Source organism: Cavia porcellus, unplaced genomic scaffold (assembly GCF_034190915.1).
Source record: "Cavia porcellus strain 051 isolate PalLab524CR breed Dunkin Hartley unplaced genomic scaffold, mCavPor4.1 scaffold_1, whole genome shotgun sequence".
Taxonomy (NCBI): domain Eukaryota; kingdom Metazoa; phylum Chordata; class Mammalia; order Rodentia; family Caviidae; genus Cavia; species Cavia porcellus.
Window position 1 is genome coordinate 30511402 of NW_026947484.1, and position 72089 is coordinate 30583490.

Here is a 72089-nt window from a genome sequence, read left to right on the forward strand (position 1 = left end):
TCGTTTACATATCCTAGACTTACTCTACATGGATTGGGGGCCAAAGACTGACTTTTGCTTCTTTATCTTGACATTTTCCTGAGTTCTTTTGGGCAAGTGGCTGTGGGGCCCCAGGTACTTCCTGCATTGGCTACCGTTTCTCTGAGGCAGGGCTGGGTGGTTCTCCCAACCAGTGCTGGCAACGGGTACTTGACGGTGGCCAGTGGGCTCACTGGTGCGGGGCTGGATGCTGCTTTCCCCAGCCTGCGCTGACTACCTACAGGAACCTCCCTGATGGCAGCCAGTATGTGGGGGGTGGAGCTGGCGATTCTCCTGACCTTTGCTGGTTACCCAGCAGGCAGCATCCTCCATGGCAGCCAGTCCCCAAAAAGTATTTTTAAAGATGAGATAGTCAGATAGTGAGAACCAAGCAGCTACATCAGCACCTCTGTTGCTACCCTGAGCAGAATAATAGGGAATGTGGCCTTTTTGAGTGCTGTAATTCCTAGAACACTCTGTACAATTCCCTTATTCTCTTGACCACCTATAGTCTTAGTAGTTTTTGAGACAAGGTCTTTCTATGTAGTTCAGGTTGGCCTTAAACTCACTATGAAGTCAAAGCTGACCTCAAACTTGCAGCAGTCCTCCTGCCTCAGTCTCCTGAGTGCTGGGATTACAGGTATGTACATCATACCTGGCAGTATTTCCTTCTTTAAGGCTTTTGCTGAGGCTTTTGGGCTGAAGAGAATGTGTATCTGTCTAGTCTATGTGCTTGGCATCTTCGCGGAACACCACCCCCACCAACAGCATTTCCATACTTTCTCTTTGGGACTGCCCAGGAGCACAGGGGAGTCAAATGACTATGCCCATTCACAGTGCCAAAATGGTGATTCCAAGTATCTGGCCTGGTAGCCTGTGCTAATATAACTCTTAGAAGTAAAAGTACTTCATGGCTTTCAGAATTCAAAGACTTTGTTCTGCAGAGAAATTTAAACACCAGAAAAGCAGCAATTACAGCTCTAGGACAGACCTTTTATAGGAGTTCAGCTTTCCCTGGTGACACTTCAAATATTAACCAACCTTTCCTTTTATAGTTTCTCTATGTAAAGGACATTGCTCTATGCCAGGTCATGGCAACATGTCAAGACCTACATCAATTGCCAGGGCAAGAAGGGTGCACAGAGACTCGTAGGCTAAAGGGCCATACTGAAGGAGATGGGACAGCATCTAGTCTAAGTCCAGCATAAAGGGTTTTCCTGTAAATATACTGTGGGAGCGCAACAGTTTTGAACATAAAGGAACAAAAGCAAATACATTCCTCATTTCCAGCTGGATATGGATGTTTTCAAGAACATAATATGCCAGAAAAAGGAGTGAAGAGTCAAAATATATGCTCTGAAAAATTAATGTACATACACATGTAAGGTATTTTCCATCCTGTTCCCAATTATATAAGATCTTGTGCATGGTACATTTGAATGAAACATTCTAGATAGCTGTTCTGAGACTTTGTAAGTCCATTTATTATTTCTGAGAGAGGTCTGAACTATACAGCCATTCCCTTTCTCTTGATCTCTACCCTTTGCTTTCCAAATGAATTGAATGAAATTCATTATGATAAATTGTATTGTATCATATTCCCCTTGCTAAATACTTGACTGATTTCATTGTTTTCTCAGGCTATGAACCTAAATACCTAATTGACAGAGGATGTGTGTTCTTTCTGAGTGCATATCATCCCACAGGAGCGAGTTTTGAATGTATGCTGCTGTTCCAAAGTCCTCGGCTATTGATCCTGTTATTGCACAGTTTTCCAAAAAAGATCTTAATCACACAAGCATAAATTGTCAGACATACATAGATAGAAATGTGGATTGCTTTTTTAGCTAGAAATGCCTGCAGGCCATCCCATACCATGTTGGGAAGGGGAAAAGGTTTCCACTGGGAAAGTTTATCATTCCTTAAATATTTATGTTGGCTTTTCTCAGTTATAAAATTGCCATATCCTCCTCAAGAATTCTACCAAATACGACTATTGTTCAAAGGGATGTTTTTCTTTTGCCATTGCTTTTGAGATAGTCAGTACATTACTTTACAATTCACTTTGAAAAGTCAGTGGACTCTCTTGTTATAGTTGTGAGATACAAACTAATCAGTTTCTTTAACATTTATCTAACATTTTTCTTTTTCATAACTGCACAGAGATCTCGCTCTTCACACTGTCAACATTCTTCTGGGAAGAACCATTTGTAATAAAGACCCTAATATTGAGCAGACCTTGTGCTTGCTATTTATAACCCTTGCCCCTCTGGTGCTTACAGCAAAATTGTAGTAATTTAGAATCGGAAAAGTTTATCTAATGTGATCATTACAACTCACTCAGCCTCATATTTGCCATCAGCAAAATGAGGAGAGACAAATCTTCCATTTCTCCCCCAGCAAAAAAAGAATGAATGGTTTGTGGCACCTGGTATCATATCCTATACAGCATGAGACAGGTGCTGGTAGAGATGGAAGAAAGGTCCACCATTTCCCAGGTAATTTACCACATAATTTATAATTTAGGTGCCCAAGAAGGACCCAAATCTGGCCCAAAAGCCCACAGACAATTTCATTTTCCCACATTCCATGATAAGACCTCCATTTTCCTTCTTTTGTTTCCCAAGTTGCTAAGCCCATTTCTGTGTCCAACTACTTTAACTGACTAACTTGATGAAAGATGAACAATCAGTTTAATTAGGCCCTGATTGACGTAGGATAGAAGAAATGAAGATAGTTAGAATGGAAAAGTATACTTTTAAAATTGTACTTTTCAAAAAACTGTAGGTTCAGGACACAAAATTACCTGAGGTTTCAATGCCCTTTTTTTCCCTTCCAGGAAACTGACTCTTAAAATCCTGAGAGTCTTAAAAAGACAAATGAGCCTAAGAATTAGAGCTGTGCCTGTAAATTTTGTCTAACTTTCCTGTGATGCTATAGATCCATGAATTCCAGACTTCTAAAGGAAATGCCACTATCATTAAATACATACTGTATCTCTAAACTTCCAATCCTAACCTTCAAACCCACACAAATTGTACTAAGCTAGCCCAGTGAGAAGCAACCTGATACCAGAAATACAAATCTTAGATCATCTATCTTGAGGGCACCCACAACACACATAAATGCTCCCAGACCTAGACTATAACTACTGTGCCTCTTCATTGAGGGACCACGCTCTATTTTATCTGAGCATATATTTATTTATCTGTTTAACAAACCTACATGAGCCTCTCACTGACATGTCCTGAAGTACTTTTCTGTAATATAAGTCACTGATCCTACAACCTGTTCCATGAGTGGGGCAAGTGGAGGGCTCCATCTTCTCTTTGGGGAAACTTTGGGCCCTATCTGGTAACATTATAACTGTCTAATACTATTTGGAAAATGTAAATAGCTGGTCTTTCAAAAACAGAAATGTGAAGGTTTTTGGCATTTTGAATTAATTATCTTTTCTCATATTTTACTTTTTGGGATTCCTTTGATATCATTCTAGTTGACTCTTACCTAAAGTTTTTTTTCTTCAGAGAAAAAGATATGAATTCTAGGCTGAATTTCATAATCGGATAATGACACAGCTGGATAAAGAGAGACCAGAGTGATTTTTAGTCTGCATCATAGCATATCTCTCTCTGGTTTCTCTGAACTGTTACTTGGACAATTAACTTGTTATAAATTTAAGGATTTTCTAATATAAATTGTATCATTCTTTATATAAAATTTTCTTTTCATTATGTAAATGGACTGTTAGATTTACAGTAATAAGATCAGAGATAATCATTTTTTCTTACAAATATTTATTTGTGGTATTTCACATCTCTTAGTGAAATGATGCTGGTGAAAGATAAGCACGTGATGGATGCTAAAACCATGAACATCATGATGTAAGATTTCTCATATTACTGAAAATTATACATGACCACTTGAAAAATTCTTAAAATATTAAATAACAATTGCACTTCCAGGAAGATAGTGAGTGGTAAACAGTAACAAATAAGCCTCTCTGAGATTCAGAAGCCACACACTGGAATATAACAACTTGGGGAAGAGAAGGTGAGAGGTGGATCTCCAGGACCCAGGATGTATCTGAGGGTAAATTAGAGCCCATAAAGAGGTAAAGAGACAGACCTCAACATAGAAAAAGGAGAAGGCAAACTGCACTTTATCCCTAACTCCCAGCTTGCCATGTGAGAAAGAAAGCATGAATCTACAGAAATACAGTGAAGAGAGGTGACTCCAGAGGTCTTCATGGGAAAAGGTACCAGAGGAATGGAGCAGTGGATGCTGTGAGCTACAACAGCTGTTGAGTGACTCAACTAAAAAGATCCCCAGAAGGGTGTTTAGCCACATGCCAGTTTAGGGAAGGGCCAGCTGAACCACAGATTTGGAACAGCTGTGGGTTGGTTCATCTCAGGACTCCCAGTGATTGGATGAGGCACAACTGCAGAAGATATCCAGGGTCAGAAAGCCGAGGTCAGGTCAGCAAGAGACATCTAGAATATTGTAGACTGAAAAACTCAGACCCCAACCCTACAACAAGAGGCCAGGATCAGCCTGAACTTCTGTGGAATTGAAGGTACCCTACTCCTACTGCAGGATTTCTGGTATTATTCAGCAAGATCTGGGGTCTTTCTGCCTCCTTTGCCTACCAATAACAGTAGAGACATGCTCTGAATTTAGATGCTACCACAAAACTGTAGACCCTAAAAGATAACCACAGGTTTGAAATCATAGAGAAATCCCTTTTTTTCTTTTGCTTTGTTATTTTTCTTTTTTGGATTATTTTTGTATTCTCAAGAGTATGAACACTTTTTGTTAGTTTTTCTTTTATTTTGTTCAGTTCTCCTTTTTTTTTTTTCCTTCTTTCTTTTCTTCCTGCCTTCTTTACTAGTTTCCCAAAGCTTGGGTATTCATCCTCTGTCCTTCAGCCTTGCTGCTAATCTCTTTCGCTTTTTCTCTGTATTTTCCCTCTTATACCCTTTAAATGCTCTACCCTGAGGATAAAATTGTGATACTGAGGGGATATTTACTGTATATAACTTTCTGATTTGTTTCCAATTTTATGATATAACTACTGTCTTTATTACTTTTCTCTCATTACTGAGACAAAATTCCTGACACCCAAAATTAAGCAAGAAAAGTTTTATTTAGCTCACAATTTATGGAGGTTTCAGTCCATAATCAGCTGGCTCCAAGGCAGGGTTCATGGCACTGGGGCAACATTTCAAGGCTGCAGAAGACAGAAAAGCAACAAGAGCAAAACTGGGGGAAGACAGAAATCCTATTCTCCTCCTTTATATTATAAGCAAGCTACCACCCCATCAGGGTGGGTGTAGCAATCACACCAGCTCTGTGCCCTCCTCTTGCACAGGCTAAGGATGTTTACAAAGTAAGGATCCTGGCTCCCTACTGAGTGGCTTAAACTTTCAAACTTCTCAAGTTGACACAATGTATCAACGATTACAACTATAAATCTCATTTCTATGGTTAAAGGTAGCAAATTAACAGTTACCATAGTTTGTCACTTTCTACACTGTGCTTGATGCTGTTCTTACTAATAGTACTATTTTAGCCAAGGTGACCTAGCTATTGTAATCAGTTGTTCTTCCTTGTATGCCAATACCAAAATAGTCTGAGTATCATAAAAAGTATCACAGTTCAATATCAAAGAACTTGGTTCTAAGTGAAATAGGCAGCAAATCATACCTACTAAACTGAAGAGGCAGGGTCTAGGGGCAGACTCAAATGACAAAAGCTGACTAACAACCAGAAGAAATCTACGGAAAATAGTCATTTCCTAAGGAAACTTCAATACTAGTAACAAAGCTACCTATGATAAAAAGTTTACAAGCATCAACACAAAAACAACTTTTTGAAAAACAAAAAAGAGAATTCATGGAAGCAGGATGCTACCCAAACCTCCAGCTTGCCCAAGGCATTGAAGTGAGAGAAATAAAAAAACCACCCAGCTGAACTCTCTGAAATGATAGCAGCAGAAATAACAAAGTAGATGAATGAGTCTCCAGAAAAAAAAATCAAAAATAATTTCACAGATAACAAAAAAGATGATGACCATAGTGAAGGACATGGTGACTAGATTCACTAGGCTAGAGTAGATATAGGTTTTAAAAATTAAGGAGCTTAGGAAAGTGATGGAAACCATGAATGTACAACAAAGGAAAGAACTGAGTTCCATGAAACAGACTCAAACAGATCTCCAGGAGATTAAAAATTGTATTAAAAGTATATGCATCAGAATTAACCAATGGAGGACAGAATATCAGATCTAAAAGACAAGTTTGTGGTTAATAATCATCAAATGAACAATTTCTTAAAAATAGCAAGGAACCATGAAAAACCAATCCAACAGCTGCTAGATGATGTGAAGAAGAAGATAAGATTGATTGCAATCAACAAAAAATCAGAAGACACCATACAGGACATTAAAAACTTGTTCACAAAAATAATGGCAGAAAACTTCTCAAGCATGGAAAAAGAATTTAATATACAGATAAGTGAAGCATGCATAGCTCAATTAGCCATTATCAGAAAAAAACTATACCAGTGCATATAACAGTCAAGATTCCAGAGATTCAACAGAAGAGTAGAATATAAAAAGTTATTAGAGAAAAGAAACAGATCAACCTACAAAGGAAAGCCCATGAGAATCAAAGCAGACTTCTCAACACAAACACTTATATCAAAGAAAGGTTAGTTAGAATGAACTTTCTCAAGCCCTAAAAGAAAACAACCACCAACCCTGAAAAATTATCTTTCAAAATTGATGGAGAAATAAGATATTTCTATGGTAAAGAACATCTGAAGAAATTCATGACCCCAAACTAGCACCGTAAAATATTCTGAAGGATATTCTAGAAAAAGTTAAGAAAAATAACAGTTCCATGTACCCTAACAGAATGAATCCACAGCAAGCAATTAAACAGGGGGTAAAGAAAGGGAACTAACAACAGGAAAATAATGTGACAAAGATAAGTCAATACATATCATTTGCAACCACCAGTGTAAAACGGTTTCATCAGTCAAAAGAAACAGATTGGCAAAATAAATCAAAAAACAAGATCCAACAATAGTTTGCACACAAGCAAATAAACGACTGAAACTCAAAGGATACAAAACAGAACTCCATGAGAAAAGAATCCAGAAAAAAGCAGGGGTAGATATTCTATTTGCAGATAAAGTGGACTTCAAGCCAAGACCTGATCAAAAGAATAAAGTTACTATAAATATTTCAAGGGAACAATCCTAAAGAGAAAAAAATCATAAATACATATGCACCAACAAACATTAATGAATATGAAAAATCAAATAATCAGTAATACAATTGTAATGGAAGACCTCAATACACAAATAGACAGATCAACTGACAAAAAAGTCAACAGAGAAATATTAGAACTTAACCAAACCTTTGAACAAATGGACATAGTAGATATCTACAGAGTGTTCTACCTCAAACAACAGAATACACATTCTTCTCAGCTGCACATGGGGCTTTCTTAAAAATACAGCATATACTAGCTCATAGAACATGCCTAATATAAATGTAAAGGATTTGATATTATTCCATGCATATTATCAGAAATTGAACTGAAACTGAAAATCAATGGCAAAAGAAACCACAAAACCTATATAAACACATGGAAATTAAATAACACCCTTCTGAACAATAATAGGTCACAGACGAAATTAAAGAAGAAATTAGGCAGTTTCTATGATTAAACAATAATGCCAATGTGACATAACACACAGGAAAATTTACAGCAGATAAATTGAACAAACTCAAATAATCTAATGTTGAACTGGCAACCTTTTACAAAAAGAAGAGCAAGTTAAACCCTAAGCATGTATAAGGAATTAAATTACAAAGATCAAAGCAATAATTAATGCAATCAAGACTAAGAAAACAATACAAATAACAATGAATCATAGAGTTGGCTTTTTGAAAGATTAAAACAGACAAACTCTTAGCCAACCTTATCAAAAAAGACTTAAATCCATGCAATTAGGAATGAAAAGGATGAAATCACAATGGATCATGCACAAATCCAGACCAACAATACCTACTTCAAGAACTAATACCCTAGGACCTGGCGTTTAGCTTAGCTGCATAAGCACCTGCCTGGCAAGCGCGAGGTTGCAAGTTCAATCCTCGGTACAAAAAAAAAAAAAATTAGTACCCTAATAAGAGGGAAAATGCAGAAGAACTGGACAGATTCCTTGGTACACATGAATTACCAAAGCTGAATCAAGAAGATTATAAAAATTCTAAATAACCCAGTATTAGCCAAGGCATTTGAAGTAGTAGTTTGAAAAACTACCAACTAAGAAGAACCCGGGTCCAGATAGATCTACTGCTGAATTCTACAAGAAATTCAGAGATTTAATGCCACTATTCCTCAAACCCTTTAATGAAAGTGAAAGGAAATCAATATTCCCAAGCTCATTCCTGAAAGTAAGCATTAGCTTGATACCAAAACCACACAAGGATCCAAACAAAAAAGGCAAATGGAATAAACTTAGATGCAAAAAATCCTCATTATGGATACTGGTAAACAGAATACAACACATTGATATAAGGGAACAAAATGCCCAATTTGCTATATCTGTGAGTTTGTGTTCTCTAAAATCAAGGAATGAATTTTAGGAACAACGGAGGTAAAGAGTAGAATATATTTATTGAGGGAAAAAAAGCTTCTGTCTGAAGAGAGACAGAAGGGATCCTGATAGAGTTATTTCCAAAAGATGAAAAATATTAACAAAAGATGAGAAATATAAAATAAAAAGCGGCCTTTATTCTGAGAACACGGAGAGAGATGACCGGCACCCCTACCGCTGGCGTCCGGCCATCTCTCCGGCGGACACGCGGCATGGGGGCCTGTAAATAGCCTCGGTTTGGGGTGGAACCTAAGGCGGGCATTAGGGATAAACAGGTAGGCCATTGGTCCTAGGTTTGGCGCCATATGTAAATTCCCAGGGGCGGGAAGATGGCGTCACAGGTAACTTCCTAGGGGCAGGGGAGATAGGGGCTTCCTGCTTCCGGTTGTGGCTTTCCTGGCTACAGTGTCCTGTCTGGGCCAAACCTTTCATATCCCATCTTATGGTTATTATTATGAAAAGGGGCAAAGATTTCTCTCTTTAACTACTTCCTGCTGGCAAAGGGCACTGTACTGGAGCCTAGGGGAGTCGACGGGATGAAGGTTGATGCCCAGGTAGACGCTGCTGCCAGGTGTTTTAGCCAGGACAACTTCACTGGTGAATGCACGTATGTCAGACTGGAAAAACAAAGAGACAAGATGTTATGAGGAGACATGGCACTGTCATATTTAAGGACCCAGGTGAGGTAGAAGGAAAGGTGCCTTTGATTTAGACATATCATTCTATCAGGATCATGTTGAGGTAGAAGCATTTCCACAGTAAGGCAGAATTCTGAAAATTAAACATGGGGTTAGGAGGAGTAGAGTTATGAGAGGTGATTACTCCCCCATCTAAAAGCATAAAAGTTAAGACAGTAGGTTGGTAAGGCTTGTCTCTGGTATGCATGATGTTGGAGTCTGTAGGCAATACTGTTAAAGAGTCCTGCTGTAAAAATGATCATTAATAGAATGTAAGAAATTAGGAACCAAAGTGGATAACAAAACATGACTTAGCCTGTTAACTGTGGCTGCAAGGCCTTCGTGAGATGGAGACGGGTAGGCAACAGAAGATGAGATGACCACTCAGAATGATCAGATTTAGGGCTGGAAGGGCACCTCTTAGCCTGAGCGATGTGAAACCAGGATGGCAGTCCAGCAACTTTGATTTGGGCATGGGTCGCTGTATCCTTGTTGTAGTCCTTGGAATGATTTGCTGTAACAGAACTTTAGCAAGTATGAGAAAGGCTTTTATGTCTCCTGAAAAAGTATAAACCAAGTGAGAAGACAAAAATGTATCTGTGTCTTGACTAGGGTTACCTGAGAAATTGGTGAATAAGAAAGGAAGGGGGTGGTCTGTATCACTGAGGAAGGGTCCACCAGCAACAACAGGTAGGAGCTGTTGAGGCCTCAGTGTGTCTAAGTCAGCCTGTATAAAAGGCATTTTAAGATTTAGGACTGGGACCTGCACAAAATAGGCCCTGTTTGTAAATGGCATAGGTTGACCATCAATACCCTGTCATAGAGATTGAGGACTTAATATAGCAGCCTGAATACTCAGGAAGAACTCTGTATATATGGCCTCTATGTCCACAAATATAGAGAATGTCTTACCTGAGACTTTAGTGCAACTTGGAATCTGAGACGGACACCTTAAAGGGGGCTGTTGTTGCCCTGAACCCCCTCAGCCTCCAGCAGCGATTTTCTGTCGGTGACGAATCTGGCAGTGTCGACATTTCCTGTGAGGGCTATTACTTAGGATGACTTACCCACTCTCTGGTGGCTAGGACAGTCCAGTAGCCCTGGAATAAGGTCTCAAAGAATGCCAGGATGGGGCATTTTCTTGTCCAGTATCTTCTGCTGCATTTGAGCGTGGTCCATGGAGGGGGCAGGCAGCTCCACCTTGTGTAGGTTTACCTGTCTCAGAACTCCAAGTGTCACAAGTATTAAAAATATGAAAAACCATATTAAGATCTCTCTAAGGTTTGAAGGTCAAGTTTTGCCTTTTTGTTTGGGATTTGGACTACAGTAGAATTAAGTAAGTATGTAGGAATTTAATATTGGCATTTTGGATTAGAGAGCAGGCTTTATCTGGATGGCATATCGCTTTTTTTAATAGGGTGACACGTAGAATTAACAAAGCTTTAGTCTAGCAATCTTATGAATAAATCTATCAAAACTGATCTAATACTGTCAAATTCTGAACACATTTACTTTTAAAGTTGTTATTTGCAGTAGTATGAACCAAGACAAATAAAATAAAACTTTGAAGAAAACCCTTGTCTTGAAATAGAGCTAGTGGTTCCCAGCAAAAAGGAATTTATAACCTTAGTTGTTAAACAGGAGATTGGTGAAGGCTTTTATTGATAAACAAGGCTGGTAAAATTATCAGGTGGCCAATAACCTTGATTAAATGGTTTGAGAATTGTAATAAAAAAGCATCTTTTGAGCGGAGCCAAATTGTAAAAAAGCATGCCTGAGCAGAGCCGCTGAGCTGCTGTTTCGCGGCGCTCCAGCAGAGCACGTCCAGTGGGTGAGGCAAGCGCTGGGATGTAGCGCGCAGGGGCGGGCTCGGACTGCCCCCGGAAATGTGTAAGATGGCAGCGGCCACGACGGCGCATGGGGGAGGGAGGGGCTGGGACGGCGCATGGGGGAGGGGCTGGGAGGCGGCCCAACACAGTGCGCGAAGCTGGAACTGCTTGCAGGGCGCAAGGATTAGAAAGCCAATTTAGGAACACAGCTGGGTTTTGATTAGCCTCCTGGACCTGTTTTAAAAGTTTGTTATAGTTAGTATGCTTGTCCTGCTCTGGCACAGCTATAGGCCCAGAGTCATTATAAACGTCCTTAAAATGTAAATCATAACAATTAGTAATAAATTTAAATTGCCTGGTATAATTCTGTGGGTCAACAGAAAAGCTACCTAATTTATGGGCAGTCTGGGATAGATCAGAAAGGGAAAAAGGCACATGGATGTTAACAAGCCCCTTGGGGTCAGCTTGCTCCCGAAGCGGTAGCAGAGCCTGAGGAGATTCCGGAGCAGAGGGCCACTGAGCAGCCATCCTTCCAGTAGGCGCATGTGAGCAATGATCTGTAGAGCGGCTACAGAGCTGCTGCCAGTCACCCTGGGAAACACGAGCAGATGGCGTCTCACTGTGTGCCTTGCAGCTAGAGGACTGCTGTTGGCAGCACAATGAAGCATCATGTGCACTGCAACAGGGCGGCTGTTGTAGTTCACAAGAGGAGCCACAAGGAGACGCCTGTTGACAGTGAGGGCCCTGGAAACATGGCGGCGCCCTGTCACGTGACCCAAAACATGGCGGTGCCTGGGAACATGGCGGTGCCCTATCACGTGGCCCCAAACATGGCGGCGCCCTGTCGCCATGTGGCCCTCCGGAACATGGCGGCGCCATGCCACGTGGCAGAGGGTTGCAACATGGCGACTGTTCCCCGCGCAAGCTGAAACAATCACGCGACCTGCTGAAGGACATAGCGACCGAGACCTAGTATGGTGGGCAGGCGGTGAGAATGCTGTAGGGGATACAGAATTCTCAGGAGAGGAAGTCAGAGACTGCGAGGAAGCGCTAACAGAGGGATTAAAGCTGCTGGGAGAGTTATGGGTCCCGGAAGGCAGAGAGGGAGACGATCGCACGGCAGGAGGTATCTGCAACGGAGAGGGATTAGAGCTGCTGGGAGAATCAGGCATAGAGGGAGGGGAGAGTGGCCCGGCGGGAGGTAACGGCAGGGAACGAGTTTGGTGGTAGGCAGGCGGCGGCTGGGAAAAGAACGGAGGGCAGGACGGAAAAGTTTGCGGCGCAGTAGACTTAGCTAAAAGTATCTCAGCAGGAGCACAAGACTTAATGAGAGATGGGCATGTTCTCAGAATAAGAAAGGCTTGGACATAAGGGAGTTCTAATAACTTGTTGCCAGCTTGACAAAAATCATACAAGTTCCTGAGAATGCAGGGGTCAAATGTTCCTTTTTTGGGCCAAGGCTTGCCAATAAGCGGATAGGTTGGCCAGACCTCCTGGCAGTAAAAAGTTAGTTGTTTAGTTTTTATGGTACCTTTAATTTTTAGAGTACGTAAATTAGAAATTAGGCATTGTAAAGGCGTCTTTTGGGAGTTAGAAAATACGTTCCCCATGACTGATTCAGGCAAGAAAAAAAAACCGGAGGTCCAGAAAAAGTCGTCACTTATTTGTGGTACCACGCGGCGGCTACGGTTCCAAACCGTAAACTCCAGTCGTCACTGAGAGATTTACGAATGGAGTCTACGTGGGGTCAGTAACAGTTTTGCCCGTGAAAGCGCAAGGCTTTAAGGGAAGTGAGGCATTCTTTCAGTGTGGGCGGTCCCAAAAATCTCTGCTTTGGGCTATCCGAACCCAAAGAACGTGAGAGATTTTGTGGGCGCAGGTTTGCCCAGAAAGAACCCTGCCCTGGGAGGTCCTAAGGACGTGAAAATGCACAGACCCACGCAGACGGGGAGAACATTCCACTGGGGCTGCCCAGTGCGAAAAGTTCCCCGGGGAGTGCTCACCTGAAATCAGTCTGGCCGATGTGGAGTGCAGGCAGCTGGCGACAGGAACGTCTTGGGAGAGGAAAAAGCTTGGGATTAATCCAGGATGTTATCTGGTTATCGGCGAGGAAACTCTGGGTATGTGGCCCAAGAGTTAGTTGCCTGCCGATCTGAGTCACGGCACCAAATGATAGAGTTATTTCCAAAAGATGAAAAATATTAACAAAAGATGAGAAATATAAAATAAAAAGCGGCCTTTATTCTGAGAACACGGAGAGAGATGACCGGCACCCCTACCGCTGGCGTCCGGCCATCTCTCCGGCGGACACGCGGCGTGGGGGCCTGTAAATAGCCTCGGTTTGGGGTGGAACCTAAGGTGGGCATTAGGGATAAACAGGTAGGCCATTGGTCCTAGGTTTGGCGCCATATGTAAATTCCCAGGGGCGGGAAGATGGCGTCACAGGTAACTTCCTAGGGGCAGGGGAGATAGGGGGTTCCTGCTTCCGGTTGTGGCTTTCCTGGCTACAGTGTCCTGTCTGGGCCAAACCTTTCAGATCCCAAGTGCATTTTCTAGGGACTTTTATAGAGTAAAACCATGGGTTCACGGTGGAACATAACTATAGTTAGCCAATAAGATCAATAGTTTAGGTAAAATTGATTAAATTGGGGATGAATGGGAAAGCAAGTCACATAGGAAGTGGACATTCTTAGAGATCAGTGATTCCTCCTATAGGAGATTGGGATGGTGACTCTTGGCTTCTCAAAGTGATCCAGATTTAATCCCTAAGGATTAAGTTTAAGGGTGTGGTTGCATTTGTTTTGCTTTCTGTCTTGAGATCTGGCCCACAGCAAGAGGTGTGTGTCCCCTCCAAGGTCATCAGATATCTGGTCCTCTGTGCCAGCTTCCTCGAGGACCTAGCCCTATCTAACTGCCTATAATATTTCTAACTAACTCAGCTGCCTGCAACAACATCATTAAGATGATTATATACCATAACCAATTAGGATTTATTCCATGAACGCAAGGATAGTTCAACATATACAAATCAATAAATGTAATGCACCACATAAGGAGAACCAAGGACAAAAGCCACATGATTATCTCAATAGACATAGAAGAAGCATTTGACAAGGCCCAACACCCATTCTGTAGGATTAAAAACTCTACAGAAAATTGAAATAGAAGATCTTTATCTCAATCTAATAACATCCATCTATGACAATCCATCAGCCAACATTATATTCAGTGGTCAAAAGCTGAAAACTTTCGCCCTAAAATGAGGAACAAGACATGGATACCCACTATCACCACTCTTATTCAATATAGTTCTGGAAACTTTAGCCAGAGCAATTAGATAAGAGAAAGAAACAAATGGAATAATGATAGGAAAGGAAAAATTTAAATTATCATTATTTGCAAATATGATATTCTGAATAGAAGATCCCCAAAACTACTAAAAGACTTCTATATTTAACAACCAAATTTATCAGAATACAAAGTCAACATTCAAAAATCAATAGTATTCCTGTACACAAGTAACAAAATCACTGAGAGAGAAAGTAAGGAAACAATACCTTTTACAACAGCATAAAGAAAAATTAAATACTTAGTAATCAATCTAATGAAGTAAAAGACCTTTACATTGAAAACTAAGAGTGCTCTGAAAAAGGAGATCAAAGAGCATATCAGCAAATGCAAAGATATCCCTTTTTCTTAGATAGGCTGAACAAATATATTGAAAAATGGCCATGCTGCCAAAATTGTTACACAAATTTAAAGCAATGCCAATCAAAACACTAAGAGTACACCTCACAGAATTATAGAAAATAATGCTAAAATTCACTTAGAACCAAAAGAGACCTAAAATATCAAATGCAATTCTGGGCAACAAAGGCAAGGCAAGGCACATCAGATTGCCCTGACTTGAAATTATAGTACAAAGTTATCATAATAAAAACAGTGTGACAGTATGACACTGGCAAAAGAAAAAAAAAAACAAGACTCAAGGATCAATGGAACAAAAGAGAAGACACAGAAACAACTCCAAACATGCTTAACGACTTTATCTTTGAAAAAGGGGACAAACACCTTAACTGGAAAGACAGCCTCTTTAACAAATGCTGCTGGTAAAACTGCCGCTGCCAAAGACTAAACTTAGAACAACAGACTCTCAACCCTAGATGCTAGACTCTCAACATGCACTAAACTAAAATAAAATTGATCAAAGCCCTAAATATTAAAACAAAAAGATTTAATCTGCTGGAAGATAGAATAGGTAAAACTCTTGAGGACATAGGTATGGATAAGGACTTTATGAATAAAACCCCAATTGCATGGGAAATATTACAATCAACAACTGGGATCTCATCATATTAAAAAGCTTTGTACAGGAAAAGAAACCACCAACAGAGTGAAGAGACAGCCCACAGAATAGGGAAAGAATTTTACCAGCTAGTCCTCAGGCAAAGGACTAGTATCTAGTATATATAAAGAACTCAAAAAAATCAGATACTCCCCCAAATTTAAAGACCCAACAAAAATGGGCATCTGAAATGAACACACACTTCTCAGGTAAAGAAGTGCAAACAGCAAAGAAATATATGAAGAAAAATTCAACATCACTGGTCATTTGAGAAATGCAAATTAAAACAACACAGATTTTTATCTCACTCTGGAAAAGAATGGCTATCATCAAGAAATTAACCAATGACAAATGCTGGAAAAGCTGTGAGGAAAAAGGAACCCTTGTCTACTGTTGGCGCAAATATAACTTGGTACAATCAATATGGAAATCATTATGGAGATTTCTCAGAAAACAAAAACTAGGTGTTCCCTTTGACCCAGCTATCCCTCTTGTTGGAATCTTCCTGAGTTAAAAATGTCACACCACACTAATATAAGCACGCACATGTTTATAGCAGTACAATTTGTCACAGCTAAATTTTGGAAACAGTCCAAATGCCTATCGATAGATGAATGTATAAAAAGTGGATTTTACATACAATGGAGCATCCATAAAAGAAGGATAAACTTGAGACATTTTTTGATAAATGGATATATTTTTAGATCATACTTTTAAATGAAATAATGAGAAATATGTTTAAATATTGCATTGTTTCTCTTATATGAAAAACTGAGAGGATAAATAAGGACCAAAATTGATGATAAATAGTGAAAAGTAGGAAGAAAATATTCATATAGGAAGAGGAATAAGGGAAGGTGGGAAGGAAATAAAGAAGAAAAAAAAGAGAACACAAGGAAAAAATGGAAATGCCTTTTATAAATAAGGAAAGGAAAAAAGGTTGAAGAAAAGGGAGGAGAATGGGCAAATAAGAATCAAGATATGTTATGTATAGCCACAATTCCCTATGATGAATTTGACCCTTATGCATATCAAAAGTGTACCAATAAGATTAATTTTAAAAATAAAATATCCTTGGGGCTGGGGATTTAGCTCAGCAGCCTAAGTGCCTGCCTTGCAAGCAGGCAGTCGTGAGTTCGATCCCTGGTACCAATAAAAATGAAAAAAAAAAAAAACCAAAAAATAAAAAATAATAAAATATCCTTGATTAAAGACAGTCAAAATACTATATGTATGTAAGTTTGATCCTCTTAAACAATTCTATATTTAATTCTGAATCTTTTCAAAATTAAAACATGCAAACCCACTAAAGAAATCATCTATCACCCAAAACCTACTTTTAAGTCTCTCCTCTAATGATTTTTTTAAAATTTTACTTTGAAAGTAGTAAAATACAACAGAACAAGACAGAATAAAGCCAACTAAGATCATACAGTGAAATTGGTACAGAACTTCACAGCAGGTTACCGTGATAACAGTAACAGGTATCACAGTATACTTCATTATCTTTACAATACTTGTTCTTTCAATCATGTATATCAAAATAAAATGAAATACAGAACATTATAGAACTTATCAAAACAGAATATTGAATAGAGCAGTACCATTAATCAGAATAGAGCAAAACAGTAATAAAAATATTTGCCTTCAAAGGGATGGTAGAAGGAAATCCCCTTTATTTGCTATGGTCAACCTCCCAAGAGATGCTCAGATTTCTGGTTCCCATTTGCTAATGGTGGGGACAGGAGAAGGTGGGTAAGGGAAGTGGGATGTTTGTTTCTAGGCTGTGCATCAGTAGATTCACTATTGCTTAGCAGGGAGGCAGGCTGGTTGCTTGGTTTTCCAGCTTCGTAAGTTCCAATATGGTGTGGATCTCAGAAAACACTGGTGGTTCTCCCCCTGGAGGGGCCGTAGTCTGCCACGCTGCAGCCACTTACCAGGGAGGCGAGATTCTTGCTTGGTTTCCCAGGGTCCTAAGTTCCAACATGGCATAGATCTCAGGAGACGCTGGTGGTTTTCCCCCTGGAAGGGCCACGTCTGCCACACCGCCACGGCTTACCAGGGAGGTGAGCTTCTTGCTTGGTTTCCCAGTGTCCTAAGTTCTAACATGGTGTGGATCTCAGGAGCTGCTAATGGCTCTCGCCCTGGAAGGGCCACAGTCTGCCACACCACAGCCACTTACCAGGGAGGGGAGCTGCTTGCTTGGCTTCCCAGCGTCCTCTGATTTTTGGAGATACTTTTTCAGCAAAATAAAGTTTCTGAATGACCAGAATGCTCCTTGCAGTTCACTAACTGCATTCTTGCCCATACTCCTAATAGGACATCTTGGATCCCATTATGAGTTACTATGTTACTGCTTTTAAAAGGAAGACATCCTGCTGTTGACAGCCCAAGATTTAAGTAACATAGCACTCCACTTCTCAGGAAGTATGCAGTCTCTCCTCTGGTATTGCACACTCAGACTTTTCTTTGATTCTTAAGATTTTTTAAAGTCTTCTCTTATTCTATCAATCAATCCTTAACTAAATTAAATCCTGCCTATTTCAATATCCTTGCCACAAATGGTTCAAGTATTAAAATTAATATCTGATCAAATCTGTCATACATTTGTCCAAATATATAGTCCTGGAGTCTATTCATGACAATCCCTGGGCTTTTTCAAGGTCCCAGATCTTCAAGATCCCCTCTCCAGGGCTGGACTGAGGCTACCAATAACAACAATAAGAGCAGTGATAATAGGAATTAGAACTAGTAGCAGCAACCATAATAACTATTAAAAGATATTGAAATCTGGGTGCATTAATGAACAGCCATAATTCCAAACTTCATCAACAACACATCAGCTAACATGGATGTTTATAATGCAGCCTATCCACAGTTCAGCTTGACTTCAGTAAATGTATCTTTTGTGCAGTGCATACATTTTAAACATTGACATTTCCCCTCACCTTTCATATCTTTGAGCTTTCAGCTAACAGTGATGTTTAAAGTTATTGCGTGATACTACCAATAGCTTACTTTTAGTATCTACTTCATCTGTACAATATCGATTTGAATAGCTTGTCACATTATAATTTTTAAAACAAGATCTTGCTGTGTAGTCCAATCTGTCCTCTAACTTGTCATCTTCCCTGGCTCAGTGTCTCAAATGCTGGGATTATAGGCATGTGCCACTAAACCCAGATGCAATAGCACCTTTCTGTTTGTTTCTAAAAAGTAAATGAAAATCAAAGCACAGGTGCCATTGGAAAAAAAAACCCACAGGTTTTATAAGCTTATTCTAACTGAACTCAAGGCAAGAATCATTCTGGGTAATAAAAAAAATCTCATAAAATATTCATAAACAAAACCACCTGAGCATTTGAGAGACCTAATCCCTAAATCTCGGCATTCTAGAGAGCGTGGCAGACTTGACCAGGGCTGCTGATTCTGGCCTCACAGAATATGAGGGTGCCTCAACTCTATGAGCCAGAGCTCAGGCAAGGGGCCTCTAGGAAAGGCACGTTACGTAAACAACCAAACAAGCTCCGAGATTTTCTATGAGCCCAAAATTTCTGAATTTTTTTTTCTCCATCAGAATCCAAATTACCTGAGGAATTGCCTCACCTCTGTTTGGTACTCTGGAGACACCTGCTTTTTGAACTCTTTGGAAGCAGAACACCTGCTAAATAAACCATAATGCAATAAATTAAATTTGTATCACTCCTTCTGTTTCCTGATATGAAAGAAGCGCCTGGTCTTATTCTTTCAAGGTTTATATTTCAAGACAAAATTTCAGCATACTTTAGAAAGTTTCCTTTTCTATGGAGTCAATTTGCTGTTTTTGAGACATTGTACAAATAACTTATACTGCTTTAGGTGGATGAATAATCTGTCTTTTGATGAAAAGTGTAAGTTCTTTTTAGAAGGAATCATTTATTTCTTACTACCCCCAAGGCAAAAATCTCCAAAGATAAGGCTCTTCTTCTCTCTGGCTTTTTTGACACCACATTTATAAAATAAATTCACTAAATCAAATGTTCCTCAACATATGGTTTTGGAGGTTTATGCCCTTCACCTTGTAAAGAAGAAAGATATTGGAAATGTTTTTTCACTCCTTCAATCACTCATTCACTAGACAGTCACTGAGTGTGTAGAACTTCAGAACAGTCTGCTAGCATTAGTACAAAAGGATGGAGATGGATACAAAGATGAAAGAAAATCAGGAGTGTAGAGGGGTAATCCATAAAGCAAGAACTAAATATAAGGTATAGCGGGAAGAGCCAATTCCTTAATCTGGCTGCATATAGAAGTCACTTAACAAACTGTTAAAAATAAAAGGTTTTTGAGCCCCAGCTAGCCTTATTTCTGTTGAATTAGAGGGATCTAAGAATTGAGAAGTTGTATTTTTATCAATAGTGTAGTAATTCTGAGAGTCAACCAGATATGGAAATCATGAAGGTTAAATAACATGCTAGTCTCCGGAAATTCACATGGCCCCTACCATGACCACTACAAAGCATTTTCTTCGTGGTCATGATCCAAATTAAAGCCATTGACGTCAAAATCAGAGAGAAATCCTGCAAGAAATAAACCATCTTGCCCAAAGAGAATCTCCAGGAAAAGATGCATCTTTGACTAGGAAGTCAAAGGTTTCTAGCTTGCATGATGCTGCCTGGAAGCCAGAAACCTATTTCAGCAGCACACAAGACTTTCACACAGACTCATGTTCATCAGAGCTATATAGAACCTTCTGGATTAGCATTCATAAACTCAAGCCGTTGCAGGACTTGAATGGCAACATAAATGACTCAAATATGCAGAAGAGGCCAGGGATACAAAGGGTCCATCCCAATGAAGGTGGCATCTGCTCCTTCATTCTGTTCTTACGTGTCATAAACCACGTGGCCCAAGCATGTGAGGTCTTCTAAATTTTCAGCTGAAACCAGAAATTTGGATTTGAAAATGATTCATGCAAATGAAATCAACTTTTTTTCAGACAGAATTGACCTTTGGGTCACCAATTTGTGATCCCTGATGCAGCCTGTAGTCTTCTTCACAAGTGAGAAAATAATTTTGTCTTATACTTTGTATCTTGTCAGCTCAGCCTGCCACAGGAAGGAGGGAAACAGTGAATAAAGTTTAAATTCTTCTGTGTTGTTTATAAGCCCTGATTTTCAAGTACTAATGTGTGAATGCCACACCCAGTAGACACTATACTACACTGCTCAGGTCTTCATTAACCCAACTCTAGGTTCTTTCCTGGAAGTGCCACCAGCACCCTGGCTCAACAGCAGATCCTCTCTCCGGGGCACCTGCCCTCCAGAGACTGGAGAATGCTTAAGTATAAAGGCCCAGCTCCTCTGCCCCATGCAGGATAACTCCACAGGGCCTTAACTAGCTTCAGAGATTCCTGAGAGTTGCCTGTAATCTTGTGGGTATATCTTGACCCAGCTTCTCCTAAGACCCAATCCTTCCCCTAAAGATGCAGCTCCTGAGAGCACACCCCAGTGCATTTCCTGAGCAGAGGCTCTGTCTCAGAGCCTGTTCCCAGGGAAGCTTACCTGCGATGCAGCGCACAATGTGGGGCAAAGCATTTTCTTCAGGTGCCCCGGAGAGAGGCACATTAACACTTGCAAAATTGAAATGAACTATATTTATTTCATCTGTTCATTCAAAAAATATTTGTTTGGGGTCTTCTATATGCAAGGAACTGTGCTAAGAACTGTTAAGATATGCCTCATGCCCTTAGGATGCTTATGTTCACTTTACATTCAATTTTTCAAGAGCATATTTATTGAACAAGTTAAGGTACACCTGTTCTCACAACCACATTAGTGCTCCTTGAAATCCAGTGCTATTGGTTTTAATTAGAGTTCTTACCTAGGTAATGGGTTCAAATCATGGCTCTGCTTGTAAAATGAGAGTAATACTGATCATTCTAAGTAGTTGTTGCAAGAGTAAAATGATAATCAAAATAAAGAATTTGGCATTGTGCCTAACAGAGTAAGCCCTCAATATACTCTAGCTACAATTACAATGAACATTTTTATGAATATTACCATCAGACCCAGTGAGGACCTGAGATTTGGGCAGAATAAATTGGAACTCAAAATACAGACACCATACAGTGCCATCCATATGACAGTCTTACCAACTTATAGCCTTGTGATTGTAACTGGGAACCTAAGGCACTGGGAAAGCATCCTATTCGCCTGATCATTCCCTGACCACACAGAGACTGGGCTCATCATGGGCCTGAAGCCACTGCCAGCTTAAATACAACTGGTGATTCATTCCCAAGTGAAGGACTCCAAACTCCCAAAGAAAAATCCTTTATATAACATTAAAACAAAATTTACACAACCTAGTTGTCTGATCAAATATGTTTGAGGTTCACCTTGTGGTTCAACCCCTCAAGAAGGCTTAAGTCAGACAATTGCTTTCCAACTCACTGTCCTTACAATATGAGCAGCATGTTCAGGAGAAGCTGCTATTTCCAGCACAGGCTTTTCTTCCTAGATGCTCAGTAAATATTTGGGATATGAGTGCTTGTAGACCTTGCATATTATCCCAGCAGTGAAATATGTTTGTAAAAAATGTGGAGCACATTTTAGGCAGTCCCCCACTTTTGAAATCTGAATTTCCAAAGGCTTTTTGCTCATGCTTTTTCCTTTTTTAATACTGGGGATTGAAGTCAGGGCCTTGTGCATGTGAGGCAACACTCTAGCACTGAGCTACATCCTCAGCCCTCTGCTCATGCTTTTAAAGTACTCTTAGAAGAAGAGAGAAGAGAATCAAAGCATGCAGCTAAACATCAAGTCAAGCTCCTAAAAGGGTGGTGTGTCTCTGGGCAGGAGGGCAGCAAGGATGGATATAAGACCAGAATAGCTACCATGCCATGTACAAAACTGTACAAAATCAAAAAATATAAAACATAGGGTTGGGAGTTTAGCTCTGCAGCATAAGCACCTGCCTGGCAAGTACAGTGTTGTGAGTTCAATCCCTGGTGCCAAAAAAAAAAAAAAAAAAAAAAAAAAAAAATTAAAATTAAATAAATAAAACTTCCACTGGAAAACATCTTAAGGTGGTGACAGAAACAGGTGGAAAATGACATTTTCTTAGAGCTGACCATAGCAAGCCATTGCCTGAAGATACATTTTGATGGAAAGATTTATTTGTAAGACTATTATTGCGGGGCCATGGTAGCCCATGCCTGTAATCCCAGCACTCATGAGGCTACAAAGGCCAGCCTAACAGCAGAGTGAGATCCTGTCTCTCTCAAAGAGGCAGAGAAAAAAAAAAACTACCAGCAACAACAATAATGTATTAGCCAATTGTGGTGGCACACACAATTCCATAACTGAGAGGCTAAGGCAAAAGAATCACAAGTTTGAGCCCAACCTGGGCAACTTAGTGACTTAGTAAGATCTTTTCTTAAAAATGAAAGATATAAAGGGTTGGGGATATAGTTCAATGTGAAGGCCCTGGGTTCAATCTCTACTTATCACTGTTTCTGTAATTGTTTTTCTTACAGATAAAATTAAGAGGAAAATTAAATATTTTGCACATGTTTCTGTCAAAACTGAAATAATAACAGATTTAAACATGTTTCTCAAAAAAATGCTTCAACCCACAATGCACCTCACTCATTCATAGTATATTCTGAACTTCGCAGGCATTTTAAATTGCATCCTGTTCTACTTTCTTCCTCTAGAGGCTGCCAGATTCCTTGGCCCATCACAGCCAGTGGTCAAGTGCTTTGACCTTTGCTTCTGTTACCATGTCTTCTCTCTTGACTTTCAATTCCTGCCTCCTTCTTTTTGTCATAAGGACTGTTACAGCTTATATCTAGATGTCCCCCAAAGCCTCATGCAGTCAGTAGAGAGTCTCAAAAGTGGCTGGTAAAATGTGTGAATGTGGATTAAGGATGTGATACTGGGATTAAAGGTGTGGATAATGGAAGCCCCACCCTAGGAATGTGTGGTATCAGTCAATAGGCTTGTAGCCTGGATAGACTCTAAAGGGACAGACAGAAAGCAGGCCTGCTGCTGCTGCTTTTTATTTGTTGCTTCCTGCCTTGTATTGTTTCTCCTCTCTGATGTCCCTTCGTCATGCTGCCCTGTCTTCAGCAAGCTGACTATGGACGGAAACCGCTATAAATTGTAAGCTGAAATAAACCTTTCCTTCTTTAACTTGTGGGTATTGAGTATTTTGTTTCAGCAACAAGAAAAGTAACTGTAAGTAACACAAGGACCCTAGAAACTTCACTGCGTCCACCTGAATAAACCAACATTATCTTCATCTCAAAATACTTAATGTCTTCTACAAAATTCCTATTGTCATATAAGGTAGTATATTCCTGGTTCTGAGGGTTGAGATGTAAACATATTGGGATGGAGTGCACTATTATTATTCTGTATGACCAAACTTTTTACTTTTACTTGTTAATGATTATCAGTATATCAAATAATAACAAGTAACAAGTTCTTGAGTCCTATCATCTAGTAAGTTCTTATTTTGTTTATGTTATTTTTTGTAGTCCAGATGGGCCCAGAATTCACTACATAGCCCAGGCTGACCTCAAACTCATGATCCTCTTGTCTCAGCCTCCCAGGCTATGGAATTACAGGCATACACCGCCATACCCAGCTCATCTAGTAATTTTGGTTAAGAAAAACTAAGGCTGGCTCAAACAAGTAGTACTCATTATTCTAATCTTTCTTTGGAATATACTACTTTAAAACTGCCTGCTGCTTAGGACAAGTTACAAATAGCTATTTACTACTTTTTCATAGATAAAACCTGACATTCAAGAAAGTATAAGGTGAAAAAAGTTATTTAATCCCTTCTTTTCTTTAAAGAATTGTTTTTTCCCCTACTAAATTCAAGAAAGAAAAAATCAACACTGTTATACGTGCTGCTTGATTTAAAAGGTGTAGAAAACAGACAACATATACTCATTAAATTCCTAAGAAATATGACATAAAAAGATTAAACCTAAGAATCCCTAAGAAATAGGAATAAAACCTAAGTTCCTAAGAAATATGACATAAAAAGATTAAACCTAAGAATTCCTAAGAAATAGGAATAAAAATAGAAATAGGAATGAAACCTAAATTCCTAAGAAATATGACATAAAAAGATTATAAACTATTTATCCAGAAAAGCTAGGTATGCTACTCTCCAAGGTGAAGGGACCTATTATACAACATAAGAAATAATTTAATGTGTTTAATAAGAATAGAATTCATCTTTGCTAAAGTTTCGTATTCCATGAGAGCATCTACAATGCCAATCCATGCAAGGTACATTTCTTTCTCCTATCCATTTATTCAGTAGCTTTCATGGATTTCTGGCCAGATGTCACAGACAAAAGCCAAGTGGTTACCCAGGACATCTTTCCTGTTCTGCCAGGAAGCAGGTCTGGAGGATGGCCATCTTCTCCTGGTCCCCTTTTCCACTGCTGCAGCTGCCATGGAACTCTAGGGATGCAGTTTCTTTGCCCTTGAACTCTTTGTCCCTCTGCAGATGATACTGCTCAAACTCAGCCCAAGTTTCTTTGACCTGCTTCCGCCTCTGGTTGTTTTCTTTTACAGGCCTAGTCCACCTTCTCCTCGGCCACCTCTCAGCCTGCAGCAGCTGCTGGCCCCTGCGCCTGGATAGCATGGCCACTGTGGCTCACAGCCTAAGGGAGCAGCTAAGGCACCTAGGATCAGCTGACCCGGTGGCCCTGGAGCACATTATTCTTCCTCCTCACACACCTACTATGGGGTTATAGTACAAAAATGTATTTTGGAGGAATAATACCACTGCTTTTGAAGGAATCTGATGAGAAAATTGGCCAGAGATAAAACCAAATATTTCAAAACTTTTGAAAATCAAATTCAACTTACTCATCTTTTTTAACCTAAAATGAAGGAAATCAGGAGATGGAATGTGGCAGAAGTCATGTGTCTGTGAAATCCCACTATGAGTGAGAAATTCCACTATGAGTTTTGGTGAGAAAGGGAATAGCTTTCCTTTATATGCCGGCTTTCCCATCCCAAGAGACAGGCAGCTTTCTTTCTTTGTCCAGGGCAAAGGCGCTAGTTTTAAAGGGAATAAAAGTACATTTTTCCCCCTCCTAGCTTTAAATTTGGTGTCTTACTCTCCAAATCATCCTGTGAAGTATCCAATATTTTAATACATTTCTTAACTGCATCACAGCTGGCTCCCTTTACTTACAAATAGGAACCCTGGCCAATGCAGAGAGTATGTAACCACAAAAACAGTGTAGAAATTAAGGGGACTAGGATCAGCCAGCTCTGGTTCAAGTCCTGGATCTGCTACTTTTGAGCAATATAATTTGACTATATTACTTAACTTACGAAGTTTCAATGTAAACAATAGTAGTTTTGACCATTATAGAAGTGATGGAATCATAAGAATTCTAAATTCATCAAAAAAATTAATCAATTAATGAGATCATAGTCTGGTTGTATAATAATAATAATAATTATTATTATTATTATTATTATTATTATTATTATTATTGGGAAGTGATGGAAATAGGAGGTGAGGTCTAGCTGAAAGGAGTAGGTTATGGTGGTATGAAATTAGGGCCTATATCTGCTTGCAGCTATATCACGCCCCCACCTCAGCTTTCTGACAGCAAGCAGATGAGGTAAGCAACTCCCCAAACACAGAAACCATAGCCTCTCTCATGATGTTTCTGTGTTACCATAGGCATAAAAGCAATGGAGCCAGCTCATCCTGGACTGAGACCTCCGAAACCACTAGCCAAACTAAATCTTTCCTCTTTCAAGATGTTTATCTCAAATTTTGTCATAGCCATGGGTCACTGGGCTAGCGTATACCCCATCCTACCCACAGTGGCATCTAGATATTCCTATGTGATTAGGTTCTAAGCAATGAAGAACAGGTAGAAGTAATTCCCAAGGAGTGTCCTTAAAGGACATGCTCTAATTTGTTTATTGTTTCTATTTGGAAAGCAAATATGATAGCTGAAGTTTTAGCAGTTTTAGTAAGCCATGTGGTAGAAGTCATGACGTGACTCAGAGATTCCTTCAAATAAGTTTTGTGGAGCACTCTCAGAAATCCTGGGTTCACTACCTTTTGGACCTTCTTACTTCAGAGAGAAAAAAGCTTTAATATAGTTTAAGCCTGTGTTATTTTGAGTTTCCATCACTCGAAGCTGAATCTAATCCTACTGACACAGACAAGAGCCTCTAGTTTACCATTCAATGCGGGAATCCCTTTTAGAACACCTATGACAACCCTAGTGCTGAATTATCCAACTTCGTTTAAACATTTCCAGTTATGGAGTCTTGGCTATCTTGCAGAGAACCAATTCCAATATTTAAAAGTTGTTTTGGAATCATTTAGTCACTACACAAATCTATTAATACAGAAAACATACAACAATGAATTCATGTATCAACTAAATGTGTAAAAAGTATAGAATCGTACATTTCAAAGTACAAAATTCCTTTTTTTAAAAATTTTATTTAAGGAGAAAAAAAGCAGAGAAAGGGTACAAGTTATACAGATTTACAGAAAAAAATAAACAGTAGGAAATCACTAGTTAATGGATTACATATTGTCATCTTAGAAATAATTGTTCAAGTCACAAAATTAAATCAAAAGGGTGGACATAATAGATAATGTAAAAGCATAATACAAGGTGATCAATAATGGTTACCATAATGCCTCCCGCTATCTCTAATAGAATTGCCTATATCATCAGTTGTAATAAAATTGAACAAAACAGTAAAGAACAAAACCGACAAAACCAAAACATTGGAGACATTGTAGGTCTTCAAAAGTAGATAAAAGTCATAATGGGCATCATAATGAATCTCACTATCTTCACAGCTGTTGCCTAAACAAAGTACAAAATTCCTCTTCATCCCCACTCCCATAAACTTCCCCTGAACTAACCAGCCAACAGTCCAGAATGTGTCTTTCCAGTCCCTTCTCAATGCTATACATACATTCAAAGAGGCACAGTAGAAGTGGAAAAACTACAGATGAAAGATTGTCCCCCGCAGCCAATAACTCATGAGATAAAGGAATGGCAGAAAGGAGAAGACAGAGGAGTCCCAAAGGAAACCAGGGCATGCCTGGCGAGACTGGTTAATAGTGCTATGTGCAGAAAGACAGACACAGCGGAAGTCAGAGGAGGAAACGAAAAGAATGATGAGTCCAACATATGACAGTTTCTTCTCTAAAAGTTGGCTGAAGATGGAGGCAGATAGCTAGAGAGGCTGCATCTCAGTCACTTTCATTGTCACTGGGACAAAATCCCCAACATCCACAACTTAAAGAAGGCCAGGTTTATTTTGGCTCAAAATTTCAGTAGTCTCAGTCCATATTTGGCATGTTTAGATACAGAAACAGCATGGTAGCAGTGCCTGTGTGGAGTAAAACTGCTGCTGTAATGGCATCCAGGAAGCGGAAAGAGAAGGGAGGAGGCAGGGAGGGAGAAAAGCCCTCCCCAGTGACCTGCCTTCTCTGGCCAGACCCAACTTCCCAACAGCACAGTGAGCTGCTGAACTCACTCAACAGCAGATGATTCCACTGATGAGTACAGTGTCCTCATGATGTGATCTTTCCACAAGTCACACCTGAGAACACATGAAGCCCTCGGGAGACATTCTGGATTCAACCGTAACAGGCTGAAACACTGTGTGCAGCTTGAGAGTGGAAATGCAACCACATGTAATGAGGCCAGTAACTAACCACAATTATCCAAGCACTAGGGAGCAGGGGGACAAAAGGGTTCTGAAGCAGGTTTTGGGGGTAACATTTGCCTTTAGAGGGAGTAAGAAAAAAAGCAACCAGAACAGAAAGCAAGGAAATGCTTAAGAAACTAAGAGAAATGTCTTAGTCACTTTCCTCATCACTGGGACAAAAATAAAGAAAGACAGGATTAATTGGCTCATAGTTTGTGGAGTCCACAGTCAACTGGTTCAAGCAGGACAGCATGGCAGAAGGGCATTGCAGAAGAACAGCTGCTTGTGGGGAGCCACAGCAGATTGCTTCAAAGTAGTGCATTTGCGGACCCATAAGGACAGGAGCCCACTGTCTGGCACATGTGCACAATGGATACACATATACAAGGATGTGTTAGTGGAGACAATCATGAATGCACTACATGATTATGACAGTACAGAAGAATGTAATGCTTGATAACTGCCAATATATACAAGCCAAACAATACTTTTGATTGCTGCTGTTGCTTATGTTGGCTCTAGATGCTTTCTTTTCCTTGGGGACCTCACCCGTGAAAATATCCCTTCATCACCACCCCCAACCCTGACACTGCTCACCTCATGACATCCAGGATGGAGAGAAGAAAAGGAGGAGCTGGAAAGGGAGACAAATCCTTCCAGACTACATGCTCAGTGACCTGTCTCCACTGACCCAAACCCTTGTTCTCACAGCAAATCAACTATCCCACCTCAATAATCTAAATGCCTTTCAAAAGCCCCAGGTTTGAGTGCATGATGCTTGGGGAGGGAGGGATCTAGATATAAACCTTAACAAGGAGATTGGAATGTAAGTGTTCCCCAAAGGCCCAGGTGTTCAAAGCATGCTTCCTAGCTTTGTGTTAATGGGAAGTGGTACAACCTTAAGAAGGGGGCCTAGTGAGTCTTAAATCACTGAATGTGTATCCTTGAAGGGAATAGTGGGAATCCAGCCATTTCCTCTTCCTCTTCTTTCTCATCCTCACCAAGGGTGAGCAGCTTTACTCTGCACACACTCCCCACCATGACAAGGTGTCGTGCCACAGGCCCAAGATCAACAAGGCTAATCAACCTAGGATAGAAACTTCCAAAACTGTGAGCCAAAATGAACCTTTTCCCATTAACCATCTGAAGTACTGGTTATAGTAACAGAAAACTGGCTAACGTAGACTGATGTGGCCTCAACCCAATAATAAAACACTCCAATTGTTTGCCACAGGCACCTCATTCAAGAGATCAAATCAAGTAGTAATGCGGGAAGAGAGCAGAGAGGAGAGGAGGCTGTGTTCATACAAGACACAGACTTGAACACATGGGAGGGGGAGAATAAAACAAGAGGAGAGAAGATCACAGTTCCCAAGGCCCAAAGGAACCCTGAATCTATTCCTTGATATGACACTGGCCTTCTCAGCCTGACTTTATCTATCCTGGAGAAGCCTCCTTCCTATGACTACCAAAGTTGATAGAAACTTTGTCTACAGTACTTCTCCAGATCTTTTCAAGCACAGGTGCCAACACCCACAGCTTGCTCATCCAACAAAGACTACAGCATTTGAATGGACTCAAGACCTCCCTGCAACATGTCCCTGAGACAACTAAGGCTGACACTCACATTTTAAGGAAGTTTAAAATGCAGGATCTTGGTTGATTTTTATTATAATGACGTGAGAAGGACACAGCATGTAGAACTATTGCTATTGTCATTAAAACATTTGTATTTTACAGTTAGGAAGCTAAAATGTGGAGAAAGTAAGTAACTTACCCAAGGTCATCTCCTGAGGTCCCCTGGCTCCTACTCAGGTCCTTTCCCCTATGCTATGAGATACCAGCTCATTCTTCCTGTGGCTTTGGGGCAAGATTTTAAATGATTGTACTCCCTACAAACATATTGGTCAACAAGCTTGACATGTCTCTTGAATAGTTTGCTATGTTTATTTTTATAGCATTTTGTATAAACATTAAAGAAATTATTTGAGCAAATTTTGCTGTAAGTTTGAAATGTGGCAAAGTTTGCACTTTTAGTCCCATTTCTGTCTGAGAGTAGACAACATTATCCGTCTCATGCAGGTCTAAAGAGTCTAAATGAAGGGCTCCACAGCCCAGCTAACCTTCCACATACCCAGTGCTCCAGAGACCAGAGGTTGTGCTGTAACCCAAAGACAAACCAAATGAACATCATGAGCTGAAGGGTTGTGCTGTGTTTGAGTCAATCCTTTCACTATACCTCTAGCATGTTTCCTTTTCAGTACAAGTCTTTTATTATGCTCCTGGTACTTTGTATACACTAGCTTCACAGAAACCCCACAAAGTGGGTACTGCATTACACTCAGTTCAGAAGCTAGAGAATCTAGCAAGTTACCCACAACCCTACAAATACAAAGATTCAAAGCTAAGTCCAACCCTTTCCAAGACCTAAGATCTTTCAACTGTTCCACTGAGCCTCCTGGCACAGGGACCTAATGGGGAAATGCAAATAAATCAATAATCTTCTTAGCATATCCACAATGATCTTTTTAATTGAGTCTTTTTTTTTAAAGAATGCAAATGGAATGAGTGGATAGATGGATAGACACTATAAATGGATTAAATCTCTAAGGATATGTTTTCCTGTGTAAAAGGGAGACCACTAGACAAGAGGAAGGTGATGGGAGGTTGAAGGGTAGGTGTAAGGTAGGATAATGGGGGTGGATATACTCAAAAGATATAATATACATGCATGAAAATGTCACAATAACATCCAATGCTTGTAGAATTCATATACACTAATATATATGCAATAATATATAATATTATATATGTACTTATATATACATTATATATACAATATATTATATTAATTATAAACATATGGAAGGAAGAAAGGAAGAAAAGAAAGAGAGAGAGAAAGAAAGAAAGAAAGAGAGAGAGAAAGAAAGAAAGAAAGAAAGAAAGAGCAATGCCAGTACCTAGGACAGGGCCCTGGGAAACAACAGCCAGGAAGTGAGAGGAAAAGTAAGAAGCAGATGGCACCGGCACCAAGGGCAGAAAGAGAACATGTCTCTTTTCCTGCCAACATCAGCAGCCTATTTAACATACTGCTTTCACATTTTTATTTTCCTGAAATTATTTAAGCATTTTAAATATTTGTATTTGGAACTAAAGAGAGAACTTCAAAAGTTTTGCTTTAAAACAAAAACATAGGAAACTTGCTTTTTCCCTCTTCTTTCCAAAGCTTGCCTCAGGGTGCAGGTGTGAGAACACTTGGCTATGAGGCTCAAGTAGTTCCTTTCTCTCTACTGCTCGCAGGAAGGAGGTGAGAGCTCCCTACGACAGAGGCCTTCAGCTCCTCCACCCTCTGGGCTACCAGAGCTTCACCTCACAGTACTGGTGCCTGGAACAACTCCTGAGCCCACATTTGCACGCCAGGGCGTGCGTACGTGAGTCCCTGCTCATGCTGTGATGCAAATGCAAAGCACCTACTATTTTCAGCCTGAGCAGCTGCCAGGTCTGTGGGAGGAGGAGGATTTCCACGCCCGAGCAGCCTGCAGGGAAACATGCAGAAAGCATCTGAGGAGGTCAGAACCTTCACACTTTCTGGAAACACATATAAGACCCCACTTCAGTGATATCCCTCTATAAAAAGACACCTTTCCTTGTTACTCAAAGAGCCACAATGTCAGATTGTGTCTTCCACATGTTTCTCCAAAGTATCGATGTGAAAGAGGGTCAGGGCTTACATCGCCCCACCTCTGGCTCCCACAGCTCATACCGGAACTAAAGCAGAAATTAGCACAGGGAACTATTCAGGGACCAGCCAGAAGCTGTACCTGACTCCTAGAGCAAGACTTGTGGAAGCCAGTCTGTCCCTCCTAACTCAAGAGTTTAAGATCTGGCTCAAGCCACTGAAGGAAAAACACTTCTAAAAGAAACAGTAAAGGTCATTGGATTCAAATAGAACCCACTCCCCTCAGAAACGAGTGTAGACTCAAATGTAATACACAGACCAATTGGGTCCTTTAAGTACTGTAGACTGGTGACCTCAAATGTTTTGCCTGGATCCTGCTGACTGGACCCAACCCTGGAAGGTTCTGCGTGTCCCATAAAATGGTGCAAAACACAGGACTCAAGGAGATGGCTCAACTCACAGAAGCAACCTTAGTGTCTCGTCAGCACCAGAGATGAGAGAGTTTATCTTACTTCCAGTGGTGCTTTCCTCCCAGCAGAAACCAGAGAGTCATTTAGGCAAAACAGAAACCCAGTTTGGGCCAGGCCAATCAGCTGCTTGTAAAAGGGAAGGGAAGCTTTGGGTGGTGGTGAGAAGCAGTAGAGTTCACTTCAGGCTCCCACAGAGAAAACACTGTTGGCTTTGTAGCCTGCCCACATCTCCATGCTGCCCTCAGCACATTGTGCTGCCCCCAGGCCAGCACCACAATTGCCCCATGGTTTTTCTTGGGCTATAGATCTTCGCCTTGCTCAACCGAGGCAACACTCAGCAACCCAGAGAGCACCAAGATGGAACTGGCGCACAGCCTGAATCTCCTGACTTCAAGCCCAGTGTTCTTTCCCATGGGAGGATAGGTTGCCTGCCCTGCCTTTTTAGAACTAAAGAGCAATCACCGGTGACAGAAATATCCCTAGGACCTCTGCATCACTTCGAGTTCACTGCAATTCTACCTGCAAGGACACACAGTGAAGTGAAGGCCAGCCCTGCCTTCAGAAATTCATATAGGGGAATGAAACTCCCAACCTACTATATGTCTGGTATGAGTTTGTGTTCCCTAAAATCAAAGAATGAATTTTAGGAACAATGGAGGTTAAGAACAGAAATATTTACTGAGAAAAAGAAAGCTTCTTCCTGAGAGAGACAGACAGAAGGGGTCCTGAATGGATTGCCAAAGAGTATGTATTATCTCGGGATTTTTATAGAGTAAAACCATGAGGTGAGATAGGTGTAGAGTTGGAGAAAACTGGGAACACCCAAGGTAGACAGGCACGAGGTGGGACAGAGCTATAGTCAATAAGTTAAATTGTTCAGGTAAAATTGACCAAATCAGGGACAAATGGGGAAGTGAGCCACGTAGCAAGTGAGCATCCTTTAGGTATCAGTGACTCCTCCCATAGAGGGCTGGGATGGTGACTTCTGGCTTCTCAAGGTGATCCAGACTTAATCCCTAAGGATTATACGTAAGGGTGTGGTTTCATTTGTTTTGCCTTCTGTTTTGAGATCTGGCCTACAGCAAGAGGCGTGTGTCTCCTCCAAGGTCACCAGGCATCTGGTTCTCTGTGCCGGCTTCTTTGAGGGCCTAGCTCTGTCTGACTGCCTATACTATTTCTAACTAGCTCAGCTGCCTGTAACAGAATGATGTCCAAGGAAGAAAGCATCTTCTCTCTTCATAGGGAGGGCTAAGCAAGAGCACTGAAGCGACTAAGCCCAAGATTACAACAGCCACTGGCACTGCAGGTGAAAGGAGACAACCATGGCATTGCCAGGGTCTTCGTCTCTCACCAGGTCACCTGCAGACAGGGGGTGCCCATCTGCATGCTCCACCTTCCCTGATGCTCTGAAATGTCGCAGCCATGTCTTCTTGCTCTCCTTGACCAAGTGCTCTCTGTAAAAAGTTACCATCCCAGCCTTGAGAGTGGGGCAGCCAGCTGGTGCAGGAAAACGACTGTAAGAGCAGGAGTCAGACTTTTTAGCTTCCTGCCTTAGCTAATCTTAGGTGACCTCAAAGTTTTAACCTAAATAAATGTCACCAGGCCAAAGAGTTTCAGGAGAGGTAAGGACAGAAGGCTCGCACATGATCTCAAGAAGCTGTGTCCTGCCTCTGTAAGGGCAGGAACTATGTTCACGGCTGTGCACTGGGCCTTACCCATGGACTCAGGCCCCCTCTGGGTGTCTCTGACCAGCGCCAAGCTCCTTAGCCCCTAAGTGTGGCAGGTCATTGGAAACATTGAACAAAATCTGCTGCGTGACACGTTCGCGCTGGCTGCCGAGCTGCTTTGCATGCCTATGGGGCAAGCAGGCTATTTTTGAGCAGATTTCATAACCCTCTTTGTAGCTACTGTGGCTGCTGATTGCACACTTCCAGCTCTGCTCCTGTGGGGAGAATGTTGACAGAGACAGCACATTGACAGAGAATGGAGAGAAAGGAGGATTGAGAGATTAGAGCACAATTTTCCTGTCTAGACTCAGTTCACACAGCTGGCATCTGCTCCAATCAGGGTCCCTGGGATTCAGCAAGTTGTGCCAGCAACTCTCTGAACCATTCTTTCCACACCTCCACCCCCAAGAAAACTCCAAGGCAATGGTGAGGGGCAAGCAGGACCTTCTGACATCCTTCTTGAAAATAAACCAGGGGGACCTTCAAGTGTTATATGTAGGAAGACAATCAAAACATCAGAAAAATCTGTAAACATCTGCATATCTAGTGGGGTCAAACTAAACTGAACTGATTGCTTATTTATTGGTCTTAGTTTATCTGTTTTGTTTTGTTTGGAAGTTGGGTTTTTTTGTTCTTTGCTTGCTTTTGGTACCAAGAACTGAATTTATAACCTCGCCCTTGCCAGGCAGGCGCTTACACTACTGAGCTAAACCCCTGGCCCTGTTTTGTTGTTTTTTGATACAGGGTCTTTCTGGGTATCCCAGAATGTTCTGGAACTCTTGATTCTCTTGCTTCAGTCTCTCGAGTGCTGGGATAACAGGCATGCACCAGCATACCTGGCTTTCTCACTTTTCTTCTCCTCTGCTTACATCTTGGCTCCTATCAGCCTGGTAGAAAGTTGGCTTCTTGTTGTTGTTCTCATTTTAATCCATCCCTTTGGTCTCTTTGCCACCTTTCCTCCCTATGCTCAGAGTCTGTCTAAAAGCACTGTTAGCTGTTACATTCAACTTTCACTACTGAGTCTCATTTTGGGTGAACACTCTCCCCATCAATCCTCCTTTTGAGTCTTTGATTGCACTTTTTATATGTTCCTTGCTCCCAGTTCTTTTCCCCACGCCTAGCATTTCCTGCACTATGATCATCTATGAGAAACTATCTAAGGGTTAGATTATACCTCACTTCCTTTTGTTTTCATCACAGCCTAATATAATGTTTTTAGAAAAATAATACCAGCCAACTCTTGAGTAGGCACTGCATGTATTTCTCAGTTCTCCCCCTTTCACCATCTGCTGTAGAAATTGCTGTTTTGTTATGATTTAGGTTTAGAGTGACTCCCAAAAGCAGGGTCAAAAGTGGTGTTTTTGGAAGGCCACCATATTCATCAATGGATTAATCCACTGGGAGTTCAAAGCTAAGTGTGCCAGTAGGAGATAGGGTCTGGAAGGGAGAGATGGTGACTGGGGGCACGGCCTGGAAAGGCTACCTCCCTTCCTGGATCCTCCTTTCTCTCTCTGTTTTCTGGCTACCATGATATAAGCCACTTTCTTCCACCAGACCTTCCCATCATACCCTGAAGCTAGCTAGCTATGGGCTGAATCCTCTAAAAACCGTAAGTTAAACTAAGCCTCTCCTTTACCTTGTGAGAGTAGATACTGTGTCTAGTGATGGGAACATGACTAAGTCAAGTTAATTTTCCAAATTTCTGCATCAAAGACCTGGGACTAAAAAAAAAAGACCTGGACTTAAAAAGATAAAGTAACTTTGCCAGTTGACCAATGGCAGAAGCTGGCTTCAAATCTAGGTCTGCTTGACTATGAAGCTTGACTGCTTAACTACTACCCTGCTCTCTTGTGAACTGAAAGAACTGGGGATAAACAAATGAAAATTTGACATTCCCAGCTTTCTGGCCACTTTGTTTCTCATATTTACTTTGGGCAATTTTCCAATTGTCAAGGAAAGCAGAACCCTGAAGAAAGTGCTAAAATCTAAACCCAGAGACCAACCTCATTATCCTTAACCCCACCCCATTCCTTGCAAGTTCTAGGGCCTGTTATCCAAGATGATAGAGCTTCCATCCTGTGACAAGAAAAGGTGATCCTAACCTTTCTTTGTAGCATCCCCAGTGGGACGGGGTTGGGGAACAATGTAAACAGACATCAAGGACAACTCAGGGATATGCTGTCATTTAGCCCATGTGTGGAAGAAGGTCATGACTTATCCCGCGTGGCTGCAGATTTCTTAGGGTCAATTCTATTCAGCCAAAATTCCCCCCAGCTCCTTCTAGATGGCTGTGCCAATAATGGCCACCATTGCCAGTGGTCACGCAAGAGGACAGAGACACAAGACATTAGAAAGACTTTTAAAAGATTAAAGAATAAGCATTCACAGTAGTATCTCTCTCACCTGCTACTTAAAGAGAACGTTAATTTCCTAGAGTTTTACCCTTTCTTCTTCCTCTTAAGACAAGTATTCTTACATTCTAGAAAAGAGGCAAAAGCACCCAATGGTAAAACTTAGGAGACAGCAAGGACAGAAGAGAACAGAGAGTACTGTGAGATGATGCATAAGGTGGCTCACGGTGGGTTCCAAGGCTGCAGGATTGGAAAGAGAGGCAAGCGAGATGCATCCCCATGGATCCTGTTTAATATTACCAGAGAGACTCTCACAAACAATGACTTATTTTCTTAAAAAATATTCAGCATCCCTGCAGAATGATGTTGTTTCAGGTAGAGTTCCATGAAAAACTAAGTCATAGGCCTCTACTCTTCTAGGTAAGGGAGGGAAATGTTTTCAGGCCTCTGCTCTTTAAAATCAGGGAGGGAAATGCTTTCAGTTCCTTGTGAGACAAGGGATTAGGGTGTGGCAAAGCTGGCTGGTGAAATAGGCTGACCTGTTAATTGCAAGATCCCAGAACACCTTCATAGACTAGTTCCCAAAGCCCTGCACACAGACTTCCCATGAGAACACAAACAAGTTTTCAGTAAGACAACCTATACCTGATGTCAGCCTGAGGCATGGGATCCCAGCACCACTCCTCACGACCTATATGCAAAAGTAATTGGGAGTTTTCTTTGAGCTTTGGACAGCAGAAAAGGACAGAAATGCCATAAAGAGCTCACTATCACGGCTTTCCTCACGATAGCCCACCCTGTGTCTTTCAGGGTGTACTTTTACATGCTTTTTCCTCTTTTACTCAGCCTCAGCTCCCTGGCTCTTCACTTTGGCTTTTTTCAAATAAACTTTGTCACCATTTATCTGGTTGTTTCATTCAATTCTCCTGGAGTCCACCTCCAGGAGAGATGAGCAACTCAAAACTCAGTAACGTTTATTCGGTGAGCCACTTTTAGAAGAAGACTACCTGATGACACTGAAAGGTTTTGGCCCAGGCAGGACACTGTAGCCAGGAAAGCCACAACCGGAAGCAGGAAGCCCCATCTTGCCCTGCCCCTAGGAAGTTACCTGTGACGCCATCTTCCCGCCCCTGGGAATTTACATATGGCGCCAAACCTAGGACCAATGGGCTACCTGTGTATCCCTAATGCCCGCCTTAGGTTCCACCCCAAACCGAGGCTATTTACAGGCCCCCATGCCGCGTGTCCGCCGGAGAGATCGCCGGACGCCAGCGGTGGGGGTTGCCAGTCATCTCTCTCCGTGTCCTCAGAATAAAGGCCGCTTTTTATTATATATTTCTCATCTTTTGTTAATATTTTTCATCTTTTGGAAATAACTCTATCATTTGGTGCCGTGACTCGATCGGCAGGCAACTAACTCTTGGGCCACATACCCAAAGTCTTCTAGCCGATAACCAGATAACATCCTGGATTAATCCCGAGCTTTTTCCTCTCCCGAGACGTTCCTGTCGCCAGCCGCCTGCACTCCGCATCGGCCAGACTGATTTCAGGTGAGCACTCCCCGGGGAACTTTTCACACTGGGCAGCCCCAGTGGAATGTTCTCCCCGTCTGCGTGGGTCTGTGCATTTTCACGTCCTTAGGACCGCCCAGGGCAGGGTTCTTTCTGGGCAAACCTGCGCCCACAAAATCTCTCACGTTCTTTGGGTTCGGATAGCCCAAAGCAGAGATTTTTGGGACCGCCCACACTGAAAGAATGCCTCACTTCCCTTAAAGCCTTGCGCTTTCACGGGCAAAACTGTTACTGACCCCACGTAGACTCCATTCGTAAATCTCTCAGTGACGACTGGAGTTTACGGTTTGGAACCGTAGCCGCCGCGTGGTACCACAATTAAGTGACGGTTTTTTTCTGGACCTCCGGTTTTTTTTTCTTGCCTGAATCAGTCATGGGGAACGTATTTTCTAACTCCCAAAAGACGCCTTTAAAATGCCTAATTTCCAATTTACGTACTCTAAAAATTAAAGGTACCATAAAAACTAAACAACTAACTTTTTACTGCCAGGAGGTCTGGCCAACCTACCCGCTTATCGGCAAGCCTTGGCCTCGGCAAGGAACATTTGATCCCTGCATTCTCAGGAACTTGTATGATTTTTGTCAAGCTGGCAACAAGTTATTAGAACTCCCTTATGTCCAAGCCTTTCTTATTCTGAGAACACGCCCATCTCTCATTAAGTCTTGTGCTCCCGCTGAGATACTTTTAGCTAAGTCTACTGCGCCGCAAACTTTTCCTTCCTGCCCTCCGTTGTTTTCACAGCCGCCGCCTGCCTACCACCAAACTCGTTCCCTGCCGTTCTCTTCCGCCGGACCACTCTCTCCTCCCGCTATGCCTGATTCTCTCAGCAGCTCTAATCCCTCTCTGTTGCAGAAACCTCCCGCTGTGCGATCGTCTCCCTCTCCGCCTTCCAGGACCCATAATTCTCCCAGCAGCTCTAATCCCTCTGTGTCGCAGTTATCTCCCGATGTTCCATCCTCTCCCCCGCCTTCTCCTGGGACCCATAACTCTCCCAGTGGCTCTGATCCCTCTGTTAGTGCTTCCTCACAGTCTCCGACTTCTCCTGAGAATTCTCTATCCCCTACAGCATTCTCACCACCTGCCCACCATACTAGGTCTCGGTCGCTATGTCCTTCCAGCAGGTCGCGTGATTGTTTCAGCTTGCGCGGGGAACAGTCGCCATGTTGCAACCCTCTGCCACGTGGCATGGCGCCACCATGTTCCGGAGGGCCACATGGCGACAGGGCGCCGCCATGTTTTGGGTCACGTGACAGGGCGCCGCCATGTTTACAGGGCCCTCACTGTCAACAGGCGTCTCCTTGTGGCTCCTCTTGTGGACTACAACAGCCGCCCTGTTGCAGTGCACATGACGCTTCATTGTGCTGCCGACAGCAGTCCTCTAGCTGCAAGGCACACAGTGAGACACCATCTGCTCATGTTTCCCAGGGTGACCGGCAGCAGCTCTGTAGCCACTCTACAGATGATTGCTCACATGCGCCTACCAGAAGGATGGCTGCTCAAAAGCCCTCTGCTCCGGAATCTCCTCAGGCTCTGCTACTGCTTCGGGAGCAAGCTGACCCCAAGGAACTTGTTAACATCCATGTGTCTTTTTCCTTTTCTGATCTATCCCAGACTGTCCATAAATTAGGTAGCCTCTCTGTTGACCCACAGAATTATATCAGGCAATTTAAATTTATTACTAATTGTTATGATTTACATTTTAAGGACGTTTATAATGACTCTGAGCCTATAGCTGTGCCAGAGCAGGACAAGCATACTAACTATAACAAACTTTTAAAACAGGTCCAGGAAGCTAATCAAAACCCAGCTGTGTTCCTAAATTGGCTTTCTAATCCTCGCGCCCTGCAAGCAGTTCCAGCTTCGCGCACTGTGTCGGGCCGCCTCCCAGCCCCTCCCCCATGCGCTGTCCCAGCCCCTCCCTCCCCTGTGCGTCGTCTTCGTCGCCGCCGCTGCCACCTTACACGTTTCCGGGGGCTGTCCGAGCCCGCCCCTGCGCGCTACATCCCAGCGCTTGTCCCACCCACTGGGCGTGCTCTGCCGGAGCACAGTGAAACAGCAGCTCAGCGGCTCTGCTCAGGCATGCTTTTTTACAATTTGGCTCCGCTCAAAAGATGCTTTTTTATTACAATTCTCAAACCATTTAATCAAGGTTATTGGTCACCTGATAATTTTACCAGCCTTGTTTATCAATCAAAGCCTTCACCAATCTCCTGTTTAACAACTAAGGTAATAAATTCCTTTTTGCTGGGAACCACTAGCTGTATTTCAAGACAAGGGTTTTCTTAAAGTTTTATTTTATTTGTCTTGGTTCATACTACTGCAAATAACAGGTTTAAAAAAAGTAAATGTGTTCAAATTTGACAATATTAGATCAGTTTTGATAGATTTATTCATAAGATTGCTAAACCTTTACTGCAAAATGTTTCCATTAAAGCCTTGTTTGGCAGACTAAAGCTTTTTTGTTAATTCTATGTGTCACCCTATAAAAAAAGCGGTATGCCATCCAGATAAAGCCTGCTCTCTAATCCAAAATGCCAATATTAAATTCCTGCATACTTACTTAATTCTACTATAGTCCAAATCCCAAACAAAAAGGCAAAACTTGACCTTCAAACCTTAGAGAGATCTTAATATGGTTTTTCATATTTTTAACACTTGTGACACTTGGAGTTCTGAGACAGGTAAACCTACACAAGGTGGAGCTGCCTGCCCCCTCCATGGACCACGCTCAAATGCAGCAGAAGATACTGGGCAAGAAAATGCCCCATCCTGGCATTCTTTGAGACCTTACTCCAGGGCTACTGGACTGTCCTAGCCACCAGAGAGTGGGTAAGCCATCCTAAGTTCTAGCCCTCATAGGAAATGTCGACACTGCCAGATTCGTCACCGACAGAAAATCGCTGCTGGAGGCTGAGGGGGTTCAGGGCAACAACAGCCCCCTTTAAGGTGTCCGTCTCAGATTCCAAGTCGCACTAAAGTCTCAGGTAAGACATTCTCTATATTTGTGGACATAGAGGCCATATATACAGAGTTCTTCCTGAGTATTCAGGCTGCTATATTAAGTCCTCAATCTCTATGACAGGGTATTGATGGTCAACCTATGCCATTTACAAACAGGGCCTATTTTGTGCAGGTCCCAGTCCTAAATCTTAAAATGCCTTTTATACAGGCTGACTTAGACACACTGAGGCCTCAACAGCTCCTACCTGTTGTTGCTGGTGGACCCTTCCTCAGTGATACAGACCACCCCCTTCCTTTCTTATTCACCAATTTCTCAGGTAACCCTAGTCAAGACACAGATACATTTTTGTCTTCTCACTTGGTTTATACTTTTTCAGGATGCATAAGAGCCTTTCTCATACTTGCTAAAGTTCTGTTACAGCAAATCATTCCAAGGACTACAACCAGGTTGCAGCGACCCATGCCTAAATCAAAGTTGCTAGACTGCCATTCTGGTTTCACATCGCTCAGGCTAAGAGGTGCCTTTCCAGCCCTAAATCTGATCATTCTCAGTGGTCATCTCATCTTCTGTCGCCTACCCGTCTCCGTCTCACAAAGGCCTCGCAGCCACAGTTAACAGGCCAAGTCATGTTTTGTTATCCATTTTGGTTCCTAATTTCTTACATTCTATTAATGATCATTTTTACAGCAGGACTCTTTAACAGTATTGCCTACAGACTCCAACATCATGCATACCAGAGACAAGCCTCACCAACCTACCGTCTTAACTTTTATGCTTTCAGATGGGGGAGTAATCACCTCTCATAACTCCACTCCTCCTAACCCCATGTTTAATTTTCAGAATTCTGCCTCACCGTGGAAATGTTTTTACCTCAACATGGTCCTGATAGAATGATATGTCTAAATCAAAGGCACCTTTCCTTCTACCTCACCTGGGTCCTTAAATATGACAGTGCCATATCTCCTCATAACATCTTGTCTCTTTGTTTTTCCAGTCTGACATACGTGCATTCACCAGTGAAGCTGTCCTGGCCAAAACACCTGGCACCAGCGTCTACCTGGGCATCAACCTTCATCCCGTCGACTCCCCTAGGCTCCAGTACAGCGCCCTTTGCCAGCAGGAAGTAGTTAAAGAGAGAAATCTTCACCCCTTTTCATAATAATAACCATAAGACGGGATATGAAAGGTTTTGGCCCAGGCAGGACACTGTAGCCAGGAAAGCCACAACCGGAAGCAGGAAGCCCCATCTTGCCCTGCCCCTAGGAAGTTACCTGTGACGCCATCTTCCCGCCCCTGGGAATTTACATATGGCGCCAAACCTAGGACCAATGGGCTACCTGTGTATCCCTAATGCCCGCCTTAGGTTCCACCCCAAACCGAGGCTATTTACAGGCCCCCATGCCGCGTGTCCGCCGGAGAGATCGCCGGACGCCAGCGGTGGGGTTGCCGGTCATCTCTCTCCGTGTTCTCAGAATAAAGGCCGCTTTTTATTTTATATTTCTCATCTTTTGTTAATATTTTTCATCTTTTGGAAATAACTCTATCAGACACTTGATAACTTGAAGATAGGAAGATAATCACCCATTTGAAGTCATGGTGCTAGGGTTGCTCTCTTGACTTTTTGATTCCTGGACCCTTTCCTTTTCTCCTCCTTACATAGATTAAAAGTGCAGAAAGTAGATCTTTGAAGGCAGGGAGAATTTCTGATCTACAGTGGTAGGCTCAAATGGATATACAATAAATGAAAATTGAATGGAATTGAGAATTTAAGTGCTAAAATTTTTGTACATCATAAGTGGGTGCTCACAAGATTATATTATGTTATAAAAGAATATCCCACTATGTATATCATAACTCTAATTTTTAGAAAAAAAGTATGAATATATACATATAAAAATATGAGACCAGGAATATAGTTCAGAAGCATAAGCACCTACTTAGCAAGTGCAAGGTCCTGAGTTCAATTTCAAGTACCAAAAAAATATGTGTAGCAGTAGGGTTCTGAATTATTTTTATTTCCAGTCTATGTGTTGTCTAAATGTTCTATAATGACTATATGAGTGCCCCCTGAAAAACACTTCTTTAATGAAGCAATAAAATTAAAGTCTGATGTAATTTGATGAGATAGGTCTTTTTTTGGAGAGAGAAATAGTCCAAACACAGACCTGCGGACTCACCAGGGAGAAAACTGTAGAAGAAAACACTTCCCAGATTCCCCATGGCAGTCTTCCTGGCAATAGTGGAACATTCTGTGCTGGTGAGTAAGTTGGTTAACAAGAGAGAACAGATGTACTCTTCCTTCAGGAAAGAAAACATTTTCTGTTACGAATTACATGGTCCAAACATATCCAAACCTGAAGAAATATTTCCCCTTCAAAACAACCCTAGCAATTTTTTGTGCCTTTCTTGACATTATCATTCTCCACCTCACATTGCATCAACTTCTAGGGAAAGATAAGATGACTGAAATTGAAATCAAAAGATATAACTCAGGATGTGGCTCCACCACTTACTAGTTTAAAGTAAGTCATTTATCTTCTTCAAATTTTACTTTACCTGCCACTCAAAGAATGTTATACAACAAGGGTAATGAAAAGGAAAGGAAGAAAAAAATATCAAACCAAGAAAAGAGCCAATCAGCTCCTCATAAAGAATGATCCTTCTTTTGTCTTTGACTATCAGTTTTACCCTGCATTTCCAGTCATCCTTTTGGGTTACTACCTGTTGGGAGCCGCGGCTGAGCCCGGTCGCCTTACTTGGCGGACGTGAGGCCTGTAAGAAAGAGCAAAGCCTGAGCTAGATTACCCCTCCCATCGAGTGTGCTAAGATGGCGCTTATCTCCTGCTTGGTAAACAACCCGCTCTGTAAGATAGTCTGCCTAGCAACAACTGATGTTAGCCAATCAGCCTGCATCGTGCGCTTTGAACTGATTGGCCACTGTTACCCTATAAAAGTAAATGCCTCTCCCACCACGAGAGAGAAGCACAGAGAGAGATAGAGAAAGTCCACCGGCGAGAAAGGGCTGGTGGCAGAGCAGAGGCCTCGCGGGGCCCACGCGGAGACAAATAAAGACAAGGTTGCACACCGTCAGAATCTGTCGTGTGTTTTTCCTGCCGGCCGGGAGCGACACCGACAACTACCCAGCACCTACCACTCTTTCTACTGGTTCACGGTTCTTATTTTGGGAAACTACCCCACTACATTTGAGAGTGAATGGCCCTTCCACTATGGGCATCAAAGGGACTAAATTTTCAAACTGAACTCAAGCCAATCAACATCCTCCAAGGCCATGAATCTGGGAGATTAAGTCAGCTTCGTGGAGGCACAGAAATATCTTACTCACCCTGGTCCCAGCAGTATGAAAAGAAATTTCTAGGACTTTCCTCTCTCACATTCCCTTAATTCCTGTCTGCTTTCCAAATTTGAGCATTACAATCATTTTGTTAGCTCTACTTTGATTATACAACAGTCTTAAATGATAGTGAAATCTGGAAAGGAAATAAACTTGCCTAATACCCCTGAGCTACTCAGTGGTAAGACCAGGCCTTGAATGTAAATTCATGATTTAGATATCCTTTCAACTAATCTCATATTTCTGCCCAAGATAGCCAGAATTGATTTCTGTGGTTGCAATCTAGAATCCTGGCTAATTCACTGGTCAGAAATAGAAATCTGGAAAGCCTCATAGTTCTGATACACAAAAAAGAGAATGCAAACCACTTCTTCACAAGAGACAAGGCTTTCTTGGGACTACATTCAAAAGTAATTTGTAGCACAATAGACTATGCCTCTATAATAATCAGACACAATTTGAGAGCCAAAAAAATTGGTGTTTCATATCTTGTTTACCTATAATTTTGCCATATTAACACCTAGTATATCTTTGCTGATGAAGGAATAAATGAATGGGGTCATTTTCTAGAAATGTTTCTTAGCTGACATTCTCCTTCTTTACCCAGAAAGGACAAAGTACTTTCATAATAATACCTAAGACCTTCTACTGCTTCAACTCCCATTCCCATCTACAAGGATTAGCAAGAGCCTACATGATTCCCCACACAATGAACACTCTCCTGTCTCCTGATTCTGCATTCTTCCACTCCACCAGTGTCTTGGTTACTTTTCTCGCATTGCTGAGACAAAGTATCTGATGCCCAAAATTAAGGAAGAAAAAGTTTATTTAGCTTACAGTTTTTGGAGGTTTCAGCGCATAATCAGCTGGCTGCAAGGCAAAGTGGCATGGCACTGGGGCAACCTTTCAAGGCAGCAGCCAGAGCAAAAGAGAGCAAAGTAAGCCTCTTGTCCTTCCTTATATTGTACACAGGCCATCACCACCACCTTCAGAGCGAGTATAGCACAAAATCTCCTTGCCCTCCTTTGTACAGGAAGAGGATATTTATTTACAAAGTAAGAACCCTGTCTTCCCGCTGAGTCTCAGTTAAACTTCTAAACTTCTCAAGTTGACACAGTGTATCAACTGTAACAACCAGCAAGTACACAACCTCTCATAAATCATCCTTCATGTAATTGTCTCATTCATTCCACTACTAAAGTTCAAATCCAATGTGGAAAATGACCTGGGTGAGTATGAAGTCCTGGAACTTATCCTTGGTGACCCTACAGATAGTATCTTGAAGGTTCAAAGCAAAAGAGTCAATGGGCAAATGTAACAGACTAGGGTTGAGCCCTCTGCTCCTTCATCTTAGAAGCCCTTTCCCTGTACTTTGGATACTTTAATAACTAAGTTGAATATGATTTTGAATGCCACCCAGATTTCACATAATTAGAGTAACCAGCCAGCCCCAAGATACGAAAGTCTGAAAGCCACTCACTAGGGCCTGTTGATTGCATCTACAGGAAACAGGTGCTCAGGTTATCATTCTGCTAAAATCTTGCCTTTTTCTAGTCCCATTGCTTAAACAAGTTTCTCCTTCTATATTGTCATATGAAGCAGATTCCCATTTTCTTAAACTCATTTAATCTGTTGAGATTGTGAATCTTAAACATTGGACCAACCATACATTATTCCACAAGGCTATCTTTCCTTAGGAGAGCTAGGCATGACAATGAACTAGGAACTTCTTTCACCCTAGGTAGGTTACTACCTAGAGCCATTAGATTACGTTTCTTCAGCTATCAACAAAAGCTAGAAATAGTATTCTAGAAATGAAAGCTAGTATCACTTTTTCCTGCTATTCCCCACTTTCCTAAGCAAGCCATGTGCAAGTAGAAAGGCAGCTTCCTCAAATACAATTCAGAAGTAAGAAAGAGACTTTGGTACCCTAAGAGGGCCAGAACCATCCATAACACAGCAATGCTTTCTATCAAGCCTTGCAAACAAAACAAAACAAAACATGTCAGAGGCCCATCTCCATAATAGTTAAAATATTTCCACTCCCCCTGATATAAATCTATTGCTGAGTGGTGAGGGGAACAACAGAAGCAATGTATTTCTAAAAGAACTGTACTTCACTGTCTCCCTATAATAAAGAAATGTAAAAATATGTTCTAACAGCATCATCAAAGCGAAGAATTCATCTCAGCTCATTAGCATTTCCATGGATGGCTAAGCAGATTCCTTTCCCACTTCCACACAGCAAGAGGCTTATTGTGTTGAGCTTTGCTCACCCTAGTGAGAAAGATCTCCAGGAAAATAGGCCAGTCAAGGTGAAAAGGGAGTGGGCAAGCCGGAGAAAGGCCACCAACCTCTCTAGTGAGCTTCAAGGGCTCACTCATTTGCTTTCCATTCCAGCATTAGTTTAAACTGATATTTGCATGTCTGACTTTGGTCCAAAGAGGATTTTGTGAAAGAGCCTAAGCCCAGGCTATTTAAAACATACAATAATGAAAACTAGAGCTACTTTTTATCAAGCATCTCTCTCAGTCTCCCAGGAAGGGTGAAAAGGATGAAAATGTATCCATTTGGCCTCCAACAGCTATTACTTTCAGATTTCCAGACATCTCTCTCAGTGATATTTTCCAAAAAACAAAACTTTTAAAAAGAAAGAATGGAGGTGGGGTGAGTCACATGGGACAAAGTGCAATTGTATAAATGTGGAGTTATCTAGCTCTCAGATGTCTGGGAAGTTGGATTAAATGTGTGCTAAGACTCAATAATCATGATTTTTTACTCAAGCCTGAAGATGACTGATGTCTTAGGACAGCATTTGAGTGGTTGCTCCCATTTCTTCCCCAAAAGGAATCTCAATGAAAAGGCTAAACAGCATTGTAAGTGCAGTGTTTGACAGGGTTGGGAATGGAAAAGAAGGAGGCAAAAGAAACAGAATCATACACCTGAACGCAGTCAGGAAGTGCTTGTCACCATGACCACTTCCCTATTTGCCCACACACATCACTGTAATAACCAGTTAGCAGGCTGGAACAAAAGATGAACCAAAGAATGGTATCCAAAGAGAATTTTGACCAGAAAATACTTCACATAAAAATTTTCTTCTTCAAGAGCTTTATCAGGTTGCTCCCATCCTCAAAGAATCTCAATATTATTGTCACGATCCTAAAATCAATTGGCAACAGCACTTGAAGCTCTCCCAGGGGTAAGAAGTACTTGGTTTGCTCATTTTTCCATCTTCACTAAGTTTTGATTTTCTAAAGTACTATCCTGTTTCAAAGATGATTTCAGAAAGTACTTCGGCTCTGTTCAAATCTGATTCTCTCTGTGTATTATACAAATACACACAGCATCCTCTTCAAATAGCAAAATAGGGGAAAGAGGCTGGTTATGGGGCAGGAAAGGGCCAGCCTCACTTTTAATGCTGTTTTGCCATCCTTTACCCTATATCCATGACACCCTCAAAGTTATATGAAATTCACGGCAGCTTTTCCCCCAACGCTTGATGGTGACACTTTGGTTTAAAGATTCCAAAATAATTTTGAGGAATATCTTTCTGGAATCAATGCTCTGAATTTTTGTATCTCAACCAGAATATTTCCAAAAATAAGCATTAAAACAACATAGGTGGCCCTTACACTTTTATTAACTTATATAATTCTCACAACCTCTCTGAAAGATCATGAAACTCAAGCTGGGAGAAGTTACTGATTTTAGTGAAGACCATATAAACAATAGAAGGCAAAGCTGGGCTTAGAGCCAGGCCTCTGCTGCCTCTCAGAAGGTGTAAACAACACATTCGCCTACAGGATTGCCTTAAACTCAGAAAGCTTTAGGGGCCAAACCCTGGGAAGATCAAGAGGACTGCAGAGCTCCATCTGCAGGACAGCTGCTCGACTATTCCAGCTCAAAATGTCCATAAGAACACAGTCCGTACAGGACCCTCACTTTCAGGAGCCCACATGCTCACTTTCCTATCTGAGATGATCCACCTCCCACACACTCCTCCCTCCTCATCACCCCTTCCACGGTCTCCCAGGGAGAGGCAGCTACAGTGGAAAGACCTCCAGTTCCATCGCTTCCATGTGACTGACAGGTCCTCAGTTTCCCTGGCTGGAAGACATATTATTTAAATATTTAACAAGGTAAGGTATTTTGTAAGTATTATGGTACATGAAAAGGGAGTCACAGGGGTGTAGTGACTTCCACCCATATCAGCATTCAGGTGGACCCATCAGGAAACTACACAATCTGGTCAGTTCTTTAGTGGTCAATAACTACCTTCATTCCTTCCAACTTTCAAAAAGGGAATTAAGTTTGTGGGAAAAGTAAAGGATAACAATGACTTATAGGGAATCTGAGGCAAGTCTGAAGTATAAGCAACCAAAAAAGAAAAGATGTTCTCATATTACAAAGGCTTCTGACTGACACTGGAAAATGACCTCAAGGGGCCTAGCATAAGATGATGGAGACAAAAGCAATGGGAATTTTGAATCCAAATGAAAGTGAAAAGGAACAGCTTATATTGCTTCCCAGTCCTCTCATCTCATCCCACAATTCCCTCACATAAAGCAAGCTGACAAAGAAACACAACTACACCAATCCCATCCCAAATAGAAAACAAACACTTCAGGAATCCAGCTAGAGGCAAGCTCTGGATAGAGGGAAAAGGGAAGGGTAGATAGCAAAGCATCTATGACCCTGCTCCCCTAGGCTCCCCCTTGCTCGCTGCTCTGCCCTTCCTTTGGGTTCTGGGTAGCTGGAAATTCTGTTAACCCTGTTCCCAGAACCCAGGTCTTGTAGTACACAGAGGAAAGAGCTCCAGTGTGGTGATGTGGTGATGTGTTGATGTGGTAAAGGGAAGAGCTGTCTGGCACACCTGTAGTTACCATGACACCCTTGGGCAAGAGCCAGGAAGAAGCATCTTCACAGCAGCACAGTGACTAAGACTTCAGGTTACTTGCCAGGTATAACTGGCTCTGCTTCCTGTTTTCACTCTAAAATCTAGATAATTACTAGGTCTCATTAAGTTCTTCCTTGTTGGTTGGAGTCTGGGGCTTTCCCAGCTGAATTTTGGTTTCACTGACACTGTTAAAAAACAAATCTTATGAAAGCGAGCCCTTCACTAGCTCTGCCTCTTTCCCAGCCTTGGGATTTAGAGGGTAGGTAAGTGCATACTATGCTGTACCTACTTCTCACATCTCCCTGTTTGGCAAGAGTTAAGTTCCCTCTCAATCTCACCTCTCTTCATGCGTGTTCTAAGGAGACTTTGATCTGGGAATCTACAATGGAAATTTTGGTATTTTATTTGTCTGTGATTGCTAAGATAACATAGTAAGACTCTCTTTTTATACATAAGTAAATATAAACAAAAGATCCTTATCAGGGCCCTGGCCTAGGACCACCAATCTTCTGTATCATTGCACAGTCTTAGGGGTACAATGACAGAATACAACACAGACAAGATGCGTATTTTACCTAAAAAGGACACCAAGAGTGTCAAAACCCAATAAAAACTAAGACCGTGAGACACCATGTTCCTGGCCTTTATTAGGCACAGCTTGATTGGGGGGATGTGCTGGTGGTCTGCAGGAAGTGATGGGGTGAATTACCGATGCAGTCAAGGTTCAAGGATAGAGGAACAATGCATTTTTGGCTCACAGGAACAGATCACGGTTAACTGGTAACCTGATTGTCTGCTAACTGTGACTATTGGACTAGAAGGAATTTGGGTGAGTCAAAGACTACAGCTGCTGTTTTGTCTTGCTTTGAGACACTGGGCTTCACAGGCCATTTGGTAGTCTCAGTTCTGGCTGTCGGCTTAAGGATTAACCTGTCTGTAGGCCAACCAATGAGTCTCACCACAAGTCACATAGGCCTAGGACAGACTCAATTTATTTTTGTGCCAATTTATTAACATTAATCACTGCTTGCTCTGCACCATGTCAAGCTGGTCCTCAGCAGTCCTTTGAGAGTAAATGGTTTGTTCAAAATTACATTAATCTATTTCTCATCTTGTAAGATAGCGGCGAAAAAACTGAAAAGGTAGATACTAAAGAGAAGAAATCTGGAGCCAAGAAGGCTGATGCCACCAGCACTGGTAAAGGGTAATGTGAAAGCTAAAAAGTCCAAGAGGGGCAGCCCCACTGCAGCTGAAACCATTGTCTTGGTTAGAGGAATTGTCACATACTCACAATCTACTGTGTATTCGACAAAGGCTTTGTACAAAAGAAAGTACACAGCTGCTAAATTCAAGGTTAAGAAGAAAAATGAGAAGGTTCTCAATGCTGCCACAAAACCAGTTGGTGGTGATAAGAATGGTACCCGGTGATTACGCTTTAAAAAATGCCTAGATACCACCCTCCTGAAGATGTGCCCTGAAAGCTGTGAGCCACTGCAAAAAAAAAAAACCCTTCAGTCAGTGTGTGAGGAAACTGCAAGCTATCATCACTTCTGGGACCGTGTTGATCATCCTCACTGGGCACCACAGAGGCAAGGAGTGGTTTTCTTGAAGCAGTTGGTCAGTGGCTTGCTACTTGTGACTGGGCCTCTTAACATTAATCGTGTTCCTTTGCATAGAACACATCAGAAATTTATCATTGCCACCTCCACAAAAATTGGTATCAGCAACATGAAAATCCCCAAACACCTCACTGATGCTTAATTCAATTAGAAGAAGAAGTAGTTGTGAAAACCCAGACACCAGGAGCGGGAGATTTTGACACTGAGCAAGAGAGATATCAGATTTCACAGCACAAGAGCGATCAAAAAGTGGTGGACTCGCAGATGTTACCAAAAATCAAAGCTGTTGCTCAGCTCTGGGGCTACATGAGATCTGTTTTTGCTCTGACAAATGGAGTTTACCGTCACAAATTGGTGTACTAAATTTCTTACCAAGAACCTAATTAAATTTGAATCTTGGAACTAATCTCATATCTTCCCAATTTAAGCCATTCATTGCTCTTCCTCTGGTATCACACTGAACTCTTAGAAAGTGCTATCGGATCCACTTATAAGCTGGGTCAACTCAGGGAAAGCAATCCCAACTGCAGTTCTAAAGAGAAGACGAACTGAGGGATCACTAATTACTTTCCGAAGGTGAACCAAGGGTAATATGACACTTAGCCTGATCTGCCAATGCACATTATACACATGTATTGAAATGTCACCCTGTACCCCATATATACATGTTCAACCATGATGTGTCAATTAAAACTAATTTTTTTTACAAAGAGAAAGCAGAAAAGAGAAAGAAAGAGAGAGAGAGAGAGAGAGAGAGAGAGAGAGAGAAAGAAGGAAGGAAAGAGAGGGGAGGGGAGAGGAGGGAAGGAGGGACACAGGGGTTTCCTAATGCTCTGAAGCTATTTTCCCTTGCATGTGTCACTTCTGGGTGACAAGAATATTTACCCATCCATCCCTTGTTCTCACCCAGCTGTTGGCTTATTGTAGTGGGTTTATAGAGGCATTCATTCCATCGAAGAGAGAAGAACTAAGTGCTGGCTTAGCTTCATAAAGGGCAATTGATTTGCAACTCATTCCTTTCAGAGAAAAGCCAAACTTTGTTAGGAATCTTCCTTCCACATTCTCTTCACAGCCCTTCTTTTCCCTTCCCAACTACCTTTCTGATCTTTCAGCTCTACATTTTCCTTTCACTAATATCCCAATGTTTTTGTCATTTTTATGATTTCAATTTTTATCTTATTTCTTATTTCCTATTTTTAATATTTTATTCTTTTTATTGTTTTAAATTCTCAATTTATGGGGCATTGATATTTTGTCTGTTTTTTAATTTGTTTGTATGTTTTTAAAGCTTTTACCTCTGTAGTTTATAATCTTTTATTTTACATATTGTTTATTCTATTGTTTTAGAAACTTTAACCTTTTGAATTGAGATGATTTGAGCTTATTTTCCACTTTCACTTTTTTTCATCTTACACTCGTTTTTAACAAATTGAATAGTTTCCTAATTTTCTATTCTAATTTTAATTTTAAATTTTTCATCAAATTTTACGTTAGTCAGCAACAATAGGGGAACTGTCATAACAAGCCAATTTCAAAAGCCTTTTCCCTCTGGCTTCCTATTACCACCCTGCCTCTCCCTTGGGTTCACCTCGTTTTAAGAATGGCTTTAAAACATGGCTGTCGTGATGAGAATTACAAAATATGAACATTTGCATGTACAATAATACCTCAGCTCACAAAAACTTACACTTGCAAACAATTCAGTTCACAAACAAAAGTATTTGGCAAAATTTTGCTTCTATTCATGAACTCAACATCGAGTAACAAACACATCCATGGCCATCTGCTCTATACAAACAAAATGCAGCCATCTTCCCTAAAATTGTAAGACAAATTAAGTTCACAAAATGAGGTACCACAGTATACACACAAACATATAGTATTTGCATATATGAAATATATACAAGATAAGCACATCAATACATGTGCATATGATTTCTACCTCTGTTGGTAAAGCAACAAGACCACAGTAGCCACACCTGCATCTGTAGTCCACAGCTTTATCTCTAAATAACATTCTCCATTAAAGGGGACCATTACTCCTTAGAGAAATGGTTACTACCAGGGCTGAGAAAAAAAGTACAAGATAAACTGAAACATCTTACTGTATCCAAAAGAAACATCTTAACTCTTTGATTAAAAGATACAGACTGGCAGATTGGATCCAAAAACAAACAAGAGAAGACTTCTCAAATATATATTGCCTGTAAGAGACCCATATAATCCACACACAAAAAAAAAAGAAACACAGATTGAAAAAATAAAGGACAGAAAATGATGCTTCATGCAACCAGAGCCCAAAAGCAAGCAAGAGTAGCTATTCTAATTTCTGCACAGTTGACTTCAACTCAAAACTGTTCAGAAGAGACAAAGGAAGGTCACTACATATTGGTAAAGGGAGCAATTCACCAAGAAGAGGTAATGATTATAAACAAACATATACCAAAGGTTGGTATACCCAATTTCATAAAACAAAAACTATCTGACATAAAAGAACAGACAGTCACTAATACAATCATAGTGAAGGACTTTAATACCTCAATCACAGAAGTAAACAAAAAAGAAATATTAAACTACACTAAAGAACAAATAGATTTAACAGATATCTACAGTGTCACATCCAACATTCCCCTCATCAAGCCTTGGAACTTTCTCCAAAATAAGACATATTTTTACAATAATCTGTTGCATCTTATAAGGTCACAATGAAATGAAACTAGAACTTGGTAGCATTACATTACATTTTTTAAAAGTAAATGTTCATTTGGGAGGCTGAGGCAGGAAGATTGCCACAAGTTCGAGGCTAGCCTGGGATATAGAGTGAGTTCAAGGCCAGTCTAAACAATGTAGCATGACCCTATCTCAAAAAAAAAAAAAAAAATATATATATATATATATATATAAAGATTAAATTAAATAAACAAATAAAAATACAAATACAGAATAAAGGGAGGCAGACTTTTACAAGATAGGGAGAAGAAAAAGCATAAGGATGGTGTATAAAGACATGGAAAACAATCAAGATATGATATACATACATGTATCGATTCTCCAAAACAACTTATTATTATGTATCACACAATATGTATCACAAACATACACAAAAAACATTTTTAAAGTTAAAAATAAATTTTAAAAAGCACTTTACTGAGATAATTGACAATATTTAACGTGGTCTTTGTTTCGATAACAGTAATGTGTACATGTTAAATGTACTAATTTCTATAACTGCCTTGTAATTATATTAAAATAATTTTGTTCTTGGCAAGAAAACATTGAAGTATTAAGAACAAAGGTCTACAATATCGTACCAAATGTGGGGCATGTTGAGCAACAAAATAAATAACAGTATTAATGCATTATAACCCATGATAAGAACCCATGAATTCATAAAGATTATAAATAAATGCATAAAGAAAAATGGAATGCTTTTTTTTACAATAGAATCACTCTCAATTCAGAGACTGTGTGGAACTGAGATCTAATATTGTCTGTGCATGTATGCAAATGACAAATAAAGTAGAGGAATGACAGTAATTGGAAAATTTCAGAGGAGGCGAGTTGGAACACAGTGTGCCAGCAACCAGATGGAAAGGTGAGCAGACTGATCGGAGGAGTTGGTGGCACTGATGATCTTCATGTTGTTTTATTTCACTCTTGCAGGAGGAAGACAGTGGGGGATTTTTTCCCCCCAGGGTCCACATTCCAGCCATCCTCTAATACATTTCTTTAGAGCTATTCTCTGTCCTTCTTCAGTAAGGCAAAGAGAATCATCTTGTTATTAGTTCGTTGCCTTCATGATGAGAATTATTGCTAGCCAGATGGGGACTGTTTAAACAAAATGATCAACTGCGCTTCTTCTGGTCAGTTGCATTAGGCAGCACAAGACCACACTGGAAATTAGTAAAGCCTACTTCAATCTAGATCACAGGTCAGTATGATCCCTGGAACACTATGTGCAAGATGCTAGGAAGGCAGACTGTGCCAGCAAACTGTGTTATAAAATGCATGGAGTCTTGAAGAACATGTTGGTCAACTTTCAGAACATGTTCCTAATGTGACAATGTACCCTTCTGCCCCATCTTTTATTAGGTCCTCCTGTAGGATTTCATTAAGGGTCATTATACCATCTCTTACACTCACCTTCAGGAAGTGATTTCCCTATTCATTCTTTCCAGACAGAAGGATGAGGTCCTCAGCCACCCAAATCCTCTGCTGCCAGACCACATTTTCTAAAGATAGCTGTTGGCTTCATGTGTAAACAGCTCACCCCTGAATCCAACCTTAGTACCAAGCACCTGACCCCCAAAATCTGAAGTGTCTCACAATTCCAGGAATTGATTGGTGCTTCATGTTGGACTAGATAAACCTAGCTTGGTAGATGTGGGAAAAGCCAGGTCACCTTGGGCTGTGTCATTGTCCTAGATCTATAGTTGCTTTTCTGGAAACCTGGTAAGGTCCCTGACATTTGCCCCTTAAGGACTAAGAATCTCCTCCTAGATGCATAGTAGTGTAGCAAAGAGAAGGAACTGAATGCAATCACTTTAAATTGGTTCTAATAACTGATTTTAAGAAATCTTAATTTTAAATCTCAGTCTTTCTGTATCAATGGCTTAAAGTTGAACTGCCAGGATAGAAAAGATCAAACAAGATACATATAAATTCAAAATGTCACTCTTTATAATACTTATGAATTACAAAAGGACAAATAATAACTTTGCAATGGAGACAGAGAAAACCAACTCAGGTCATGTCCCTCCTGACATGAAACCAGGGTGTCTAGAAGTCTGGGTAAAGAATGAGTTGTGCAGTTTTCATCTTCTACCTGTGGTCTGTTGCTATTCTGAGACCTCTTGAAACTGTCTTGATGCCTGCCTTGACATCTTTGCTCCCCTCCTTCTACTTGGTTACTTATAAACTGAAACAGACTTATTTGCACTGGGTCCCAACACATGTTTTCCTTCTTGCCCCTATTAGATATAAAGAGAGGTAGAATTGCTAGATAGGCAAACCAACACAAAATAAAACAAATCTGTGAACTCACATCATGAAAATCAGAACTACCTATGAGTTTTCCAAACTTTAGCATTTGTATAAATTTCTTATCACATTAAAAAACATTATAATTAATTTATGTGATAAGAGTTTGGTCAGGGGTGGTGGTGCACTCCTGTAATCCAAGCACTTGGAGATTAAGGAAGGAGGATTGCTGTGAGTTTGAGGCCAGTCTGAACTACATAAGTGAGATCAAGGCCAGCCTGGACTACAGAGTGAGACCCTATCTAGCAAAAAAAAATCTGAGTTTGATCATTGGCTGTATAAATGAGAGCAAACTCTAGGACATTACCATGAGAGGTATGAATAGATGAATGTCTTAGAAATCTAGGTTAAGATCAACTGCTGGGAAGCTTGTTTTCCCAATTCTGTACATCTAAGGTGCCTTTATGGATTCTAAGTCCATCATGTTGAACAGGTGATTTGTAATAAATAAAATAAATCTAACAAAATAATACATTTGAGACTTGACCTCAGAACTGTTGAAGAACTACAAGGAAGGGTGTGCTCAAGTCCCAGTTTGAATATTTTTTTTTTCTGATGCGGGGGGTTGAATCCAAGGCTTTGTGTATGACAGACAAGCCCTCTATCATTGAGTCACACTTCTAGCTCTGCTAAAGGAAACATGCTTGTTTCGTTCTTGTTAAATTAACAGTTTAGGCACAGCAAGCCAAGTATTTCATGCAGGAGTAGGTGGCCTTTGGGTGCAATTATTCATCTACTAATCATTGACAAAATCTATTAACCTGTAAAGAAATATCTTCAGTTACAAAACATCACGTGTAGTTCTTTAAATTTCTTTATCTACATTTCAGTAGACAAAAACTGATCATGGAGATTACAAAATCAATATACTATTGGCCCTCATTATTGATGATTATTGAGAATCTATTCCTTAATCTGCTACAAAAGTGAAGCTCTACAACTGATTAGGGGAAAATAGCATGAAAGATGCAACTGTTGCTTTTACTTTGTGTATTGATGGCACTCTTGGCTGGCTACCTGTCCTGTCATGAAACACATGTTCAAATCATGTCATTTTGTCTGGATTAAAGTGACCAGCTATAAAATTCCTGCCTCAAAGAAGGGCTATACACAGGCCAGTTTATTCTAAGGAAATGATATCACTTTGGATAAGCATTCTATTAACACTTGACTTAACAGTCAACCTATTTGGGTCTGAATCCAAGCCCTACCACTTCCTAGTTGCATGACCCATCCATAAATTGGGTATGATAACAGAGATCTGCCCCATGTCATTGTTCAGAGGGGCAAATAAGTTAACACATATGAAATACTTAGAACAGTGCAGCACCTAGTAAACTCAAGTGTGTTAGTTGTGAGTATTATTGACTGGAATACAATATAGTTGTTATGGTTTATGTTTGGAGGACCCCAAGTCTCATGCAGTCGCAGAGGCAGCTGAATCTAGCATTTGTGATTGGTTCACTGTCTTGTGCTCAGATTGCCAGTGTGAGTGCTGCAGGGGCAGGTAGCCAGCATACAATACAAGGAGGTGGGGGGAAGGAAGTGTGTTTTCCCCCTTTTCTCCTATTGTCTTGTCATTTGTGGCTGCCATGGACAGTTGATCTTCAGCCATGACACCTTCCCTTGGAGCCAGCTGAGTATGGGCTGAAACCTCCAAAACCTATAAGCTAAATAAGCCTTTTTTTCCCTAATTTTGAAGGTCAAGTCCCCCTCCACACACAGGGATCAACTCATGATCTCTCGCTTGCCAGGCAAGCACTTATGGCACTGAGCTAAATCCCCAGCCCGGAAGTCAGGTATTTTGTCTCAGCAACGAGAGGAAAGTAACCAAGACAATAGTTGACTAGTTGGTAAGTTAGCTCATTTTGGCACTTAGGCACTTTTGATAATTAATTTATGGCCAAACTGATAGTTCAGCAATATCTAATTTTAGCTATTATCCAAGATAAAATCAGTTTGGCCATTGAGCATTGACAAATTGTTTGATTTTGCACTGCTACACACCCAAAACCACCCAAGAAAAGATGCTGGATCATCTCTTGAGTACTTCTTGGCCCACTTGTATACTAGGTATTCTTTTATTTATTCTGTAGTTTCAAATATATGTAAGTGTATGACTGTGTTCCAGATATTGCTCATGAAGTATTACCTCATATTCATTATCCTCAAAACTTCAATAAATGATAAAATAATAATAATAATCTTATAAGGATTTTGTTAGGATATTGCCCTTTTCATTAATAGTATCCTCTCAAAAGGAATCTCAGGGAAAATTATTTTTGGTCTCTGTATCAAAAGTGAAGATTAAGGTTGATACTTATTGAATGCTATCAAGTAATCTGATAATTCATTTAACCTATGAAATACATCTATGAGTAGACACAAAAACTATATCTTTGTTGTATAGGTAAGAAAACTGAAACACACAGAGATTAAACAATTTGTACAAATTATATATCCAGTAATTGTATACATCAGACTGAAACTCATGCAATCTAGCTACAAGGAAATCTCTAAAGCATTACTTTGTTAAAAATAAATAAATAAAAATAAACAACTTGTTGATTTTTATCTCATGAATTTCTTTCTTTCTTTTTTCCTTTTCTTGTTTTTTCCCTTGGTACCAGATATCAAACTCACAACCTAGCACTTGCAAGGCAGGTACTTATGCTACTGAGCTAAATCCCCAGCTGTCTCATGAATTTCTGTGAATCATGAAATTGATTTAAATATAACCCTGGGAATCCCAGAGCCAAATTCCTACCCATGTAAATTTTATATTTCAATGTCAATACTTTTATCTCTCATATTTACATTTTTCCTTTGTCCTATTATTCTTACTCACTTGAAAAAGTAACATCAGAGGATGGGAGAGAAGTAAAAATAGGCCAAATACAGAGGATGTATCGAGCAGAGAAATACTGTCATACAGACTACCATGCATACCATAATTGTAGCTATATGTATTTATACCTATAGCATACAACAGCAAGCTTAAATCCTAACATACACTATAGAGTTTTAAGTGCTTTTGATATACCCATATAGTTCACTGGGTATAAAAAATGTACTATTCTGGTAGGAAATGTTGATACTGAAGGAAATTCTACATATATAAAGGCAGGAGTATATAGGAAAATCTCTACTTTCTTTTTGATTTCACTGTGAATTTAGAACTTCTTTCAACAACTTAACTCTTAGAAAAATAATAATGTAATATTGCCAGCCAGAATTCAAAGACTATAAAGAATAGTAAAGAGGAAGAAAACAAGTCGTCCATCTTATTCATAAAGATAAATCCAAAATTACTTTTTAAAATTAGCAGATTGATTTAAGCAATATATAAAATCATAATGAGGCTAGATATCTCAAGAATTCAAGGATGACTTAATATTAGAAAATATATAATAGTATGATTCATCATACTAACAAATGAGAAAAATGATATAGTTATCTGAACTCCAGGAGAAAAAAAGCTATGTAATAAAATACAACAATCATTCATGATTTTTAAAAAGTATTAACAAATTTGGAGTAGATGGAAATTTCCTTAACCTAATAAAAATCTTTAAAAAATAGATCTGTAGCAAAAACATATAATGGTGAAGTGTTGAAATCATTCCCTTTAAGATCAGGAATAAGACAAGTGTTTCTATTATCATCCTTTCTATTTAACACTGTGCTTGGCTGGCAGAGAATGTAAAAACAAAGAAGAAATAAAACTATCATTACTCTATTTGTTGATGATATGACTGTGTATGTATAAAATAAAAACTCTGGTGGTCAATTATTAGAATTAATAAGAATAGCCAGGTGTGATGGTACATTTCTATAATCCCAGCAACTGTCAAACTTAGGAAGATTGCCATAAATTTGAGACCAACCTGGGCTACACAGTGAGACCTTGTCTCAAAAAATATATATAGAATTAATAAGAATATGCAAAATTAATTGTATTCTACATATCAGCAAGAAAATAAGAATCACAAATTTTAAAGATATATTCAGTAGTAGTATTTAAAGGATCTTTATGGAAAAATTATAAATATTAATAAAGACATTTTATAAAAATATGAATAAAAGTAGAGATGTATCATGTCATGGACTGGAAAATTCAGTCAAGTAAAGATGTCAATTTTTTCCAAACTGAGAAAAATCTCAATAATATCTCAACCTTTAGTTTGTTTGCAAAACCTAAAAACTAATTCTAAAATTTATATGGAAATACAAAAGATCAACAAGTAACAAAACCTTAGTGATTAAGGTCATAGTAAGATAACTCACCAGACTTTCTGTAATGCTATAGACATTGGACACTGTAGCATTTGTACAGGAGCCCATGATACATCAGACACTGCCAACTAACCTCTAACTAGGTAATTCTACCTCTGAGAAGGTACTTTCACTACAATTACCCAAAAATTGTTTCACTTTAACTAAATATTTTCCTTACTTTCTCCAAAGTTCACATTATAAGAGCCTCCCCCCACTTCCCTTTGTTTGAGCCAAAGTAAAAACTGCTTGCAGACTCTGAAGCTGTGTGACTCAGGAATTGCTGTTTAAAGGAATCCTTTAAAATTTTAATATGCTTAAGTTTATTTTTTTAACAAGCTTTAAAATTTTAATATGCCTAAGTTTATTTTTTTAACAGATCAAAGGAACTAAAAAAATAATTCTAAAAGTGGTCTCACGGTTATGTGGATATTTATGTCTGACATAGTTGGCCTGGTAAATCAGAAAAAAATAGACATCTTGATCCTATTATAGTGGCATACACCCGTAACCCCAGCATTCTGGAAAACTAATGTAGGAGAATCACATCTGAGCCCAGCCTGGGTAGCTTAGTGACTTAATGAGTTGCTATCTCAAAATTTAAAAAATAAAAAAATAATAATTTTAAAAGGGTGGTGGAGTCACGTGGCAGGTCCCGGTGGTTCTGAACTCTGCCCAGCAAGGAACAAGGCCCCGGCACCATATGCTGGGGATATATTCTGGCTAGCTATGCCCTCCAGAATTCCTCCTAGCCAGAGGCAAGGTTCAGGCAGTACCACACTGAGAATTGTGCTCTGCCTAGCCACCTGAGTCCCAAAGGTTTTGAACTCCACTCAGCCAGGCTAGGACCTGGTAACACTCTGGGAGTGCATCCCTACTAGGGTGCCAAGGGTTCTCAACTCCACTCATCCAGGTTCTAGACCCCAGCAACACATTCCTGGAGTGTGTCCCTGCTAGAGAGAATCCAACCTCTGCCCAGCCCAGCATCCCAGAACAACCCAGTGCAGTACATCAGAGGAGCATCCGACCAGCCTCACAGGCCATAAAACACAAGGATCCAGTGCCATAGGTCAGGGGTGTGCCCTGGCTAGCCATAGGGATATCAGAGGATTGAAAGTCTGCCCAGTGCAGCACTCCAGTGCAATCCATCAGGAGGGTGCCTGACCAGCCACACAGGTCCCGAAGAAAATGATAAAATGAAAGAGCAAGAGGCAGTCTCAGTCTTCCAGCCCACTGAGAACAAAACCAAGAGACACTGAGATGGAAGACACTGGAAATTGCACAACTGAACTTTCTGAAATGATAGCAAATGAAGTAAAGCAACAACTCTATGAAGTTATAGAGAAAATGAGGTCAAAAATAACCTCTCAGGTAAAAAATTAAATGACAAACATTATGAAAGAAATGCTGTTTGTATTTAAAGAAGATCTAAATAAAAAAATAAAACATAAGAAAATGATGGAAACCTTGAATGGACAATTTAAGACAGAATTAGAATGCATGAAACAGATTCAAAGAAATATTCAAGAAATTAAAAGTTCCATTCAATGCTGGCAAAACTGCATGAATAAAGCTGAAGATAGACTCTCAGACCTTGAAGACAGGATGGAAGATTACGACCATGAAAGAAAAGATCTCTTAAAAATAACAAGGAACCAAGAAACAACAATTCAACAGCTGCAAGATGATGCAAAGAGAAACAATATAAGATTGATAAATGTCAATGAAAAAGCAGGGATCAAAACAAATGACCTGTGAAGACTATTTGCAGAAATAATAACAGAAAATTTTCCAAACATGGGAAGAGAATCTGATATGCAATAAGTGAAGCATACAGGACCCCAATAACCATAAGCAAAATAAATCTTCACTCAGACATATAATAATTAGGATATCAGAAATTCAGTACAAGAACTGAATACTAAAAGCTGCCAGAGAAAAGAAACAGATCACCTATGATTGAAAGCCTGTCAGAATCACAGCAGACTTCTCAACACAAACCTTCAAGTCAAGAAGAGCTTGGAGTGAAGTTTTTCAGGTCCTGAAAGAAAACAACTTTCAACCTAGATTTATGTACCCTGCAAAACTATCTTTGAAAATAGATGGAGACATAAGATACTTCCATGACAAAGAAAAACTGAAGAAATTCTTGGCCACCAAACCAACACTACAAAAAGTACTGAAAGATACTCTAGAAAGAAATAAAGATAACTACAATCCCAAGAACAACAGCAAAAAGAAACCTCTAATCAGGGCAAACAATTAAACAAAAAAAAAAAAAAGAAAGAAAAGAAAAGAGAAAAAACCAACAATAGAAGATAACATGACAACCATAAGTCAGTACTTATCAGTTATATCCATCAATATAAATGGTCTCAGCTCACCAATAAAAAACAACAGACTGGCAGAGTGGATTAAGAAACAAAACCCAACAATATGCTGTGCACAAGAATTCAAAAGGAAACTCATAGACTAAAACTCAAAAGGTGGAGATGTAGCTCAGTGGTAGAGTACTTGCCTAGCATGTACAAGGCCCTGAGTTCAATCCCTAGTACCACCAAAGGAAAAAAAAAAAAAAACCTTAAAAAGGTGTCAAAGTACGGAAAACAATACTCCATGTAATAGGGACCCAGAAAAAAAGGGTGGTTATTTTGTTTGCAGACAATGTAAACTTCAAACCAAGAATGTTCAAAAGAGATACAGAAGGTCACTACATACTTGTTAGGGGAAAAATTCAAGAGAAAGAGATTACAATCATAAATATATATGCACCAAATATGGGGGTACCCAACTATGCAAGATAAATTTTAATAGACATGAAAAACCAAATAAACAATACAATTATAATAGGGGATCTTAACACCCCACTGTCACAAAGAGACAAATCGAAAAAACAAAAAATCAGCAAGGAAATAACAAAACTAAATCAAACTTGTGAAAAAATGGATATAGTAGATACATACAGAGTGCTCTACCCAACAATATCAGAATATGCATTCTTCTCAGCTGCACATGGATCATTCTCTAAAATAGATCATATACTAGCTCACAGAACATGCTTAAGTAAATGCAAAGGAATTGAAATAATTCTATGCATATTATCTGACCGTAGCACAATAAAACTGGAAATTAACAACTAAAAAAATCCCAAAGAATCCTATATGTATATGAAAACCAAATAACACTCTCCTAAACAACCAGTAAGTCACAGAAGAAATTAAACAATATCCACAATGGAATGAAAATGCAAATACAAATTACTGGAATCTGTGGGACACAATGAAAGCAGTCCTCAGAGGGAAATTTATAGCACTAAACTCCCAAATGAGGAAAACGGAAAGAACACACATAAACAACCTAATGCTGCACCTCAAACTTCTAGAAAAAGAAGAGCAAGTCAAGCCCAAAATCCAAACAAGAAGGAAATTATAAAGATCAGAGAAGAATTTAATACAATTTAAACTAAGAAACAATATAAAGAATTAATGAATTGAAGAGTTGTTTCTTTGAAAGAATAAAATTGATAGGCCCCTAGCCAAATTATCTAAAAAAGGAAAGAAAAAGCTCAAATCCATGCAATAAGAAATAAAAAGGGTGAAATCACTACAGACCCAGCAGAAATACAGAAGATCATCAATACCTACTTCGAAAACATTTACTCTCATAAGCTCAATAACACAGAAGAAATAGATAGATACCTAGAAACATATGAATTACCAAAGCTGAATCAAGAAGATATAAAACTGCTCAATAACCCAATTTCAGTTAATGAAATTGAAAATGTAATTAGAATCCTACTAACATAGAAAAAGTCCAGGTACTGATGGATTCACTGCAGAATTTTACAAGAAATTCAAGGAAGACTTGATTCCAATTGTCCTTAAACTCATCAATGAAATTGAAAGGGAAGCAGTTCTCCCTAACTCATTCCTGGAAGCAAGTATTACCCTAATACTAAAGCCAGAGAAAGACCTAACCCAAAAAGAAAATTATAGGCCAATCTGTCTCATGAACATAGAAGCAAAAATCCTCAATAAAATATTGGCAAATGGAATGCAACAAGTCATCAGGAAGATTATACACCATAATCAAGTGGGATTCATCCTAGGAATGCAGGAATAGTTCAACATATGCAAATCAATACATGTAATACATCGTATCAACAAAGCCAAGGACAAGAACCACATGGTCATCTCAATAGATGCAGAAAAAGCTTTCAACAAAATCCACCACTCATTCATGATAAAAAAAAAAAAAACCTCCAGAAAATCGGAATAGATAGTCTCTATCTCAATCTGGTAAAAGCCATATATGGTAAATCAAAAGCCAACATCTTCCTAAATGAACAAAAACTGAAAGCTTTCAATCTAAAGTCAGTAACAAGACAAGGATTCCATTATCACCACTCCTATTCAATATAGTTCTGGAAACATTAGCCAGAGCAATTAGACAAGGAAGAGAAACAAAAGGAATAAGGAAAGGAGAAAATGAAGCTAAATTATCATTATTTACAGATGATATGCTACCCTACATAGAAGACCACAAAAACTCCATTGAAAACCTCCTAGACATAAAAACTAAATTCAGTAATTTATCTGGATACAAGGTCAACATTCAAAAATCAATAGCTTTCCTTTACACAAAAAACAAACTCACTGAGAGAGGAATAAAGGAAACAACACCCTTCACTATAGCACCCCCCAAAAATGAAATGTTTAGGAATCCATCTAACAAAGGAAGTAAAAGATCTGTACAGTGAAAACTACATTACACTGAAAAGGGAAATTGAGGAGGATTTCAGAAAATGGAAAGATATTCTCTGTTCATGGATAGTAAGAACAAACATTGCGAAAACAGGCATTCTCCCAAAATTGTTATACAGATTCAATGCAATTCTAATCAAAATACCATTTGCATACCTCACAGATCTAGAGAAATCATCCCTAAAATTCATCTAGAACCAGAAGAGACCTAAAATAGCAAAGGTAATTCTGGGCGACAAAGGTAATTCTGGGCAACAAAGCTAAAGCAAGAGGAATCACAATCCCCAAATTGTTGATTTTTTATTTTTGGTACCAGGGATTAAACTCAGGACCTCATGCTTGCCAGGCAGGAACTTATACCACTGAGCTAAATCACCAGCTCACAATTCCTGAATTGAAATTGTATTACAAAGCTACTGTGATAAAATCAGCATGGTACTGGAATACAAACGGACTTAAAGATCAATAGAGTAGATTAGAAGATACAACTACAACTACAAACACACTCAGCCACCTCATTTTTGACAAAGGGGCCAAATATGTACACTGGAAGAAAGATAGCCTCTTTAATAAGTGGTGCTGGAAAAACTGGCTCTCCATATGCCCAAAACTAAAACTAGATTCATGTCTATTACCATGCACTAAACTAAAGTCAAAGTGGATCAAAGATCTAAATATTAAAACAGAAATACTAAATCTACTGGAAGACAAAGTAGGTCAAAATCTTGATGACATAGGTGTAGGCAGAGAGTTCATGAACAAAAGTCAAACTGCACGGGAAACATTTCCCAGAATCAACAACTGGGTTCTCATCTTATTAAAAAGCTTTTGCATGTCAAAGGAAATTTCCAATAGAGCAAAAAGAAAACCCATGAATTGGGAAAATACCGTAGCCAACTGTCCCTCAAACAAAGGACTATCTAGAACTTACAAAGAATTTTAAAAAAAATCAGATCCCCAAAATTCAAGGACCCAGTCCAGATGAAGAAAATACAAATGACAAATACATAAATGAAAAAATGTTCAAGATCAATGGTCATTTGGGAAATGCAAATTAAAACACTGAGATTCCATCTCACTCCAGAAAGAATGGCCAAGATCAAGAAATCAACCAACAACAAATGCTGAAGAGGCTGTGGGGAAAAAGGAACCCTTCTCCACTGTTGGTGGGAGTGTAGACTGGTTCAACCACTGTGGACAGCAATGTGGAGAGTCCTCAAAAAGCTAGAATTAGAGATTCCATTTGACCCAAGTATCCTGCTTCTGGGCATTTTCCCACAAGAACTGAAAACATCATACCACAGTGATATATGTGCACCCATGTTTATAGCAGCACAATTTGTAACAGCCAAATCTTGGAAACATCCCAAGTGCCAATCAATCCAAGGAATGGATAAAAAAAGATGTGGTATTTTATACAATGGAGTACTACTCAGTAATAAAGAAAGATTGAGTTGAGTGTTTCATAAGTAAATGGATGACTTGAGACCATACTCATAAATGAAACAAATCAAACACACATGTGTACATACTGTATTGTCCCCCTAGTGTAAGAAACTGAAAATTTATATGTTCCAAAATCTACAATGAATACTGTGTAAGGGTAAGAAACTGTTCAAAGAAGGAAAGTAATTATAATAAGGGAAAGGAGGAAAGAAGAAAGAGAAAAGGAAAAAGACATAAGTGTGTGTGTGTGTGTGTGTGTATAATAACTAAACTGACTATACTACTAATTGTATTAGTTATTTGAAAAGAACAGTTAATACACATATGTTTAGATCAATTTTTTTTTTTTTTTTGGTACCAGGGATCAAACTCCCGACCTTGCACTTACCAAGAAAGCTCTTAAACTGCTGAGCTAACTCTCCAGCTCTGTTTAGATCACTTCTACATGTCCAATCTGTAAATCTAAGCAACCTTCTTGAAGGTAACAATATGCAATATTACAACCATTGCCAATTCCTATAATCATGTTTTGTAAAACTATACTGTTGTTCTATTTGGTTTCTTGTCTGTCTGTATTGCCTTTTTGTTTTTCTTTTCTGTGTCATTTTAATCTTAAATTTTAAAAATTTTAAAAAAATAAAAAAAAATAAATAAAAGGCAGTGGTGATGTGGGTCAGGGCAAAAGCCCTGAGTTCAATCTCCAATATCATCCAAACAAAAAGGACTTTTCAGTGAATATTCCAGGGACAATTAATCATATAAAAAGTGTAAAACAATTAGACTCCTATTACATACCTCACCTCTAAGATTAAAATCCAAAAAGCAAATGATGAAAACATAAAATTTTAAGGAGACTATAAGCAAATATCTTAATTTCTCATGGACAAGAAAAGTATTCATAAATAAGACCAAAAGCATAAATCATAAAGTAAAATATCAATGAAATTGAGTGTATTAAAATTAAGAAATGCTATTTGTAGCTGATCCTATAATAAAGGGGAAAAAAGACAATTCACAAAATTGGAGAAAATATTGGCAAATCATGTAAGTGACAGAGAGATCAAAATCAAAATATATTATTCACTTTATGGCTCAACTTTTTTAAAAGGCAAACTCAGGATAAAGCTTTTAATACTTTCATTCACAAAAGGGGAAACCTGAATGTCCTAAGTAGTGTTCAAATTTCATTTGCAGTCAAGAAGATTGACAAGATATTTTAAAGCCTTAAATATAAATATGGAAATAGTATGTGTTGGCGAGAACATGGAGCAAAAGAATTCCTCACCCACTCTAGGTAAGAGATAAACTGGGGCTCCGCTTTGGAAAATAGTTTTCCATTACGTAGTGTGGAAAGGCAGTTAAAGTCAAACACCACAAATCATAGTGCACAGGTACCAAGCGGGCCTTGTTGGAGACACTTAAAATTGGAGGCTCAGACAAACATGGGTGATTGTGCTGGGATTCCCATCTCAGAGTGTGAGGAGTCAGGATATTATTATCCAAACCAGGGCAAGGCACCATGACAATGGCTTTACTAATAGGTAGAGGTTGGAGGAGAGTTGAATGCTAGCAAGCACTATGAATTTACAGAGCTATCTGGTATACCATCGCTAACATTCTAAGATCTTATAGGAAAATGAATGGGAGAAAAAGATTGCTCCTTACCCCACCTATCTTGGTGCCAGGCAACTTAAAGCTGAGAGGTATTTATCAGACAGTCATACTTGTCTCTTCACAACTGGTAAAGCTGACTATGTGCTCTATAGCCCAGCAATTACTGGTGAGTATATACCCTACATACTTTCTTGCACATGTGGTATTATTGTACATGTATGATAGTATTAATTAACTATATTGCTTGTAATTGCAAAAACTGGAAACAATCCAAATATAAATGTCAATATTATAGACTGAAAAAATAAATTACAGCATATTCAAATATTAGAATGCTATAGAACAGAGAAAAATAAATGAAATTTAGTTATGCATCAATATTTTTTAAATTTCAATAAAATAATACTGAGAATAGGAAGCCAATCATAGAATTTTAAGGCAGAGTGAAATTATATTTTATTTAGAAACATACTTAGAAGTGGTACAATTTTATAAAGAAAAGCAAAGAAATGATAATTTGAGTATTGTTGCATATGTGTAAGAAATTTGGTAAGAGGTGGGTAAGGGTATTAGACCTGCAGAAGGTCCCAAAGGTACTACTAAAACAGTAAGATCCTTATCTTAACCTGATTGGTGGACACATGAGTGTTTGTTTCATTATTGTTTTTAACAGTACATTCACATTTTTATACTCTTCTATTAAGATACATCACAATTTTTTTTAAAAGCAGAGATAAAAATATGAAAAACAAAAGAAAAATCTATCTGCAGATTTCGACTCTGGTATAAATTTCTAGGGTTATTATCAACAATTTGAAAGGTAATGAATCTTTGAAAGGGTCAGCATTTATATATACCTGAGCAGTACCCTTTATTTTAGATTTCATTATGTGTCAAATATCACTAGGCAGATCAGAGGAGATTGATCAGTCCCCAATAACTATATATGCACTTATGTAAAGTGCCTGTGGTCTGTTCTGAATTAACGGGAATCCTAAATAAAGTGGTAACAAGGTTAGGGAAGCAGGAGTAGACAGGGCAAACAGAGCTCTCTTGCCTGTGTGGTACTTTTCCCGAGCAGGAATTTGAACTCAGTTCCCGTGCAGGAGGCATACAAATGTGGACGGGCTGCTCACCCAGGATCACTGAGCCTTCTCTGTGAACCAGGCATCCTTCTCACCTTCAGGCGGTCCCCATTTGTATGCCTTCCAAGCTTTTCTGCCTGTCCACAGCCAACAGCCTCCTCAGGCCACTAACCTCAACTTCCCGCCCACCTGCCACTGGCTGCAACCTTTTCCTGTGTGTGTTATTCATTACTGGCTCATTTTCATGGAAGGTCAATGACTTCAAAACCACTGATAGCCATCAGCAGAGAACCAACTAACATAAACATCCAAAGAAATACTTCCTTTATCCAGATGCTCTGCAGGATATGGAAATAAATATTGTTGACGGGGACGCAGTGGGGAGTGGGGTGAGTAAATCTCTCCTGCTACAAAAATGATAGGAAAAGCAAGAAGCTGGTCAGCATGTATGTCCTCAGCCTCACGTTGTCCTGGGAATAGCCCTAACCTAGAGCCCAGCTCTGTCACAGCCCCACACATGCCTGAATTGCTGTCTCCACCTAACTGGAGCAGAGGGCAATCACAAGGGCAATCACAGAGGGCAATCACATGCCTCCATGCCTGTACCCCACTCTTTGTGTCTCGTTCATCTTTTATTCTCTGCACCTAAGATGGCAGCTGGTACATGTAGTGGACTACATTTCTGAAGAAGCTACGCTCAAAGATTAGTGGCACTCTACTCTTTGTACCCAAGCAAACCTGAGGGACCAAACTGACAAAGAGACAAGCCCACAGCCACACTAGAGGCTAGTAGAGGTACAAACATGAATCTTCTGAATCCCATTTCTATTTAGTCCTAAGTGTAGAAATTGCAAGATGAGCAACGTTGTATCCTGGTTCTCAGACCATCCCCACCCCAGTCTGCACCTCTGCCTCCTCAGAAACAAAATGAGCTAATTAAATGCTTGCTCCTAGCTTATTCTGGAAACTTCATGAACTGTGTGAAAGCCTGAATGAGTTTCAGGCCACTATTTATTACTTTGAATGAGGAAGAAGTCATCCAAGCAAGGGAAAAGGGTGAGGAAGCTAAACCCACTGAGAGTTATTAATATTGTAATGCTTTTGCTTATTGACGCAGAAAAGCAACTCTTGGCTGCATAAAGGACTAAAGCTTTCAGGCTATGATGGAGGAGAGTAAATAGAATCCTTCAAGGTTGAAGAAGAGTCCAACCAAATACTCTGCCTAATTGCGTTAGCATAACCAAGATCACTCTGCTTATTGGGTGAGAAAGAAAATCAATCAGTTGTATTTAGAGGAAACTAAAGGCACAATTGGGTCATTCTCTGTGTGGCTAGTGAGAGGGTGGTACCTGGGCACAGATCCCCAGAGGAAGGCATTAAATGAAAAACAGCCCATTCTGCCTAAAATAACCCAAAAGCTTTTAAATATAAAATAGTTCACTGAAAAATTTAAAGGCTCCCAGTGGATCTATAAAAGAACTGCCCATTGATAAGGTGAACAAATCTTTGCTCATAGCACATTCACTAGTAAGATGGGATTTAACCTACTGGTAAAATTAATAAGGTTTTTGGATAATAGCATTAGTCTCAGTCACAGAGATTCTTGTGATCCAAAGTACATTTGTCCGGTTTCAGTTGGCTTTCAATACAGAACTTTGCATGTCCACCTTTTGAACTTTCCTAGCCCAAATTAACTGCCACCATCCATCATTTGTTAAGATCATTTCAGACAACATGGGATGTTTTGAAGAAATAGATATCATTGATCAATAGCTGACCTACAAATGAACCAGACTAAACAGACTTAGACACACCCAGCCTCCAGCTGTACAATTCCAGCCCATCACTTTTTTTTTGCATTCACCTTTGAATGGAACTATTTTGGGAAGAATTGATGTTGTGAGATTCTCAAGCTGGGATTCAGATGGCTATTTAAACAATATCATTTGTTTCTGAGTAAGCGATATATCAAGTTATTTTTAATCCAGTATTGAACTAAATACCTCTAACAGCACTTTAAAGTAAGTAGGATTAATTCACTCTCTGTGAGAAACGCAGTCATTCTTTTTACACAACCATTATATTCTGGGGAGAAAATGTGATTCCATCATCTTAAAGTGTGCCTTCTCCTTGGGAATCCAGTCATTTGGTCATCAAAGCTCAAACCCTTGTGCCTCAGTCTGTCAGCCCCTTCCCTCTCTGGTTCTCTGGCTATGCTGGCGTCAGTCTCTGGTGCACTGCTCCTCCTCAGGCTGCCAGCCGCCTCCATGGCCTGGAGATGTTCTGTGTGTTACAATGTTCAAGGCTCTCTGGTGCCTACAGAAAGAGCCCAACTTTTCCCTCTCACGTGCCCTCCAGCCTCACCTCTCTGTACCCATCGTACCTTCTGTTCTAGGCCAGCTGGAGTCCTCTTCTTAAATAGGCCTGGAACATTAAGCTTTCATATTAATTCATAATACTATGCTTGAAAGAACTTTTTTTGTTTTTTCCAGGAAAATTCGACTCATTCATCAACACCTAGTTTCTCACTACCTTTAGACACGTCCTCCTCTCTCCTCAGCAGACCCATCTACACTTTGTGCATTTCTGCTGCTTTCTGGAACAGAGCTGGTTACATATTTCTCACCCTAGTACACCACCAGCTCCTTGTGGACAGGGCCCTGCATATGCTCGGTGTTGCTCTTACATATCCTTATCTGCATATCCTCTGTGCTGCTCAGTGCCTGTTACAGAAGCTGCAATACTTCTTCTTTCCTGAAAGAATCCATTCTGTCAGGTTTCCAGAGAAATGATACTGGCCCCAAAACTAACAGCTGGGACTCTGAGCTGTATCAAACACTTTAGCAAAATGCCTGCTCAGTGAGGTACCGTGCAACTCTCCCACTCATTTATTTTACAAAAGTGTTTATTTTATCACCAGGTTTGATGTGTCATGCTGATACTGCTATGTTGACACACTCCCGCTTTTGTTGGCAC

At 40.0% G+C, this 72089-nt stretch overlaps 1 pseudogene; it reads left to right on the top strand.

Annotated features, from left to right (window-relative positions):
- The first annotated feature begins 25493 nt into the window (after positions 1-25493).
- LOC100726298 (large ribosomal subunit protein eL6-like) lies at positions 25494-51253 on the top strand (annotated as a pseudogene).
- Positions 51254-72089: the final 20836 nt, after the last annotated feature.